General features: G+C 38.9%; 1 protein-coding gene and 1 long non-coding RNA gene across 4 annotated transcripts; one reads left to right on the forward strand and one right to left on the reverse strand.

Moving 5' to 3' along the window:
* Positions 1-9,186: 9,186 nt before the first annotated feature.
* Positions 9,187-30,087, forward strand: LOC121236872. Its single transcript, XR_005934824.1, has 3 exons — positions 9,187-9,476; positions 23,025-23,028; positions 30,077-30,087. It is a non-coding gene; the product is annotated as an uncharacterized LOC121236872 (long non-coding RNA).
* On the reverse strand, positions 22,359-33,104 carry LOC121236871 (zinc finger protein BRUTUS-like At1g18910). 3 transcript variants are annotated; one of them, XM_041133359.1, is made up of 12 exons: positions 32,847-33,104; positions 29,431-29,649; positions 28,383-28,577; positions 27,953-28,305; positions 27,574-27,805; positions 25,644-27,364; positions 25,146-25,355; positions 24,911-25,048; positions 23,672-23,882; positions 23,503-23,562; positions 22,800-22,871; positions 22,359-22,708 (listed from the first exon to the last, which is right to left on the reverse strand). In XM_041133359.1, the coding sequence occupies exons 1-12, from the start codon at positions 33,102-33,104 to the stop codon at positions 22,607-22,609; spliced, it is 3,771 nt and encodes a 1,256-aa protein (XP_040989293.1). In that variant the 3' UTR covers positions 22,359-22,606. The 3 variants fall into 3 exon arrangements, 2 of the variants coding, with proteins under 2 accessions (XP_040989293.1, XP_040989292.1); XM_041133358.1 differs by having other exon boundaries at positions 23,648-23,882; XR_005934823.1 differs by lacking the exons at positions 22,359-22,708; positions 22,800-22,871; positions 23,503-23,562 and having other exon boundaries at positions 23,743-23,882; positions 24,911-25,077.
* Between the last annotated feature and the right edge of the window lie 38,985 nt (positions 33,105-72,089).

The following is a 72,089-nucleotide window of genomic DNA, read 5'->3' on the forward strand; positions in this document are numbered from 1 at the left end:
GGGCTAAGTTTTCCTTTTCCCTTGGTTTCATAAGTCCTCTTCTTGTAGACCCCTTGGTTTGACCCTGATGCCAGTCAGCCGTTTTCTTGTCCGCCCTCTTCAAGTCACTCTTTCTGGGTGCCGTTAATGCTTGGAGTGTATCCTCTCCATTTATGTAACAGTCTTCTCGGTCCATAAATTCCCTCAGGATTGATGGGGTCTTTTGGGCGATCTTTGTCATAAAGGGGTTACGAGGCCAAATCCCTCCTAACAGTGCGGCCAGAGTGATTTTTTCGTCTTTGTCGTCCATCATCATTCGTTCTTTGTTAAACCGGGAGAGGTATGACTTAAGGCTCTCGTCATCCCTCTGCTTAACAGTCAACAAATAGGCCTTTGGTCTTCTCCTCGTTCGGCTGGCCATGAACTGCGTCAAGAACTAACGTGCTAGTTCGTTGAAACTATCCATAGTTCCCGGTCGCAGGGAACCAAACCACACTCTTGCCGCCCCTTCAAAGTGAGGGGGAAAGCCTTACATGCTATCTCACTGGGGAAGCCATGGAGAGTCATGTGGGCTTTGAAGGTCTCCAAGTGTTCTAACGGGTCCTTTGACCCATTGTATGCCTCCATCTGAGGAACTTTAGACTTTGGAGGTATAGGCACTGCCAAATTCCTAGTACTGTACGGTAGTTCAGCGTTGGTGAGTAGCTGGTCCACCGTAAAGGGTTGACCTATCTGCTTTGCTACTTCTATCTGGATTTGCAACTCTGCGTCGTTCTTCATATGTGGTGGTTGCATTAGGATGAGGATGGTCCCCAAAGTGGTGACTAAGTTGGTCTGGCTCAGGTTCTTCGTCATTCCTTCGTAAGGCAATGTTTTCTTGTCGAGGGGTCTCCATGTCTGCCATGAGTTTTTGTATTGTTTCATTTTGCTGATTGAATCTTGCTTCCATTGATTCGGACTGCATCATTTCACGCTGCGAATGCTGAGAGTGGGTTGTTGTCGGCATACGAAGGACATACTAGTTATGGGACAACAGAGATTCCACAGACGGCGCTACTGTTGATGTTGTGTTTCACGGGCTTGGGCAACTTCACATTGTTGGTATTCGAGTGATCACATGCACAGTAACTAAAGGGAGGGACCTCGAGGTCCGTTGATCCTCCGATGCTTAAGTCAGTAATGGTGAAGGAGATGATAAACAGAAATAAAGATGAGAGTGTAAGGTGATAGTGATTGATTGACTGATTACCTTGTTCGTTGCTGGTAGTGTCCTATTTATAGTTACTGACCAGGTCCCCACCATAGTGGGGTGTTGCATAGTAGGGGATAATATGTTTGTGCTGTTTATTCACCGAGCTACTCCTGGGTTGTCACCTTACCGAGCTGTGAAGGGCTCAAGCTTGTTGTGCATTGCTCGGGCCTTGGGTCGCATAGAATGTGGAGTGCCTTCTGTACTGGGCCGCATTGACTGCGACATGCTTTCTATACTAGGCTGCATTGACTACGGCAAGCTTTCTATCCCGGGTCCTTTCCATCTTACTGAAACTCCCGCCTGGTGGTTGTAAGCTATGTTCCTTCGTTCTCAAGCCTTGCCTACGTCTTCTGTCCCGTCGACATGACCTGACCCGGATCTCCTGCTTGAGCCTTAATCCAGGTATTACTTATTTGACCCAAATAAGTAATAAAGGGCCGGTATATAAGTTTGATGTGAGGGTATTTTTTTTTGCCTCTGACCAAATCCAACCCAGACCATATATCTAGATTGTGAGCTGGGCCCATTTTTCGGCCCAATATAAGGGATTTTCTCCCTTCACAATTCTATTTCTCTATCCCAGACCTAATACTTTTTATTTCTCGATTTTATTGCATTTGCCTCTTCACATCGTCCAGCCCTTGTCTGTGTCACATCGTCTAGCCCTTGTCACTTTGTCACACTGCCGCCGTGTGTTTTGTATAAGTTTCCGTGCTCTCTTTGTCTCTCTCTTCCTTCCCTATGCTTCTCTCTTTGCAATTTTTCATCTATCTGTTTATTTCCCAGCCAGTGTGCCATTGCCCCATTCCCCCCACTCACCTACCTCAACGCAACCATTCAAAAACTACTTCTAGTTTCCACCAATCCTTTCCTTCTCTCTGCTCTTCCCCTATAAATACACCTCACATTCCCCCACTCATCCACCTCAACACAAAACTATCCATTTGCTGAATACAAATTTTGAAGTGAACCAAAAAATAAACGAAAAGAATGAACTATCTGAACCATGTTTGGATGGCGGCAAGCGTCACAATGGTGCAAGGACACACAGATCAGGGGCATAAATTGAAATACGAGGTCAATTCCCTTCAACTAAATGGGAGAAAGTTCTTCTTCGAAAACAACCATTCCCCGGATCTCTGGCCACTATCCAGCATGGTCGGATTGGATCTCAAGGGGTTTTTGGAAATTTTGGACACCACCTATTGGAAGCTCACACCCAAGCCTCCACACATGCCCAACAAGCCACCATCTCCATCTGGGTGGGTCATCAGTAATGTATTGTCTTCTCAATGAATATTATTGAACAAAAGAGAGATGAAGTGGGATGAATTTCCCTCAGTGGAATAACTGTTTGGATACAAAGATGCCCTGACCATACGAAACAAGATGGAATGTTTGTGTTTCATCTGGGAATCCAAATCAGGCCTTATAGTTTCCTTCTACAAAAATAAATAGTAGCCCACAAGTCATCTCACCTTCAAAATTAATGCTTTTGCCATCAACCTCGATAATTAGCATCATTAATCATGTGACATTAATCCCAAATGACAATCTTGTAATGATACATGCATCAATTGATTTGATATCTCATAGCTTCTAATTCTGAGGTATAGTTCTTTTGTTGGAGAGGTTGAAAAGTTGAATGAAACAACCATATACTCCCCGAGAAATTCTTTAACCAAAAAAATATTTCATAAAAGTAAACTTATAAATTGGCGTGGCCCAATATGTTACTTCAGATTGTAAAGTTACTTTTATTATAAAGTAAATCTAACATATTATAAAAGGTCACGTCAGTTTATGAGTTTGCTTTTATGAAATATTTTTGTGGTTGTAACACTTTTCGTACTCGCTAGTTCATTCAATTGTGCATCAAGTTGTTGACAAGGCCAACGTCATGGGTTTTGACTGTATGTCTTGTCTCATATATATTTTTTAGATATGTTAAGTTTCATCATTTTCACTCCCATGATTTCAGTACATAAATGTATGCCTAATATATCTTTGTGACTTACAGGCTCAGAAGAATGATGCTTTTGAGGTAGCGGCAATTATATTTGACTGACTTCACCGCTCATTTGTATGTTCGATTGTTTCTAATACTGAATCAATGTAAAGCAATTACAAGGGATCTTGGGATTGCACATGTTGGAAAATATAAAACAAAAATCCCTTTTGTTTCGGCAAAATTGTGACACTACCGTGAGGATATTTGTCCCACAAGTTGGTGATGGACAGAGGAATTGCAAGTGAACAAATTGTATACAAATGGTCTATATTTATAGACCACAAGGCACTGGTTGGCAAGAGGTACAACCATTGGCAAGTGACATAACCATTTGACTCAAACGGTTGTGTCTCTTGACACATCCTCTACAACACCCCCTATGGGAAGCATCACCATGGAGAGGATGCAATCCATGGGATACACCATTAGATGTGATCACACCCTTTAGATTTACAACTCCCACATGAACACACAAAAATGGTGATGAATCCAATTAAGTATTTTACCTTAGTACCAATATAAGCATTCCACAACTCAACTCTCATCTACAACTCTTACAGATCGGCATTAAAGCATGACAAGCTTTTACGTGTGTATGCTTTTGTCATTACCTTATCTGACCTCACCATTTACCATATGTGCTCCCACTAATCACATATTAGGGGTAACTTCATTTCACTAAATCTTTAGTGAATGGCATCAATTCTTCATAATTGAATAAATAATCCTATCACAATTGATGACTTCAGTCGAATACATGAAACATGTATCAACCTGCACTGAACTTTTATTTTGTACTTCCTCTAAAGACCATTTCTGAGGCTTTCCTTAATCATCTTATCAGCAACTTTACAAATGATCAACTCTCTACTTGGGTAATCAACTTGTACTGAACTTTTATTAAGTACTTCCTCTGATGTCATTCCTAAGGCTTTCCTTAATTACCTTACCAATGACTTCACAAATGACCACCACTTTTGAGTAACTCCCCATAACTTTATTTATCTAGGTGTCCTCAGAACTTCCTGAGTTATGTATGTTAATTATGAGGTTACTTTACCAAAGTATCTTTCATCCCCATTCTAGTTACATGTTCTCTGAATTTTTCCAGAGACAATCCCTTGGTCAATGAATGTGCTACCATCTTAGTCGAGGAAATAAAATAAACCTTGACTTCACATCTCTCCATTATATCCAAAATCTAGTGATAATGCACATCAATGTGTTTCCTTTGGACTTTATGTTTCACTTTTTATTAACAAATGACAAACTGATTATCACAGAACACAATGACTAGTTCTGTGGATGTATCCAAACTAAACCTTTCATAAAGTGTTTCATCCATACCGCATTACTCACTACAGTATTGCAAGCAATATATTATGCTTCCATTGTAGACTTAGCAACACAATCTTGTTTCTTAACCAAGAAATTGTTGTTCCACCAAATAGAAATATATATCCACTTGTAAATTCATCTATATCATTTCTAAAATTAGCATCATTATAGCCAATTGATTCGAGATCACTGATTTCAAAGCACAATTTCATATTTTTGGAACCTTGTAAATCCCTTAATATACACTTTACTACTTGTCAATGTTCCTTACCTGGATCAGATTGATATTTGCTTATCAATCCTACTGCATGACAAATATCTGGTCTTGTATTTGGCATTGTATACATGAGGCTTCCTACATTTTGATCATAGGGGATTTTAATAAGCATTTCGCTTATTTCCTCCTCATATTTTGGGCACGTACTTTTAAGTATGACCTTTGCAAACTGGTGTACTTAAGAGTTTACAATTTTCCATACCAAATCTTTTAAGTACTTTTTCTAAATATTTTTCTTGATCTTAATATAACATATTTGAATTCCTATCACTTGAAATTCTTATACCAAGAACACAAGTGGCTTCATCTATGTCTTTAATTTCAAATTTAAATATAAAAAATTCTTTTGTTTTTTATGTGGCACTCGACCCCGGATTGTGTTTTGGTGGAAGGCACGACACCGAGATGTTGTCATCTCAGGTCAAACAACCCTCGCACAACGTCAAAACATAGTGTGTGCTCACATGCTCAATAATTGTGTACAGTTAATTCACAGTGCAAAAATAAAATAAAATAAAATAAAAATGACAGTTATTAATTATAATAGTATTAGAAAATTTAAACTCACACCACTACGAAAATTATCCATAAGCCACAAGTCTCCCAATCCCCGACATAAAAATAATACATTCATCCAAATTTAAAACCAAGCCAACTGATGACACTTGTTACAGAGGGGGGAAAGATCCCAATCTTCACTCCTTAGGTGGAACCAGACCTTCGTACTTGTACCCATCCTCTGCATCAAAGTCTACGGTTCCGCAAAGCGGAATCATAGGTGGGGACACCACAATGAAATTTCACAAAATCTTACCAAGTGAAACAAAATCTAACATTCAAAATACAAGCAGATGAAAAAATATGCAATCATGTAAAGTAGAAAATATCAGAGAATCATAACATTAGCAATTTTCCAAAACACAAGTGTACCCATTTCTCATACAAGACACCAGACACCCGAAAATCCCATTTTTAGGTTGAAAACCACGATTTCAATAAGGTATGCACCATGGTCTCCCCTATGGACCATCTGCACACTCTAGCTCCCTTCGTCACACCATGGGTAACAACCGTACATGTGACTTCATAACAAGCTATGCCAGCTCCGTGCCCGAAGGTACGTGACTAGTCATCCTCTAGCCTTCGCCAGTAGAGAGATCACGGAGTCAGCCCAAGAGCATTACAGTCTCGCTTGAGCCCGTTGTCGCTCGACGACAACCCAAGGGACCTCACTCAGTTTTGTGAGGTCTCGAGTGACCAGAGGAGCTCCACTAAGATAATTTCTCATCTCAGCTTGGGGTCATGATACACACACACCCACAAAATAATCCTTGAGAAAAAAAAAAAAAAAAACACCAACAATTTTACCTATTTCGGCATTATTCAAAGCACAATTACAACAGTGTTAGTGAAATGTAACAAATATAATGCAAACATCGAGCAATAGTTAATAAGCGTATGGCATCGAAACATAATTTATTATGAATCAAAACAAAACAAAAAAACACAACTTTACAGCAAGTCAATTCCCAACATCACAACTCTGCAAATTGAATTCCCAACACTGCTCAGGGCCCATAGACTCACATCCAACTATAATTTATTCCCAATGCTCCACAGGGCCCCCGGCCAATTCACATTCATCGGTACAAATCAAACCCAACGCTTCACATAATTAATCTGACCACTAGTCACAATCAGAATGCACAAAACACAGGTTCATAATTTTCCCAACTACAGTTATTTTAAAAGCTAGTCCAAGAACCACTTATAACGGGTAGGAAAACTTTTGGATGATCGAAGCATCCCAAACATAGCGGCTAGTTGTAAGCATCACCTCCAGCAATGAGTCAGTGGTCCTTCGAGGCATTGTGTGGGTGTCTTGGGTAGAGAGACGTCATTTGTGCGTGCTTAGTGGTTCTCGGGTGGTGGTTCACAATTGTATTTAAAATGGAGGATGCGGTGACAATGGGGTGTACAAGGAGGCTTCAGTTGAGTATGGCAGTGGGGCTTGTTGTAATAGTGGTTGCAGCATGTGGCTAGCAACTGGCAGCAGTGGGTGGCGAACGAGATATGAGAGCTACATAGAGAATGGTGTTGGGGTGTGTTGCAAGGTATCACAGCGAAAAGGGGAATCGGTGGCTAAGCTAGGCTTCCCTAGTCGTGCACAGTGGAGAGAGAGAGAGAGAGAGAGAGAGAGAGGGTGGGAGGTTCTGTGAGTGCCGCCATGGCTAAGGAATCACGTGAACACGACGGGATGATAGCAATGGTGGGACGAAGTTTACGGTGGATCCCTAGGAAAGAGAAACAGAGTGAGAGGAGGAGAGAGAATCCGAGAGAGAAAAGAGAGATCTAAGGGATAGAGGTTGAGATCGAAAGGAGCCCATCACGGCTAACGTTGGACGACGGGGCAAACGGTGGCAGAGGAGCTAAGAGAGAGATAGAGGTAATAGATTTGAGAAAGAAAAATCGATGGCAATTGGCGTGGGCAAGGAGGATGCGATGCGACAACAAATCTAAATGGCTAGTTGAGATCCATGGCAGATCTGCCCGTTCATGAGGTCAGACGACAGTGGATGGTGGTGGCAAAGCCAAAGCTAAGAGAGAGACTAGAAGAGAGAGAGAGAGATGACGACGATGAGAGAGGACCATGAAACTGAAGAGGGAGATGGTCAAAGGGGGGTCTCTTCTCAAGGCCATCGGGATTCAACAAGAGTCATGGGAGGGGCAGTCGGCACGACATGGCTGGTACTGCAACTGTGAGCACTGCTCAACAACAAGCTTAATGTGAGTAGAGAGAGAGTGTGAGAGAGAAGGAGACAAATAGAGGAAGAACAAGGGAGATAGAGCAGAGGAGCTTATTGGCGAGGAAGGGCTATGGTGGTCAAACGGTGGCAGAGGAGGTAGCAACAAGGTCACGAGTTGCAGGGGAGAAAAGAGAAAGAGAAGGGCTGGGGGGGAGGGTGCAGCGTGAGGGAGAGAAGGGAGGGGAGAGAAGAAAAGATGAAGGAAAAGATTAGGCTTTGTGTGTTTTGGGTCCAAAACATGCAATTTTGGCCGGGCTGGCCTTAACTATCCTAAGGGTCTTGGTTGAAATGGGTTGGGTTTCACATTATACATCATATCTAGATAATTAATTGCTAGTAATATATCACAACATATAAATATAATAATATTACTTTATTATCATTTTTTATGTGTATATACAGTGATCTAGTAGACTCATTTCATATCTAATTTCTAAAATTGTCTAGTGAAACTTCAAGTACCATTGTCTTGAAGATTACTTAAGTTCATATAGTGACTTATTCAACTTGTAGACTTTTTCTTCACGTTCTTAAATTTGGAATCCTTCTGGCTGAATAATAAAGATAAAACCATCTTTACATCTAACTAATGTAATTTCAAATTGATCTTGACAACAATAAACATGATTATCCTTACAGATGTGAACTTCGCCACAGGCAAACAGGTATCCTCAAAGTCTACACTTGATTGTTGAGTGTATCCTTTAGCCACTAATCTTGCTTTGTATTTTTCCAAACTTCCATCAACTTTAAATATTCTTCTAAGAACCCACTTGCAACCAATAGCTTTTCTATCATTTGGAAGTTTTTTTTTTTTTTTGATACATGGGGGAGGGGAGATTCGATCCTTGGTTCTCTTAGTGAGAAACCAAGGTGTTGCCAATTGATCTAAAGTATCTTGGCCTATCCTTTGGAAGTTCGGTTAACTCCCAAATGTTATTTTTATTAATCGATTCTAATTCATCTTTCATGACCTCAAACGATTTATCTGAATCAATGCTATTGATTGGCTCAGAAAAATTTCAAGATCATTTTCTAAATTCTCCAAACTAGTATTTAAAGTATAGTGATCTTGAAACAATATTGATGGTCATTTGGTTCTTTACTCACATTGTCTCCAACATCAATATTGAAAATTGATTTTGATCTAACTTTTTTTTTTTTTTTATTAGTCTGTATCCGAGTAACGTCAAGATTTTCACTGTCATATTCTATAGAGATTTGTTGATTTTCATGATCAATTAATAAATCTATCTAATCAACTAGAATAATTAGTTATGTATTTTCCAAGAAAACAACATTTCTACTTTCTATCAATCCTCGATCAAAGTGATAAAATATGTAGCCACTTCCGTTCTCTTCATACTCGATAAACCTACAATCTCAAGTTTTACTTTTCAAATTATCCCTTAATGGTCTTGGAATGAACAGTTGTGCCTTACAATCCCACACTTTGAGTTACACCTATAACCCAAGTTAATTCACAAGGTTTTTTAAACTCACCGGTCACACGAAATATGTTCAAGATCATCATTAGGACCATCATACTTGCCAACCATCGATGAACTGAACAGTCCAACCAATTGGGAGATAATCAATAAATTCCTTTTCAGGAGCAATTCATCCTTCCTGAACATAGCATACAACTCTCCAGAAAGGGGCATTGGAATGGTCTTAGCTCTTGAATATTCATAAAATAAAAATAAAACTTTCGAATTGTATCTCTTCGAAATCAATAGTGAAGTTAAAGAAATAAATCAACTAATCGTTTGAATCCTTGTTTCAAAGTCTCTAAATTATATGCCCTTTGGCGTCAGTTAGATACCACTCTAGAAAAGCTAGAATTCCAACCTTTTGCCAGGACCTACGGGCAAATGGATAGTCTCAAGTAGACGATTTCTATGGGGTGCAGGCCTCCCAAAAGGTAACGAAGGCATGCTAGGGTTTCCTCAAGCCAGACAAAGATTGGCCCACAAGTGCAAAGGCAGAAGGGAGCTTGACTACAAGACCTTGGATGGGTAAAAGAAACAAGTACACAGATATGATGCGTTATAATATATGTGGTATCAGGGGCTGAGAGGATGATTAGGCACACTAGAACTGAGACATGGCCCAGACTCCTACATGAGGCAGCAGTAATGTAAGGGGATTTTTCCCCACTTCATAGGCCCATTGGGCCTCGACTCAATACCCGACTCTAGGGTTCGAAGAACACCCATGAAGCAAGACACCCACAAGGAAAAGTATTCAAGTGGCTCACGGGATAAACCTGCATGACATCGCTCAGCCACACCTTGGTCATGGGGACTTGCACAGGGCGTAGCGGGAAATATGGAGTACCCTCAATCCTTTGACATAGGAACATCAACGGACCACCAAAGATAAAGTAAATCAGGAGACCATGCCATATTCATGGCACCGCTACCCGAACTACATGCAACAATAATGAAGCCGTCGCAGAGCCATGCTACATTAAAAGACTAACAAAAAGAACAATACTGAAGGAATGGACTCCATAGGGACATACATGATTTGTCCCCTCCCAAGACCATGGTATAAATAGCAACTCTCAGGTACGAGAAACTGTCTTTGATCTCTAAACTCTCTCACTTATTTATAAACTTCTAAGTGAATTTGCTAACTTTGGCATTGGAGACTCCCTGCCCCAAGGCCGCCCTCTCCCAGTTGCCTTCCTCACTACTTTTACAGCCCCAAGTCCTGAAGACCTAAGTTGCTGGAACCTGGCCCAAAGGCGTATGAAACACGACATTAACAATGGCTCCGTCTGTGGGATCATTATAGATATTGCGTGTACTTCGTATGCTTACAACAACCCATTTCAAACAACTCGAAGGCTCACCAATAGTGCTAATGAACATCGAAAATGACCAGTGAAAGAACCAAACTCCCAACATTGAAGGGGATGCCACGGAAGAAAGATTGGAGCACAGCCTTGAAGATATACATCCGAATGGAGGGGTAAGCACGGTGTGCCCTATGGTGGATGATTACACCTTGCCACTACCTCCCAACTGTGCACCAGCCAAAGGTGAGGTCTAAGATGAGTAGAGGCTTAGAAAGGCGAAACCAAATGAGCCGTTGGAACTCGTCCCCCTCAACCTGGACAGACCAAAAGCAATGGTGAGGATTGGCAGCAAAATGACACTTGAGGTACGGAGTGCCATGCAATAACTCCTCACTAAGCACCAGGATGTATTTACCTAGAGCCACGAGGACATGCCTGGAATACCCCCAAAATCATACAGCACAGCCTTAGCGTAGACCCAAAGGCCAAAGGAGTGAGGCAAACAGGCCGAAGCGTCAGTGCAGAAAAGAACTTCGCCATAACTAAGGATGCGGACCGCCTGTTAGCCGCTGGATTTATTTGAGAAGCCCACTATCCGGAATGGCTATCCAATGTGGTACTCATAAAGAAATCAAATGGAAAATGGAGAACGCATGTTGACTTCACCGACCTCACAAGGCCTACTCGAAAGATAGCTTCCTACTTCCTCGCATCGACCTGATTGTCGACTCCACATCGGGCCACCATATGCTCAGCTTCATGGATGACAATTATGGATATAACCAGATTCACATGAACCCTGAGGATGAAGAGAAGAGTCAGAAGACTTCATTCATCACTAACTGAAGCATGTATTGTTACACAGCGATGCCTTTTGGGCTTAAGAATGTAGGTGCCACCTACCAGCAGCTGGTCAACCACATGTTCAAAAATCAAATAGGAAGAAACATGGAGGTCTATGTGAACAACCTGTTGGTTAAGAGTGGGACCTTGGAACAACACCTGAACGACTTGAAGGAGACTTTCACAATACTAAGGCAGTACCAGAAGAAGTTAAACCCGGCAAAGTGCGCCTTCGGTGTGGATCAGGGAAGATCTTAGGATTCATGGTGTCAGAATGCGGAATCAAAGCCAACCCCGAGAATGTGGAGCTCATCCTTAACATGGCCCCACCGTGAAACATAAATGAGGTGCAAAGGCTGGCCGGGCGAGTGGCAGCTCTCAACAAGTTCATGTCAAGATCTATCGTTAAGTGCCTACCTTTCTTGAAGGTCCTACAAAAGGCACAGGTATGGGACGACGAGTGCAACCTAGCATTCGAAACGCTCAAGAAGTACCTCACGAGCCCCCCACTCCTCAGCCAACCTCAGTGTGGGGAGATATTGACCATGTACCTGGTTGTCTCTACCCAGGCTGTCTCCTCAGCTTTAGTGCATGAAGAGAATGGAGTCTAGAGTCCAGTCTATTACACCAGTTGAGCATATCTTAGGGCCGAAGCTAGATACCCCTCATAGAACAATTGACATTTGCACTAGTAGTAACCACACGCAAGCTACGCCCTTACTTCCAAGCTCACCCAGTAAGAGTCCTCACAGAAACCCCCTTGAAAAAGATATTGCAACGACCGGACGCCTCAGGCCGGCTCATGAACTGGGCAGTGGAGCTTAGCAAATTTGACATTGGCTATACATCACAAAACACCATCAAGGGACAAGTGATGGCAGACTTTGTTGCTGAGTTTACTGGTTTCCTGACAGAGAACGATCATGCACATCCCTTGAAGCCCTGGCAACTATTCGTTGACGGCTCATCTTGTCGGGCTGGAGGGGGAATGTGAGTGCACATCATTACATCTGAAGGAGAGGAGTACAATTATGCCATCAAATTGGCATTCAAAATGAAGAAAATGAGACGGAGTACGAAGGGCTGCTTTCAGGATTGGTGGTGGCTAGGTCTTTGGGTGCCACCGAAATTGAGGTATGGGCCGACTCTTAGGTGGCGATCAATCAAGTGTGAGGGGAATTTGCTGTAACAAATGACAAATAGAAAAGTACTTAACACTAGTAGAGGCCGACCACCCCCATTTCAAGTACTTTTAGATTCAGCAGGTGCCGAGGGCAAAAAATCAGAAGGCGAAAAAGTTGGCGTGCATGGAGTCTGTAAGGGAAGACTCCCCCTACCAGAGTAGATAATCCAAACCATGGAAGTACCTGCTATAGGGATCGAGGTAATGGAAATACGGCCCGGAGCCCCAAATTGGGCAGAGGACATTCTCAAGTACTTGGAAACTAATGAGGTGCCCAAAGACAGACACGAAGCCAGGAAGATTAGAAATAGAACAGCATGCTACACTCAAATGTATTAGAGGGGCCACTCGGCGCCTTTTTGAGGTGCATCTCTCATGAAAAAGCGTAGTATGTGTTGGCAGAAATACATAAAGGGATCTGCGGCAGTCACTCAAGAGGAAAGGTGCTAGCCGGGAAAGTAGTAAGGGTGGGGTATTACTGGCCCCGAGCCCTACAAAATGCCTAGGAGTATGCGTGGAAATGCCAAAAGTGCCAAGAATATGCCAAGGCTCCCCACTGCCCACCGAAAGAATTAACTTCGATCGCGTTGCCTTGGCCTTTCGCCCAGCGGAGAATTGACCTGGATAGCCCACTTTTCCCTAATAAGGGGAGTAAAGTTTGTGGTAGTAGCTGTGGACTACTTCACCAAGTGGGTCGAGGCCGAGGCTTTAGCAACCATCATGGAGAACAACATCATGCGATTCCTATGGAAGACGGTGGTTTGCAAGTTTAGCATCTCGCACTATTGTATCAGATAACAGGAGACAGTTTGATTTCGATCACTACCGTAATTGGTGCCAGGAATTGGGGATTGATTTCCCGTACTCATCCAGAGGACACCCCCAGTCTAATGAGCAAGTGAAGGTGACCAACAAAACACTGATGAGAATGCTCAAGAAACAGCTTGACGATAGAAAGAGGGCGTGGGCAGAGGAACTTTTTGTTGTCTTGTGGGCCAACCAGGTCACAATGAAAATGCTGACAAGGGAAAATCTCTTCACCCTCACTTACAGTCACGAGGCGAAGTCACCAGATCAGAATACCCGCCTACAAAGTTCAACACTTTGAGCAAACATCCAATGATATGCAGCTAAAGGAACAACTTGATTTGTTGGAAGAAGTAAAACTGGAGGTCGAGAGAAGAACCGCGACCAACAAAGGAGGACCGAGAGATGCTTCAACAAGCAAGTGTGCTCAAAAACATTTAAGGTTGGAGATCTCGTAATCAAAGAGGCAGGAGCAACGACGCGAGACTTGGGAAAGCTATGCCCCCGATGGGAAAGCCACTATGTGGTCATCGCCACAAATCATTCGAGCTCCTACCAGCTCTGAGACTCCCAGGGGAATGAGCTACCCCACCCCTGGAACACCGAACATCTACAAAATTTTTATTGCTAAGCTATACGCTACAAGCCCTAATAAAAGAAGTGTTGTATTTCAATGGCACAGTTTAGGGACATAACGAACTCTCCACCAACGAACACTCCATCAACATTATCCCCATCAACAAAATCAACGTACTCTCCATCGACAAAGTCATCCAAATCTCCATCAATGTAATCTACATCAGTGAAATTAACAAAATTTCCATCAACAACTTATCTTCCCGCGAAGCGAAATGGACGAGTGTAATGCCTAAGGATACTCTACCCCTCTCGTGGAGAAGTGCGGGTCGACCCTCGACCACTGGAAGACAAAAACTTACCTTCATCATGAGCGTTAATAGGCAGGAGCAGAGGTCTAGTTGTAAACTGCCGAAATGACTTTCCTCCCTGCAGGATACCAGAGGGAAAGGTAGGCCGAAAGGTTGCCTTGTGCCTCCCATAGTGGAGAGCGGGATCAGCCTCACGGCTACCCGAACTACTTACCCCAGACTCCGCTGCGATGAAGTGTGGGATCAACGCTAACCTGACCTAAACTTACCCTTCCCTGCGATTGTCAACGGACGGGAGCGGGTTCAGTCCCAAACTATCTGAACAACCTACCTCTCCACGAAGGATGATAGGTGAGCAGGTGGCTCATCCACCCCGTCCAAGAGAGCAGGACCAGCCCCTCGGGGTCCGAATAACTTACCCTGACTCCCATCGCAGTGAAGGAGCAGACCAGCCACATCACTATCCTAATTACCTTCTCTGCGGGATACTAAAGGGAAATGTAGGTCTAAAGGTTGCCTTATCCCTTCTGCAACAGAGTACGTGCCAATCCTCCGCTACCTAAAGGAAAAAGACTTACCCTCATCGTAAGTGTCAACAGGCGGGAGCAAGTCTAGTTACAAACTGACCAAACGACTTACCTCCCCACAAGATACCAGAAGGAAAGGTAAGCCGAAAGGTTGCCTTATCCCTCCCACCACGGAGAGCGGGATTAGCCACACGGCTACCCGAACAACTTACCTCAGCCTCTGCTACAACGAAGTACGCCAGCTTGACCCAAATTTATCCTTTCCTGCGGTGTCAACAGGAGGGAACGGGTCCAGATACAGATTGCCTGAACAACCTACCTTCCGCAAGGAACAAAGGGATGGGTTGAGCCAAAGGCCGCCTTGCCCTTCCCGCGAATGAGAGCATGTCCAGCTTTGAGGCTGCCCGAATACTTACCCCAACTCCCATTGTGGTGAAGGAACAGACCAGCCACATCACTGTCCGAATTACTTCCTAGGGGGAAAGGGGCAGTCTAGCTTGAGCCATTCCGACCCCTCCCAATGGAGTGCGAGTAGTTATCAGCTACTCAAAAATGAAGATTTACCTTTCTCGTAAGCATCAACAGGCAGAAGCGGGTCCAGATATAGACTGCCCGAACAACTTATCTCCGAACAGGTTACTAGAGGGAAAGGTAGGCCGAAAGGTTGCCTTGTCCCTCTTGCAATGGAGAGCAGGACCAGCCCCACGGCTACCCGAGTAACTTACCCTAGCCTCCGCTACTACTAAGTGTGGGTTCAGCGCCAGTCTCACCCAAACTTACCCTTTCTTATGGTGTCAACAGGCGGGAGCGAGTCTAGATATAGACTGCCCGAACTACATACCTCCCGTGCGGAACAAAGGGACAGGTTGAGCCAAAGGTCGCCTTATCCTTCCCGCGAAGGAGAGCGGGTCCAGCCCCAAGGTTTCCCAAACACTTACCCTGACCTAAGCTGCAATGAAGGAGCAAATCAGCCACATCGCTATCTAAATTACTTCCCCGAGGGACAAAAAGACGGTTTGGTGTGAGACATTTTGATCTCTCCCCAACGGAGTGCGGGCTGAGTCTATTGACAATCCAAATACTGCACCAAAGAACACGGACATCAGATACATGAACGTCGGCAGCACGGACATCAGCGACATGGTAGAAAATGATAAACACGTTATGATATAGGCCAGGAAGCCTAGGTTTTCCAACTACGGATTAAACATGAAATGCCAAATGAGAAGGACGAGTCCAATTCCAAATTTTCTGGATAGCTTACCTCCCCATGGACCAAGGAGATAGCCCGAGCCAGCGGCTGCCATGTCTCCCTGTGGTGGAGAGCGGGATCAACCCCACGAGTACCTGAAGAATTAATCTCGACCATCATTGTTGCAAAGAGTAGCCTAGCCTACCCATATCCAACATTGCGGCAATGACGCTACTCGGGAGGGGCACAGAGGTAGGTTAGCAAAACGCTACCCAGCCTCTCCCCCGAGGAGGCAGCTGGAATTCCACCGGCATGGCTTAACTCTTAGGGGAGGAATTCCATCCCCTCAGCCGGTAGCGGCAAGCGAAGGCCAACAAACATTGACATAGCTTTTTTTCTTTTCTTTTAGTAATGTATCGAAGTAAAGCACAACAACACAAAATGGAAGAAAAAAAGGACTAGGCAAGATAAAGCATGTTTGCAAGACAGACGGCAAAAAGAGGAAATCGGTGTAAGAAGAAGGCAAAGAGACATCAGCCTTGATAGACCGTCACTAAAAGCCTTGAGAGAACAACTACTGAATAAAGTCTGACAAAAACAGCATGGGCAGGAAAGCTGTTGGCCTGCAGGGTCGTTAGGAACAGGCTAGGTGCCGGTGGGGTGGACCATGGGGCCTAGGCGGCGAAAACACCCCCGCTTAACACCGAGCCCATAACCTCCTGCAACAAAACCCTCAAGTCAGCCATAAAAAGAAAAGGACGAAAGAAAACAACAGAGAAAAAATACTCAGAGACAAATAGTCAGGCACAACAGAATATAAGGTAATATCATTAATAATCACAAGTTACAACATGAAGCTGCAAAGTTACAAAGAACAAGTTACAACATTAAGCCACAAAGTTACAAAGAACAAGTTACAATATGAAGCCACAGAGCTACAAAGAACAAGTTACCCCTTGGAATGGGTAGATCCTCTACAAAATCCATAGAAACATCAGTCCATACTTGTTGTGGTATAGGCAAGGGTTGTAGCAACTCAACAGGATGCATAGTCTCCACCTTGTACCTTTGACACACCTCACATTCACGAATGAATTGCTTAACTTTAGACTTCAAACTAAACCAAGAAAAGTCAGTTCTAGCACTCTTCAAAGACTTGTGAAGACCAGAATGACCTGCAGATGGACTAGCATGAATAAAGTGTAAAATCTTCAACTTCAGCTCAGAATAGTTAGGAAGATAAATTCTTTCTTTTTAAAAACAAAAGACCATGTTTAAAACCAAAGGAAGGATGAGAAAAAGGATCTAGTTGCAATGAGGTGATGAACTCCGCTGTCTAATCTTCTACACAAGCAACCTTCAATTCTACTAACCAGGTTGGAGTTGGGAAACATATAGCAGCCAACAATATTGATTTTTCATCTTGATATCTTCTAGACAAGTCATCAGCTACCATGTTCTCTACCCCGCCTTCTTTTGTATTCTATGCAAAATTCATATCCAAGCAACTTAGAGAGCCATTTCTGTTGTGAAGTTGTGCTAACCTTCTTCTCTAACAAATATTTAAGGCTGTGGTGATCAGTCCTAACTATAAACGAGCCTCCAAGAAGACAGGGTCTTCACTTCTTGATTGATAAAACCAAGGCTAGTAGTTCTTTCTCATAAGTAAAGAGTTGCAAATCCTTACCCTTAAGAGCATGACTGAGGAAGGCTAATGGCCTCTGCTCTTGCATCAACACAACACTAATACCAGTTCCACAAATATCACATTCTATTACAAAAACTTTAGAAAAATCTGGTAATGAGAGTACAAGAGGATTTGTAACTGTTGCCTTGAGTTGGTTGAATGACTGTGTCGCTCCCTCATTCCAAAGAAATGCATCTTTCTTTAGCAAAGTTGTCAAAGGAGCAACTATCTGTCCATACCCCTTGATAAACTTCCTATAGTAACCTATCAATCCCAAAAAACCCTTAATGACTTTAGGTTTTTTAGTATTGGCCAACTAATCATGGATTCCAGCTTCTTAGGATCTACCCTGACCCTATCTTTAGAAATCAAATGGCCCAAATATTCGATCTCGCCACATGCAAGCTTGCACTTAGATTGCTTAGCATACAACTGATGTTGTTGTAGAGTATGCAAAATTGAACTCAAATGCATCAAATGTGACCATAAATCCTTGCTATAAACAAGGATATCATCAAAAAATACTATGACAAATTTCCTTAAAAAAAAGGCTTGAACACCTCATTCATGAATCCTTGAAATGTTGAGGGGGTATTAGTGAGTTCAAAAGGCATTACAAAGAACTCATAATATCCCTAATGTGTTCTAAAAGTTGTCTTGTAAATGTCTTCACTCTCATTCGAATTTGATGATATCCTACCCTCGGATCCAGCTTAGAGAAAATGGTTAAACCAAAAAGCTCCTTTAGTAGTTCATCCACTACAGGAGTTGGATACCTATCTTTCATAGCTTCATTCAATACCCTGTAATCAATGCACATCCTCTATGTGCCATCAGACTTCCTGACCAACAAAGTAGAAGAGGAGAATGGGGACTGACTTGGTCAAATCACACCTGATTCTAAAAACTCTTTGACAACCTTCTCAATCTCAAGCCTCGTTTATTTTCGCAGATGAGATAGGATGATATGAGTTGAGATAAAAGTTAAAAATTGAATAAAGTATTGTTAGAATATATTTTTTAATATTATTATTGTTTTGGAATTTGAAAAAGTTGAATTGTTTATTTTATTTTATGTAGAAATTTGGAAAATTTGTATTGATTAGAAGAGATTAAATAAAAGGAAATGAGATGAGATATGTTGTGAAAACAAATGAGGCCTTTTGATAATAGGGATAACTATAAGGCCTCACACTAACTGGTGATGATTCCTGCTTCAAATTAATTTGATGGTCATGAGACCTTTGAGGAGGTAAACCCTTAGGTTCCTCAAATTGCCCAACAGCTCAAGAACATTTTCAACCTCACTAGATACAGATTTTGTAACATCACTTGTAACTAACTGCAACAATAATCCCTTTTACCCCAACTTAGAGATTCTTGAAATCTCTTTATCATTCACCATCTCATTCTGTAAAATTGTAATGCCCTTAAGACATATGCCTCTCCCCTTGTAAATAAAATGCATCTTCAATTCTACAAAGTCCCAAAAGATAGGGCCAAGTGACAATAACCATAGCATTCCCAAGATTGTATCACAACCACCCAAAGATAATGTAAAAAAAATTGATGGTGAAGGTTCTTCAACCCTACTACGATACACTTCCCTTCACTATTAACCACATGTCCATTGGCTACCCTTACTTGTATGCACTGGTCTTGCTGTATAGGCATATTACACTTGGAAGCTACTAAAGTATCCACAAAATTGTGGACATTGCCTGTATCTATCAAAATTACCACTCTTCTTTTCCTTAACTGACCAGCAAATTTCATTGTCTTAGGGCTTGGAACCGCCACAATGGCCTATAAAGAGATTGAGGCTATTTCTCCCAAAGTTTTAAATATTGTTTCGTACCAGTCGGTACAGTCAAAATTTACCGTGCTGGAACAATATCCGACACAGTGGAGGTGGGTGTTTCGTACCGGGTCAAATATCGGTCATTTTGATCAATACCTTCTGATTTTTAGATTTTGCCCGGTATAGAAAATCTAAATAACACCATCAAGATAACTAAGACAATGGACCTTGGAGGTGGGCGTCGACCTGCGACGAAGGAGCAACACGAGCAAATGAGTCTCATCCCTGCGAGTCTGCGACGGCGTGGTGTCACGATGTCCTATCGGCAGCGTCGATCTGAAGAACAAAAGTAGATTTGAAAAGGGGGTTGGGTTGCGTTTGAGAAATGGGACTCTTAAGCCATTATATATGAAGATCAAGATTTCTAAAAATGGAGAAAGTTAGAAACTGAAAATGGAGGAAAAGTATATCTGAAGATGGAGAAAGTTGAAACTGAGAACTGAAAAAAACTTTTTGAGAAAACTGAGAAAGAGTTGATGGAGAGGATTAAAGAATCCATTTCAATATCGAAAAAGCCCTTTGGGCTTTGAGTTTCAAAAGAGTTTATTTACGAAAAACACCTTTTAGTTCACTCTTAATTACAAAATCGCCATTCACTTTTAATTAGCATTTTGGATCCATTTTTGTTGTAAATATTTATGCAGTGTTTTTTTTTTGTTGTAAATATTTATGCAATATTGTAAATATATTGGTCAGGATATGTTTGAAACACTTCAATAATTTGCCTGAATAATAATTTTTAAGACTTCAATATTGATCAGGATATTGTTGTTATTTTGGAACATTATTTATATATATATATATAATTTATTCATATATAGACTACCTCAAAACAATACCGGTACCGAAATATTTCGTTCTAATGCCTAGACCGAAACGGTCACTAAAACGATATTCAAAACTTTGATTTCTCCACAAACCTAGTTTGTTCCTCTCCATTTTCTGTCATTCTTTCCTACCCCCAACCGATAACACTATCAGAACTATCCAATAACTCCATTCCTTCCAACAGAGAAAGTTTTGGCTCAAGGCATCGATGGCCTTGATGCCACTTGTCATCACAAAAGTAGCAAAGACCCTTCTTCCTTCTTTCTTGCATCTGAGCCTCAAGACACTTTTTGAAAATGATCTTTGATGTAAGCTGAGTTTTTAAGTGTTCCCAAAATGGAACCAGTCTATCTAGTTTTATACATATTGGACCCTGGACCTAACTGACTAGAATCCATAGACCCATTCCTCCAAGGTCTTCTAGTACTCAACACATATTGTTCTTGGATTTTTTCCAATCCAAATGCATCATTCAAAGTAATAGGATTTAACATCCTAACAGACAACCTCACTTCACCTCTTAGGCCACTCAAGAAACAACTAAGTTTATTTTTTTTCATGGACTCCCCTAATTCTATTAGAAAGGACTTCGAATTCAGCTTTATAGGTAGTAACTGTGCTAACATGCTTAAGCTGTGTATGAGCCTCCATGGGATCATCATAAGGAGATGACCCGAATCTTGTTTGTATGGCCTATACAAATTCTTTCCACAAATGAAATGCTCCTACCTCACTAGCATCTTGAAATCAAATTAATGCCTCCTTATCCATATGAAAAGAGACTATGAAGATCCTCTCAACATGAGGATCTTGGTTATATAAAAAGTATTGGTTGGCTCTATCCACCTATGCAGATAGATTATGGCCTGTAAATCTTGGAAATTCCAACTTAACCCCCTTGATAAAATCTCTGTCATATATTTCTCTGTGATGCACCTCACCCACACCTTCGTTAAGATCACCATTTCTAACAAAAGTCTGAGTATCTTGAAAATTTCATGTTGCTGCTACATGATTACCCTCTGAACCATCCCAAGAAATTCTCGAAATTTGCTGCAACAGGTCATTGAATCTCTTATCCTGGGTTTCCCTGTCAACCCTAGCAGCCTCCCGTTGTTGTACCAAAAGTGCAATTGCATCCTCTCTCTGTTTCTGATGCCGAAGGTGGTTCACTGAGTCAACAATCTGAGCATAGGATCAAGTTCTTTAACCATGACTACTGATACCAATTGTAATGGGCCCTGTTGATGACTTGTTCGAGACAGTCAATCTCCAAGAAGAAGAACAAGAATTAGAGAGGAGAGAGAGAGAGAGAATCTGTTGTATGAATTTTCTGAGAGTAATTTTCCCTCTATTTCGTGATCTATTTATACTTCGTTAGTTTCCATCAATACAGTACCATATTTACACTATCAAAACAAAACACTACAAAACGACGCCACTTCACTTAGTTCAATCACCATCTCACCAAACAAAAAAACGTTGTGCTACTTATTATCAGTGACAACTACAATAAATGACACCGTCCCAATAACCAGAAACGGCATCGTATTCTTCAAGTCTTCAACAAATAAAACTATCAATGCTTCACATTTATCTTCCTTTCAACTACCATACTCCTTCAACCTCTACTGCTAGCATCCACTCCAACACCCTCTCGACCCATAATAACTGGTCACTTACAGAGTTTCAAAAGCATCTTTAGGATAGACTGTCATAACTAGGAACATTTTTTGCTTTTATTATTTATATGCACTAAATAATCTTTATCGATTACGTATAATAGAAATTTAGATTACATTATTAATATTTTTTATGATAATGAATCTCGAAAACCGTACAAACACAACATGTCTGTTTTATTCTGGTAAATTCCAAATCCATAGAATGCGTCTCCATCACACGGATCAAGTAAATCATATGCTATTCTCCGATAGAACTTGACCCTTAGAAATTGTTTGCACCCGAAAGCTCAAACATTAAACCTGGAAGGAGCATACCACCTAGACCAAGGCACCAAGTGCCAACCCTGTGGATTGATTACATTATTAATATATAAGCACACTTAGTTAATGCTAGAGAAAGAAAAAATATTATACATTCAAAATCTCAAAATCCACAAACTAAAAGTCGTTGGAAAAGAGAAAGAAAGGGGCTAACAATTTCAAATTCTCTCTCGTGGACAAATAGAGAAATTACAACCTCATTACAGAGTACTTTCATAATCCTAATTGGATAGCATGTAGATCATTTATACAACTTCGTCTTTCTATACAAAGTAGCTTGATGATGCAACTATTCCCACTCACAATGAATCAGAACTATGTGAGTCTAGTATTGTATGAGCCACAATAAGAGCATTTGTGGTGAAGCCAATGGAAGGGTGCGGCTCCTCTCTTCTCACAATCATTGCATAGTATGGCCTGCAAATTGCTCCACAGTCGATCAACATATATCTAGAAGAATCGTCAAAATACAAGTTCAATATGAAAACTTAAAAGAGAAATGGTGAACCTGAGTTATTCCAGCATACTCATTTGGAATTTTCTCCTCGGCTAACTGTGCATCTAACATTCTAAAATATATCTGCAATACATTCATAACTTAGGAACTACATCAAGACAACAACATTTGGAGACGGTTTGACTCATTGAGATGAATGACAAATTGCTCAATTGAATCTTCACAGAAAGTGCTTTTCAAACATATAACAAATGAAATTTAAGTGAAAATTCAAAGTGAAGTGCAAGATGCGCGAGAGGCTTTCTTTGCTCTAACCGTTACTATTTGCCAGTTAATAGCTCTTAAGTTAGAAATGCACGAATATTGACCCTTTAGAGACTCCAGCACTTGAGACATTTTGTTATATCAAGTCAACAATGAGTAGGTCCTATTGGTTAAGCTGATTTGCCTCGAAGCATATTAGCTTTTGCCTAATCTACTTCTTATGGCTTGATTTCATCAAGACAACCATAGAAATAAATTACTCACAAAGAAAAGGTTAAAAAAATGATTCGACACTAGAATAGCGTTAGCTAAAATAACTAATTTTAATACTCAAGTTATGAATTCATCATGTTGAAGATGTAGATGCTCATTAACAGTTTAATTTCAATTGTATTTTCATTTTCTGGAAGATATTAATTTGCAGCAATATATTGTTATATATCATAGCACAAAAGTAGCTGAACTAGATAGGAAATATCTAGGAACTAACCTGCATGTCCCCAAGTGACTTGCTACAGATTGGGCAGGTATAGTGAGAACAGGTGTAATCCTAGCAACAGAAACAGTAGCAACTGTAAAGTTGCCTGAAATTTTCCCAAGTGAAGAAAAAAGTGAAGATTATAAGATTGAAGTACCCGGAAACATGTTGAGTGCATTACATGACCACATGGAAGGCACTTTACTGGAGAGGTAGATGTGAATATGTATTCATGGCAGATGGGGCAGTTATCCTCTAAACATTTCTCCCTACATGTATGAGCCGAAAGAGAACGTGACATGCAAGCATTGCAGTTCATGCAGTGAATGTAGTCAATTCCCAGTCCCTTCCCCACTCGGCACAGGTTACAGAAAGGACAGTGATAGATTTCTCTGTTGAAGCAACAATTAGATCATAAATGTCAGAATTTTCAATGGCTGAAAGCTGTTCAATTAAACTATATTTAAGAAAATAAGCATAAAAGTACAAAGGATATTATTATCATAGTATCTTTTAGTATTGAACTATGAAGTCCCCGTCCAGAATACAAAAACGTAACGAGGTCATCCAACTGTCTTCTTTCAACAATATTATGTAGCTATGAGTAGGGTTAAGTCCGACACAGTCTCACATTTAGCCCTCAGCTCCAAACCGTTGCGTAGATGGAATCTCAATAATTTACATTGTAATGCACATAAGTTCTACTTTAATTTAACATGACACCTTATGATTAATCATGAGTGGATCAACATTAGACACCCATTGAAAAATGTCAGTTTATGACATGTATAATTTTAAATATAGAAGCTGAGATAAAATCTAAATTCTCCTACATACATGGTTGAACCATATCTGAGATGTTGCAATCGTTGACATATTGTGATATTATACAACCATGTCGGTGCTCTTTAAAGATTATAATCCATCCTCAAGGCATGTCAGCTTTAACATTAAGTTGTTTAGACATCTTTGCTGTGAATAGAAGACAATTTTAAATTTTGAAGAGTCAAACCTGCAGCATTTGAAAGCTCTAATGCATATGGTCTTCTAGGGAGATAATATCCTAGAGAATTATTAACATAATCCTGTACGTCATTTAACTAGTTTGTCTCTCGATTGGCCATTACAGAACTAAGTGTCTTTGTCAAATAAAATAGTCATTATGGGGAGCCAAAGCCTGTCTTAATTTTATATATATATATATATATATATATACAATCCACCAAATACCTTTTCAATTTAAATTAAAGTGTTTGTCCTAATAGTGCTTCGAGAGTCAGTCATAATGGTCCTTTTTATGGCTATTTGTTTTGGCCTTTTTTTCATTTTCACTTACGGTAAAAAGGATGAAGAAACAAAATTTGTTGAATTTCATTGCATAAAATTAGAATACTGAAGTAGATCAACGATGCTGTTTCACCTTTCATCATCAAATAACTTGCAGATCTTGCAATAATATTTTGCCATGGAAAAATTATCGCAGGAAACAGTGGAACACGAGCGCCCAATTGGCTGAATTTTCAAGCATTTCATGCACATCATCTTTGTAACAGATTTCCTGTATATATATCAGAAGCAGTGGCAAACCTGATGGAGAGAATAGAAAACATGAAAATTGACAAGGTGAAAGCAGAAATGTAACCATAATGTCATACCTATCCAGAGAATGATCAGCCACCTCATCATGGCAATGTCTGCATGTATAAAGCTGGTTGCAACAGGCAACGAAAAGTTTGCAGTTCCTCTTGTAGTGTTTGCAACCAAAGGTTAGTTTGAGCTGGTCCCGATAAGATGGATGCTGATCGGGAATATCTTCCCCATTGCTTGAAACTGGATGGGATATCTGTTGTCTAACAATCCAACGGCTGATACAGAATGAACACCATAAGTATGTAGTCAGTGGACATGTAAGCAAAATGAAAAAAAAAATCAGGTCTCTGAGCAGAATGATGTCTGCAACAGCATATAGGCCCATAGTTCACCAAATGTAAGAAGGGAACCATACCCAGTAAGAATATGATTATTTAACCAAATTCAGGTGACTATGAGTATTTCATTTTGCTAGAAGAATATCCAATGTGCGGATGTGCCACAATTGCATATACATTAATACATTAATACATTAAAAGGTTAAAAAATTGCATAATACCAACCTCATTAACAGATTTTGGATTATATATGATTTTTTCTGCGGATCCAAGGAAGAATCTCGAGATACTCTTCTAATTGTAGCCTCCAGATCTTCTTGACTCATTGTCAGAAGGCGTTCACAGAGCAAAGAAGACTTAGGTAATTGAAAATCTTGGCCCGATTTTTCAATCTGGTCTGTGGCATCTGCCACTTCACAGCATCTCTTTTTGTCACTGTCATTGGAAAGTTTTGTACATACTGAATATTCATAATTATTTTGATCCCTATTCAGGACCTTTTCTTTATCATCCACATCGCAGTTTCTAAATGTCTCGACATCTAAATCAACATGATCTCTTTGTGGAAAATCACTCTTCTTTTCAGCAATGATTCCATCATTTTCTTCGTTAATGACTTCTTTAGCCAGATAAGTTGATATAATCTCTAGTGGATCTGCAGTCCATGAAGGTGAGATGCTTGATTCCTCTACCACCTTTGCTACATCATATTCTTCACACCATTCCCCTAACCATTCATCAAACATTGTATTTCTCACGGCCTTGCGCCATAAGGACATCAGAGTATGCTGTTCTTCAACTGTCAAAGATGCCATGAGCCAGGGTATCATATCTTGCAATACTTCTGCTCTTGTTCTTCCAAGCATACGTCCTATGATTTTTTCTTGCTCCTCAATGGAGAAGCTCTCTCTAAATGAGGGCCAAAGTTCAACTTCTTCACGGTGAATATGGCTGGTGAGTGATTTATGCATTGATTTGCACATGTCCTGCAGCCTCCTACGCAGTTGATGATGCTTCAGCATTCTTTGATCCTGCGTATTTGAATCAGCACTAGAAACTGAAACTTGCAACTCATACATCTTATCTAAAATGTGTGATATTCTACTGAAGTGTTCAACTTCCAGTTGGTGATCAATGGTATAGGAGTGGCTTATGTTTTGGACTGTCCCCTTTGCCTCCAAAGCTGGAAAAGCAATCTCATCCTCTGCATCACTGTGGATCTGATATAGAACACGAATGAGGTCAAATCGCCGACGGAAGTCAATGATGAGGCCTAAATTTTCAGCCAACTGGGCTGAACCAGAGACAAGGTACTCCAAATCTTTCCTGAGAGCCTTGTGGATGAAAAAGATGATATCCACCGGTTTTGGTTCATTTATAACGGAACTGGAACCACCATCATCACCAGGAAACTTACGAAAAGGATTTATTATCTTTACTGTTTCAGGGAAAAATATGTGTAGATTGATTCCACTGGAGTAGGATGTCTCATACTTCTTATCAGTGTGGGGGCTTGAAGATGAAGAAAAACAGTTACTGCCCTTGTTGGCAGAGGGTGGTTCAGTTGGCCCTGGGTTAGATCCTTCAGGGAGTTTCATGCCTGAGGCTAAGGAAGAAGACCCAAAGACTTCCTTGATTTGCTCGGATATAAAAGAGCATCTGCTCTTGAAAATGCTCTGCAAATCCTCTCTTAGTTTTTCAATAGAGGTCTTTCCTGAGTAACCAGTTTGAAACCACTTGTGTAAGAGGGATGCAAAAGATTTATTTACAAAAGAATCTCCCTGCTTTACGCTGTGAAGAATGGACCTGGATTCATCCTCAGATAACTGAGCTGAAAACCACATGATTACGCACTTAAGCAATCCAAGTGGCATTATATTAAGGCTCATATACAGAAGTCTCTGCTGCAATTCATGGCTGCAGTTCTTGCTAATAATGGGAAATACCTGTTAGAAACTGGACAAAGGGTCAAATGATGGCAATATGAAAAACATTCCTAAATAACTTATTGATGACAAGAATTGAGAGGGAACTTTTGGAATTCATTAAGAGAATTAGAATCAGCATCCCACAATTATCACTAACTACTGCATACTAGTAAAGGTTGAATTTTTCCCCTTCTCTTGCTATTTATTAATGTCTTTAAGCAGTTTACCTCCATTTCTTGAAAGGCAAACTGTTTGTTCACTTCCAACAAGAAAGACTCAAGTTCCCTGCAAAGATTCTCCAGAAACATGCACAACGATATACCATTTTGAGGGTTGTATTGTAGCAGCAGAAGTAGACCTTCAATATGATGACCATTGAGGAATTGTTCGTCAGAGGGAGGCAGGCAGCAATTGGCAAGTTGATTTAGCACAGGGTAAAAAAATGTCTTCAAGGCATTGCTGTACATCAGAAAGTTTTCAATTGAAACTTATGACGCATGAGCGAGAAACAATTATTTAAGAAAAAAAGAAAGAGATTCTGCTAGGCACTTGATCAAATATACTGTGTATATTAAAAGGAAGTGCTTCAGCAACCATGTGAATTACCCGTAGAAGCTAAGGACATCAGCAAGGAATTTTAGCCGGATAACTATTGAATCTAAATTTGAAAAACAGCCTGAGCTTCTGATTTGATATAGCTCTTCCAGAATTTCTTTCAAATCTTTCCTGATGGCACCATGCCAAATATTAAGACAATCAATCGGATTTTGTCCAACATCTGTTTGGATAAAGCGTGCTTTTATCCAATTCCAGTTTTCACTAAACGACCATTTAGATAAATGCATTTTGAGTTTCCCTCTCATATCTGCAGATCCATCAGGACATTGAATGTCTTTTCCAACACTGGTGTAGGAACCGCAGGAGGGTTGATCATCATTACCAAGCCAAGAATTCACCACCTTCACAAACATATTTGAACCAGACACAATCAGGATGTTTATCCAAATCGGATGTGAGAATTTGGCTGAGAGTGTACCTCTTGCAATGTTTTTTCTCCGGGTACAATTTCTTTCATACAGTGAGTAACATCCAATTGTTCCTCCAGAGAAAGAAAGGACATCATCCATGGCAAAAATTGCTCTATCAGAATTACTGGAACACTGCATATGAACTGCCACACAAGTGAACCTTGTTCTTTCAAAGAGAATTGCTGCATCAGCAATGGAAAAACCTGTACATTGCACATTAACACCTCATACATCTTATATATATACACTGTGATCGTATGTACAAAACATACAGATTTCAATCTGCATGAGAGAACAAGATTCAACGTTACTCGAAATAAATGCTTGAAGGATGACATTGTGAATATAAAAGTAAGAGGGCCACCGTACTCTATGGCAGGGCTGCAGACTACCATGGAACACAATGAGGCCTAGAGAACCATTGGTATGATACACTATATGATCCTACTTATGGCCTAAAAAATTTTTTTTTCTCAACTTATGGCCCAAGTATAACTTGATTTAATGCCTGATGCAAAACAATATGCCACTTTACCCCAAGGTATGCAAACAAGGCTGGAGACCACACATCATGAAGAGGAAGTGGCTTTGACTCTTCCCCTCCTGCCCTTGACCCCTAACTTATTAAAAAAGGGGTAATGCCCCTTCCAATAACTTCGCTCACCCAAAAGTGAATTCTAAACTGCATCTCCAATATGCATGGTAAGCCATATGCAGAACCAAGAGAATGTAAACATAGATCACTTTAAACCATAGGACGATGGCACAGACAAACGAAATATGTCCTTTCCAGCATAAGCTGAGTAAGAAAATTGTGATATCAAATGGATCACCCAGAAAACAACAACTTGAAAGTTTTGACTAACTTAATGGTTATTAAATTGTGTTTTGTTTTCCATATAATCAAGCTAGGAACTAAAATAGATTGCAACCAAGTGAGTAACAATGGATTTCACAAGCCAAATGATGCATAAAATTGCCCTAGATGAAAAATAATACAAAAAGAAACAAGTAACCCTTTGGAGCAGTATTATCAATGATGAAGTAAATTCCTACCTGTTGTTCTTCTTTCAACATATGCTGGAAAATTGACGTCTGGATGGTGCCAATACAACAAACGAGTTCTTGAAATGGTTTGGAAATATTCTTTTCTTCCTCCAATAGAACATCCAAGCAATGAAAAATAGAATTGAAGAGCTCATCAAAGCTTTCATGCTCAAGTGAATATGTGGATGCCACATTTTTAATGTGGACGTCTAGTGCAAGGAAGATAACCTGCAAGAAGATATAAGTTCTAATCATGGAACCATATATGAGTATTTGGGTTTCAGTTTTGCATCACTATTATTTTTTTATCGCTAAACAAAATTTTATTGATACTAGGGATAGACAATAGCCCAAGTACATGGGACATATACAAGAGCATCACCCGTGCATGATGACCTTGTGATACAAGAACATACCTCTAAAATCTATTACAAGAGTCCAATGGAATAAAGTATTAAAAGAAAGTTCTAAGCTCATCCATTGACCGCCTCATGATCTTCAAAGCTTCTATCACAAACTCTCGAAGTCTCTTGATAGATGCTCTTTCTAGCCACCCAAAAGTAGACCTGAGTTCCATTGCTCCCTTGCATTGTTTTGCTAACATTTTCTATCAGGAACTATCATCCCAGTCTCAATTCCACCCACAAACTAAAAGTCATAACAACTCCCCCCAAAATTAAACCTTTTAATGTGAGTTTTCCCTTGGTCAAATTGGGATATTAAATGGAAGATGACACTACTCGTTAAAATTGCTGGTATGAGAGCCATGAACACGGCCACTATGGGAGCTTCCCATGATCAGTTCCCATGGAGGACCATGGGGCATGGCTACCCATGCTATGCCACTACTTTTTTTTTTCAGAAAAGGGTACCTATGTTATTTTATTATAAACAAGGGTGATGTCTTCATTTTACACACATTTAACACCCTAAATCTGACCTAGGGGGCAACACAGCAAAAAATTAGATTTTAGAGACAAGTTGTATTTGGAGGTGCATGATGGTAGTTTCTAGGGTTGTTTGGTAATTTACCCTTTTCTATTTTTATTTACCCAAACTAATGAAAACTGATTGTACTCATAATACATGGGCGGTATATTAGATATAAAACAAAGAGCAAACCCAAATAACTTGCAACATTAAGTTAGTTTATGGTTAAGATTATGCATTGAACTTTAGTCAGGACCTAGTGTAAGCCGGATCCTTTACACCTTTCAATACAAAGTTGACATCAACTTATTGACCAAAAAAAAAAAGAACACCCACTGAATCAGATCCTTAATACAAAAGGAAAAAATTTAAACTTAACTTAAAAAATAAAAATAAAAAGTGGTTGCCCACCATCCTAGGGGTGGTCTGGCCACCGTACAAGGCTGACCACCCGAGCCACTCCCATGGGTGGCCGCCCACCCCATTTGTTGTGTGACTGGCGCCATCCCACTTGGGGTGAATCTCCAGCCACCCAAAGAGGTGGACCACCTCTAGGGTGGCCGGACCACCCCAAAGGATGGTAGCAGCTTTTTTATTTTATAGATTTTAAAATATATTATTAATAAAAAAAATTGAATGTAGGTCAATAATTTTGGAAAACAATTAAAAAACCCTTAAGTGTCACCCTTTCATTGGAGAGTACAAAACATACACTACATCCTATCAGGCTCTCCAAGATTATGCATCAACATACACAAATGAACTTCTATATATGCTGCAATTTCTGTAATGGGGTTTTTGTTAGGGTCCCCCACTCTCACCTCTTGTGTTCTGCTCTTTAACTTCAATGCAAGTTTGATTAGGAAAAAAAAAAACTTCTATATTAAGTGCAACATAACGTCCTTACTGATTTATATTATCTATCTAATAAATGGAGAGGCCAGTATTTTAGATTGAACTGCAAATAGTTCTGACTTCACAAATCCACACATTGCTAAACGACGTTGAGTGACAGATACATGTAAACTACTTGATCTTTTGTCAAAGAAAATCTAAAACTTGCACAACAATCAGAAATAAAAGAAAATTAATGCCACCATTTTGCATTTCCTCCTCTGACTAAAAGAAGATTCCCTGGCTCTAAGTTGGCTACGATTATACTGCAGGCAACCTAATATATATATATATATATCTACATCTACTCTATTATAATAAGTGGCTATCTAACTGTAAATAGTAACTTTTGTTATTTTTCTGTTAACTTTTGTTGTTTTTCTGTTAAGTCCGTTAAGTCCTGTTTTACTAAAAGGATCTTAAAATCTTTGACCATTTGACGTGTAGCTTCCTTGTAAAATTTAATGAAGGGTCCTGTTTTACCAAAAGGTCCTTATAACCCTTGATCATTTGACGTGTAGCTCCCTTGTAGAATTTAATGAAAGATCATGTTTTGCCAAAAGGCCCTTAATAGCCCCGCAGCGCACATGAATTGACGTCTCTTTTTCATATCTTTTTTGTTCTGACAGTGTACTCATTTTCCTTTCTTTTTCTTTCAATTTTTTTTAAATAAAAAATTAATAATATTTTATTATTATATAGAGTGTAAATAGATAATCCAATATGGATGCAGACCAATGCTCATACTTTGCTGAAGTTTAGATTTTTTTTTAATCTTATTTTTTGTCTTTCTTTAACCTTGTATTTTCTTTTCCTAGACAAATAAGCTATTGACTTTTTTACTTTTTTGTATTTAAATCATTATGCCAAGTGCACCTCGAGGCTAACGCATCCGGGATTGTTCCCTAGTGTGTATGTGTGTGTGTATATATATATAAAGTCAACTTTCTCGTTGTTAGTTCACATCATATAGCACAAATGTGACCTCTGGCTTTTTACAATTACAGATTTTAAAATCCATAAATTCTAAAAGCTAAAGAGCCTAGAACAAAGATTAACAATTCTAGAGCTCCATTCGGTAGGACAGGAAATTGAAGGATTAGAACCAACAATGAACTGAACCTTAAAGAAGATGATTCTCATTAGTTGGATCATCCCAGAGAAGAACTATAATTTCCTCTCAAACTAACCCATAGAGCTAAATATTAATGACCTTTACTGCTCCAAACTTGTGCTTTAATACGAGAGAAATCGATAACATTCCTTTTTCTCCTCGTTTGCTTTTCCATGTTCTTATTCCTCACAATCGAACCCACCCCCCCTCCAAAACAAGGCAAAACTTAATTTTCCATTAAACTCAAAATTAATACTTCATTTATATATCCATTTATTTTGGCTTTGATTGTAGATGAATGTTACTTGTACAAGCTTTTTATGCGCAGACTGAAGTCAATGACTAAATTAAAAGCATTTTGGCTTGTGCAACCAGTATCTGCCACGTGTCTTTAGTGCATGTCTCAAAGTTTGAAATTTGTCGTCCTTTTCCATTAATTTCCCAGCAACCAAACGCAAACAGAGAGTGACAAAAATCAAGCAGTTACCTCATCTTCCGCAGCAGTGTGGTACTTGCAAACAAGCTTCAGAAACTCGAACCTCTGTCGGAGCTCGAGCACCAGTTCCCGACCGTGGGAATCACTCTCGGACGCCGCCGCCGCCGCCGCCAGTTGGCGCAGCTCGGATAGCTCGGAGCGGAGAGCCTTGTGGAAGCAAACGAACAAGAGAATGGGAGCGTCGGCGAGCGGAACGGAAGCCAGAGACCCCGCGGAGGGGAAAACGGTGTCGTCATCTTCGGTGGCCATCCACCAAGGGAAAAGCGAGAAAACCACCACCACCACCCACCATGAACGTAAAGAGAGGAGCAGGGAAGGTCTCGCATAGGATTTAGAAACAGGTGGTTGAAGGGATTTAAGCCCTTCCCCAAATCTACTCTCAGAGACTGGCTCTTGGAAGTTGGAAGCTCGTTTTTCTTTTTGATTTTTATTTCTTTTTTATCTTTTTTTTTTTTTTTTTTTGTTTAATAGTATTGTTGACTGATTGATTGATTTCTCTGTGAATATAAATTGCATGTATGGTCTGGTTGTGCCGGAATCCGATGGAGACGTTGTACCGAACTCTCGGAGAAGGGAAGCGTTGAGAATGCCTGGCGCCAGCACCTTAATGGAGCGTGTAGTGCACGCTCCGAGTGACAGGTAGAGGAGGGTATGTTTGTACTTTGAATAATGTTAGAGAGAAACTATTGTAGCAGTGCACACTTTATACTCACTACATGGTTACTTCTAGTTGATTGTTTCCAACACTCATTTGGAGAGATGTGTGATCTAGATGATACTACATTATGTGTACAAAATGGATGCTCTCAATAGTGATTTTTATCTATATTTATTCTTGCACTTTAAGTGTTTTTTTTTTTTATAGAGGATAAAATTTTTGGAGATGGCTTTTCTAAGATTTCTTAAAAATTAATGAGATTCTTTAAAATATGTTTACATTTAGAAAATTTTTTGAATATTGGTTTTAAAAAGGAAAAAAAAAAATTCATTAGTTACTATTCACTATCTCACATCTCATACTTTATAAAAAATAATTTTGGTACCAAGAATATCTCAAATATTTTTAAAATATTTCATTATTATTTATTATTTTATTATTACTTTCTACCTATTTTTTATTATTATTAATTACTTTTTACTATTATTTAATATTTTATTATTATTTTTTCTTTACTTTATTATTACTATTCACAATTATTTTTAATACTTCTCATTATCCAAACGTATCAGATTATGAAAAATACTTTCACATCTTATAAAAAAAAAACTATAGAATTAAGGTGTGAAAGTGAATAGTTATTATATAGAATACCTTTTTAAAAAATAATATGGTCTATTAAAAGTATATTTGGAATGAAATTCTTGTGTTTTTTTTTCAAGTTTTGTGAAACCTGTTTTGGTGTTCATTTGCCGCAGGAATTGACTTTAGATGTTTTGGTTTTCTTTTTAGTAAAAATTGTTTAGATTAGATATTTTAGCAAAAAGAAATTGAGATTTATTGAAAAATATATATATCTTCAATACCAAACGTAGTTGTGTTTGGAAAAACAAATAAATAAATCAGTAATTATTAATAGTTTTCAAACAAACATGTGATAGTTCTAGTACAATGTCATAAATTAATAATAATGATTATGTAGGCAATATTAATGACATGAAATGATAATGTAATAGTATCATCTCATCTATATTTCAAAACTATCAGACCATTATATGAGTAATTTTTTTGATTTTGAAAATCTTGAGAATTATTTTTTTGAAAAACAATATGCACATGTGATGTTGAAATCTTTTAAGTATCAAAATAACTTTTCATCTCTAAAGAAAATGCAAACACAACTTTAAAAAAAAAAAAAAATTGATAAAAACACATCTTATTACAGTCTTTTCCTAAATATAATGTTACTAAACTCTATTTTATAAATTAAATAAAAACAAATCTCAAAGGATTTCCAGCTCTTTGACACAATCCAAAAGAAATGTCATCTCAAAGAATTTTTCTAAAATTTCAAACATTTACAAAAATAAATATTCACCACACTAATTGTTTTTTGTTTGAGTATTGCTATTCTAAAATTTTTATACTATATATATTTGTAATATTACAATTTAATTCTTTGTAGAGGTAATAATATATACAGTTCTCGAAAAGAATAATTCTTTGAGGGTCATTTTTAAAAAAATAATTTTTTTATATTAATCTTAGATTTACACAATTTTTAAAAAGGTGTATGTAAAAATTGCTCTAATCATCTTTTCTCCTTTTTGTAAGGTAGGAAAGTGCAGCACACTTGCCAGAGAATAGCGTGGGGTTGGGAAATCTGGTCCTGCAATTCTCCAATTAGTTTAAAAAATTTTCCGATTAACAAGCATTATGAGGGAGTTTGAAAGTTTAAACAGTGAATACTAAAAGCCAAATTGGGTTGGTTGAAAAGGGGCTTCCCTCATGCCGTCCGTACGTTGTCCTTTACTTTGAGCGTCAGCTCCTCCGCTGTCCACGCTCCGAAACGTGTCAACCTTTGGCACTGCACGTGCCCTCCTTGGCTTCCCACGCTGCAGCCCTGCCTTGTCGACATCCCCCGTGGATCTTGTCTCTCAAGTTCTCAGCTTCTACTTCTATGTTTGCGCGGAAAAGAATTCACTTGTTTGCTTGGTAAATTTTTTTAAAAATTTTTAAATAAAATAAAATAAATAATTTATTTTATTTAAATTTTAAAATAAAAATAATATTTTATTTAATTTTCAAAACTTCTTTCGGCATATCAGATGAGATAGTCGTTTTCAACGCAGTTAAATGTTATAATGATTTTATACCTTGGTTCTTTTAACTCTTTGAGAAATGGTGTAGTAATAAAGAAATTTTATAAAAATAAATTTATAAATTAATGTATTTTAATATAATACATTAAATTATAAAATTATTTTTATTATAATTAAATGTAATATATTATATTAAATGACATTAATTTGTAAATTTATTTTTATGAAATATATTTATAACTGTAACTTGATATTTTAATTCTTCAATTATTAAACTGTTAGGCTTCGTTTGAAACTATAAATCATCTCAACTCATCTCAATTCATCATTACAACTTTTTCAAATCTCAATACAAAATATAATAAACAATTCAACTTTCTCAAATTCTAAAATAATAATAATATTAAAAAATAATATTCTAACAATATTTTATCATCTCAACTCAACTCAACTCAACTCACTTCAACATCCAAACACAACCTTAAAATTCGATTAAAATACATCTCGGCATCTCTAACAATGGAGTAACACTAGTAAAAACATTAAGGTCACGTTTGGATAAAAGAAGTGTTTTATTTAATCTTATTATTATAATTTTTTTTAAATTCTCAAATAAAATATAATAAATAATACAATTTTTTTTAATTTTAAAATAATAATAATATTAAAAAATAATATTTTAATAATATTTTATTCCTCTTTTAATTTTTATCGTAACTCATTTCATCTAAATTACTGTCCAAACTGCACCAAACTCATTTTATGGAGAGAAAAAAAAATCTAAGCATGTGCCCAGCGTTGTGCCTCGGACCTAAGTTGCACGATTCTAACATTGTCTTGAGTAGCACCCCAGGCATCATTTGGTGCAGTTCCACTGATCCAGGCATCACTCGGTAGGGAAAATTTTAAAATTTCTTTTTCTTTTTTTTTTAAATCTCGTTTAGATGTTGAGTTGAATTAAAATAAATTGAATTCTTTATAAATAGTATTGAGTTGAGAGTATAGAATGAATTTTATAGAACTCACCTAAGATGAGTTTAGATATATTTAAATGTATTTATGAGAAGTTGAAAAAGATTGTAAATCTCACGTGTAAAAAAGTATTAAATTGAAAAAGATTGTGGGTCTCACGTGTAAAGAGGTTTTGAGTTAACATGAATTTAATAATTTGAGAATTGATTATTTGAATATTATACTCGGTTTAAAATTAGACCAATCTAAGTTCCAAATGGGGTCTTTTAATTTTTTTGTAAATTTTTTTTTTTTTTTTACAATTGCTAGCCTATCATTAGAGATAACTTAGTATATTTAACAACTAAAAAGTTTAGTAATAGAATGCTGAAAATGATCAAATTTGAGAGTGTATGAAGTAAAAGGTGAAAATTTAAAGTATAAGGATCAATCCAAAAGTCAAACCAATGATTTTTTTATTTTTTTTTTGAGAGACATTATAGTTTTTATTTATTTATTTATTTATTTATTTATTTATTCATAGCCAATGATTTTAAGGTTAAGTTTAGAGCTAAATTCTAAAATTGCATAAACTTGAGCCCAGTATTTTCAGACATGGCTTTGACTCAAGTTCGGTATATTGCACCTATAAGCATAGCATTGGATTGGTTATCTCGATAGGTAGATTTTGCCTAATATCACTTTTTTGCCTTGTTCAAAAGATGTGTAAATTGCAATTTACCTAATCTACCCCTCTATTGTATCTCTTATTGAGATTATTAACAGCCTTAAACGGGGTTAGCAACCTTCCCCACCCTCACTTCGATAGAGTGACAATTTCATAACATATCCCTACCGTCTACGTGCCTATACCTATTAAACAATGGGGCGGGTTGCCTAGCCAACCACGTGGAGTTTCATTCAGCCAACTCAAAATATTCCAAATCCAACTAATGCACCAAAGACCCACGGCCACATGATAGAAGCCTCACTCTCACTCGAATGTTCGTGGTGTATTGAGTAATTGAATCTAGAGTTACCTTAAGGTAACACTAAGATCCGATTAGTATAATGGTAAAAATTAAGACTAACTCGGACTAGCACTCAATTCTCGAAAATTATAGTGACAAAGCATAAGCTTCACTTTTATTAAAAATAGCATAATGCTTCAATTACAATGCAAACCTGAAATAAATAGTACTAGGGTTCGACTAGTCTTCCCCCACTTATTTCCTCTAACAACTTTTTTTGAAATTTGAAATCACAATTTCAAAACAAGTCAAACTTCTAAAATTAAGAAAAAAATCCCAACAACTCCTAAAATAAAGGAAACAAACTCAAACAAATTAACAAATAGATAATCTCCCTAATTTGAAGGAGATATTCAGTCAATCCTCTAGCAACCGCCCAATCCCCTAAAATCAAGGGGTTTGCCTCCTCCCATAAATTCAAGGGATTTGTCAATCAACCCCTAAAATCAAGAAATTTGGCTAACAACTTGATCATCATCTAGTTGACCTTGTCTTGGGCTTCCAAGACCCATCACCTGAGCCATGCATGCACTTCAATGCCACCCTCCTAGCCCCGGCATGCCTAGCCCTCCTAGTGGCATTACGAATGACCCTTATTGGATCTCCATCAATCCTCCCCCTTCAAGACCGACCTTGTCCTCAAGGTCAAAATCTAGGAATTGATCCTTGAGAACCCGAACACTCTCCCATGTAGCATCTTCGGTTGGGAGCCCCTTCCATTGAACCAAGGCTTTGGTTGCTACTTGGCCACCCTTCCTCACATACTCCCTCAAGTCATTGGGAACCTTGGCCCCTAACTCCCTCTCCATGCCCCTATCTTCTACTTCATGTCCCTCACTCAAGCCCCTCGGTTGGAAGGCCAATGTGATAGCAAAATATTGCCCCTTGTCTCAATAGTTTCTCCATCTCTTTAGGCTCCACGACCTTACATCCCCCTCTTCTATTCATCTTGATGGTCACCCATTTGCCCCCATCATAAACTCCATAGTCATTTTTCTATAGTCCGAGACTATCTTCTCTAGCTCTTCTAGCCATTGCACACCTAACACAATGTCCAACCCCACAATAGGCAAAGAATATAAATCCACTACAATTTAAAGGCCTTGTGTTTTCAAACATACTTTTTTAACTACTTCTCTACACCTCATCTTCTCCCCGCTAGCTACCTTGACCTCGAATGGAGTGATAGAAGTCATAGGCAACCCCAAGCTCTCAGCCACTTTAGAGTTGATGAAGTTTAGGGATGAGCCATTATCAACAAGAACCGTTACCTCTATCTTGCCAATATGAGCTTGTGTTTTCATCATTTTAGGCCCCACAACACTCGTCAATGCATGGATAGAAATTTGAGGATCTCCCCTCATGGCTTCATCTAATTCTTGCTCTTCTCGCCCTTGCTCTTCCTCCCCCGTGTCTTCCTCTTCCTCCAACTCCATCTCTATGAGAAAAATTTGATTGACTTTGCATCTGTGGCTCATTGTGAACCTCTTATTGCAATTGAAACAAAACCCCTTCTCTCTTCATCGTTGCATCTCTTCCCAAGGTAGCCTCTTCACTCCCACGAGTAATGGTTTGGTTCCACTTAATGCTCCTCCACTGGGACCTCCCAGTGAGAATTCCTTGCTAAAAGTTTGGTTTGCATCAAACTTGGAAACCATTGGGGGTGGTTTCCTCACCTCCAAACGACTATTCTTCCTCAAATCTTGGAGTTGATCTTCCTTAATCTATGCAACCTCCAAGGCTTGCATCAATGTCTTTAGCTTCTTAACTTTTACCTCTGCCGCCAACTCACTTTTCAAGCCTCCCACAAAGGTCCCAATGAGGGCCTTCTCCGACCATCCATGTGCTCTAGTGGACAAGTACTTGAACTCCTTTTGATAATCCCTTAAAGATCCAATTTGTTTTATCTTTGAGAGAGTCTCATGGTAGCCCATATACTCGGTTGGCCCGAACCTCCTCAAAAGCTCATTGACAAACTTCTTCCGTTTCAACTCCTTCCTTTGAGCCCCACACATCTTCCTCATCCATCGCCACCATTGGTTGGCCTCCCCCTCAAGGAAGCAGGCAGCATAGGACACTTTTGCATGGTCCTCCATGTAGTTGTGTTCAAAATATTGATCGGCTCTACTAATCCATGTGTTCAGGTCATCACCACTGAAATTTGAAAAGTCCATCTTTGGCTTGAGAACTTCCCCATATGAGCTCCTCTCCTCTCATCACGGTTCCCTCATTCTCCTTCACTTTCTCTGATTGATTCCTTATGAGTGCTTGAGGAATCTTGAGAAAATGAATCTGAGTTTTCCACCCTCTCTCAGCGTTGGCTTCTTCTAGATCCAACGGAACCCTCTGGACTATGGGCTCTTCTCCTATGGCGCCTATTCTCTTCATTCCTCCTTTGATCCACCAATTGGAGGAGCACCTCCTCTAACCTTCCAACCATTCATTGGTAGCGGTGTGTTGTGCCTCCAAAATGGCTTCAATGTTCTCAATCCACTCCCTATGAGTTGGTTGTCAATCTGCCATGGCTTCCACTCCTTAGGTTGGAGGCTCTCAATGAAAGCACCAATGATGGAAGCCTCACTCTCACTCAAGTGTTTATGGCTTGTTGGGTGATTAAATCTAGGGTTACCTCAAGGCAACACCAAGATCCGATTGGTATGATGGTGAAAATTAAGACTAACTCGACCTAGCACTCAATTCTTGAAAATTAGGGTGACAAAGTATAAGCTTCACTTTTATTGAAAATAGCATAATGCCTCAATTACAATGCAAACCTGAAATAAATAGTACTAGGGTTCGACTAGCCTTCCCCCACTTATTTCCTCTAACAACTTCTTTTGAAATTTGAAATCACAATTCCAAAACAAGTCAGACTTCTAAAATTAAGAAAACAATCCCAACAACTCCTAAAAGAAAGGAAACAAACTCAAACAAATTAATAAATAGATAATCTCCCTAATTTGAAGGAGATATTCAGTTAATCCTCTAACAACCGCCCAATCCCCTAAAATCAAGGGGTTTGCCTCCTCCCATAAATTCAAGGGATTTGCCAATCAACCCATAAAATCAAGGAATTTGGGTAACAAATTGATCATCCTCTAGTTGACATTGTCTTGGGTACCCAAGCACTGATCACCCGAGCCATGCATGCACTCCAATGCCACCCTCCCAGCCTCGGCATGCCTAGCCCTCCTAGTGGCATTACGAGTGGCCCTTCTTGGATCTCCATCATCACACCATGGACATCTTCTGTTGATGTCACGTTTTGCAGGCCTAGACAACTACATGCTGACAACGTTTGGACTATCACCTGTATAGTGGGGAATGAGACATCAGGGTTCATTGTACATTCGATGCTTAAGTTAGCTTTGATGTAGGAGATGAAGAGAAAATAATAGTAAAAATCAGTATTTTTTATACCGTACCGTACCGGTTGGTACGGCCGGTACATGCCGTACTGGCCACTGGTCCGTTAGAGGTAATTCATGTATTTCGTACCGCCCAAAATACCGAGTGTACCAGCCGATATTTGCTTTCTCGGCCAAAACAAATATTTTGCCCGGTACACATTCTGCAGCCTGTTTGGATGGTATTTTCGCAATTTCAATAAACATCTAGGGGCTATTTCGAAAAAAGTATGTTTGTTGAAACTTTTTTTTTTTTTTTATATGATGTTTGTTGTAACTCAAAACTTAAAAACTTATGTTAGTTGTAACTTAAAACTTGTATTGAGAAGTATATAATTTATGGCTTATTTTGTTGTTATTTGGAATACAGTTAATATATATATATAATTTATCCAAGTATAAACTATTCTGAAACGGTACACGAAACGGTACCGATACCGAAATGGTATCGGTACCGAAATATTATTCCGAAATGATACACAAAACGGTATTGGTACCGAAATATTTCGTTCCAGTGCCTTAATCGGTACAACCTCCAGTACGGTATTTAAAACTTATGTAAAAATAAGTGTAGAAGTTAACCTTCTTGTCAATTGCAGGAAGCGTTTATTTATACATGCCGACCTGGTCTCCATGGTGGTGAAGTGTTGCTCTATAGGAGATCGAGTGTTCATCCTGCCTACTCGCAAGGCTATAAGGCACTTAGGTTTGACGTGAATGTTCCGAGCTCATGCTGCATTGAATGCAGCATGTCTTTCTCTTCTAAGTTTCCACATCTTATTAATGCAGCGTGCCTTTCTCCCTAAGCTTCCTTTCCATGTATTGAATGAGGCGAGCCTTATTCCTTATGGGTCTTCCGTTCCATTAATGCATTATGTGAATTGTCCCGAATTTTCTTGGATATTCCTGGGTTGCTTCAAATGCGGCATCCCTTCTTCTTTAAGTCTTTCTTGTGTCTTCTAGCTGGACTTTTGACCATGGCCCAGCCTGGGTTCCAAGCCTCGGATTCTACCCAATCCTTCCTAGCCTATTTGGCCTTGTCCAAACCTCTCATCTGGGTTTTGACGTGGGCCTTTCTCCTTGTCTGGCCCAAAGGGATTACTCCTTTCACAGTACCCCGCGAATTTTTAGAACGAGCATTGGCAGTGGTTTATGCATCTTCATATGTAAAATCATCTTTTTTAAAGAATGATTTTGCATATAAAAAAAAAACTCTCACATTGGTTTATGCATTTTTGAACCAAATAATAATAAATATTATTATTTTTTTATTTTTTATTTGTTTCCTAAAATTATTTTTTTATATATATTTTACAATTAACATCCACTATGTATTATCAACTTAATACAAATTTTATGTATCAAAATCATTTTAATATAAATTCTACAAAGTTGATTTTAATGGGTAGAAGAGAGAAAAAAATAGTAAAATAATGTTTGAAGAATGAATAGTATTTCTTCAAATTTGAAGAAGTACTATTTATAACTATACAAAAATTTAGAGATCCATAAGCCAATGTGGATGAATTTAAAGACATATTCTTTAAATTTAAAGATGAAGATGAAGATGGAGAAGCCACTACCAATACTCTTAGAACATTCATGGGCTAGAAATTATAAAAAGTTTTTTTTTTTATTATTAATTGAGAGGGCTTTCAGGGGAGTTTTCACCCTATGCTGGAATGTTGGAGGAAAGTGGTTTTTGCTCGTGTATATTCGCTCGTTCACATTCTCCTGGTTATAGGGATGAGAACCGATCCGTAGAAGCGCCCTCTTATGAATAGGGCTAATGATTTGTCTCTGCCCTCATTAATTGAAGTTGTCTCCTCAGATTGACTCTCGTTCCTGCATGCGTCGCTAGGGATTGGTTTGTATTAGTTACACGTTGGCAACTGTTGATCCGATTTCCCATGACCGATGCGTCCCTTCCCCACTGCCTATATGCAAAAGTGCCGTAAGGATAGGTGAAAGTGGACTTCTCTTGATCCTTGAGTGCAATGACTATTTGATTGTCACCAGAATATCCATCTAGAAAATAGTAGTAGGCGTGGCCAGGAAGTCTTTCTAACATTTTATCAATAAATGGTAAGGGAAAATGGTCTTTCTGAGTTGCATCATTCAGTTTTCGATAGTTTATGCATACTCGTCATCTCATGACTGTACTCGTTAGTATGAGTTCATTGTTGTCATTATTGATCATGGTTATCCCTCATTTCTTTGGGACGACTTGCACTAGACTTACACATGCACTATCTGAGATTGGATAAATAATCCCGGCATCTAAAACTTTCAATACTTCTTTATGCACTACTTCTTGCATTGATGAGTCCAATCTCCTCTAAGGTTGGACGATTGGTTTAAAATTATCCTCTATTAAAATCTTGTGCATGCAAATTGAAGGACTAATTCATTTGATGCCCGAGATGGTCCAACCCAATGCGATTTTGTGTTCCCGCAAGACTCTCAACAACTTCTCTTCCTCTACATCACTCAAAGAATTGTTAATAATGACTGGAAAAATAGAGTTCTGGTCTAAGAAGGCGTACCTTAAATTTGATGGAAGCGGTTTGAGTTCAAGCTTTGGCGTCATCGGTTGAAATGAGTTTAGTTCTTCCACTTTCAGTTTTATTGAATGAGAAAATGGAGGTGTAGCTTCCAAATATCTCTCACACTCTTTAACATTTTCATCTTCGGATTGAATTGATGTAAAGTGATTAAGACATACCTCAAGTGGTAGCTTTGTAAATTCAGCTCCATAAGTTTCGTCGGCTTTGACCATATCTCGGTAACAAGATTGTACCTCGGACTGGAATTCCATAGATTTAAACACGTCAAACGTGACTTGCTCCTTGCCGACCCCTCAAAACGAGTTTCCCTTTCTAGACATCAATTAAAGTTCTTCTCGTTGCCAGGAAAGGTCGGCCCAGTATCAAAGGGATATCATCGTCCTCCTCCATATCAAGTACAATGAAGTTGGCGGGAAAGATGAACCTGTCAACTTTCACAAGTACGTCATCAATGAGTCATCTCGGGTATTTGATAGATCTATCCGCCAATTGTAGAGAGATGGTGGTCGACTTTACATCTCCAAGACCCAGTTTCCTGAAAACAGAGAGAGGCGTTAGATTAATACTTGCCCCTAAGTCACATAAAGCTTTATCAAAATACGAATTTCCTATAGTGCAAATGATCATGAAACTCCTTGAATCTTTCAACTTAGGCGACAACTTTTTTTGTAAAATTGCACTGCTCTCCTCGGTCAGCATCACAGTCTCATGCTCCTCTAATTTTCGCTTGTTTGATAATATATCCTTAAAAAATTTTGCATATTTACCAATTTACTCTAAGGCTTCAATGAGAAGAATATTAATATGCAATTGCTTAAATTTATTCAGAAATTTAGAAAACTGATTATTAATTTTATTTTTTTTAATCTTTGCAGAAAATGAATTGTGGATCATAAATTGAAGGAGAATAAGTTCCAGAAGTAAACTCTCTGGATTTCTTGAATTTTACAACCCCTTTATTCTCTCTAGTCCTCTTAGCTTGCTAGTCGGTCTCCTTCCGATCGGTTTCTTTCACCTCGTCCTCAGTTTCCTTCTTCTAGGTCTCCACATTTTCATCTATGACTTTGATATGCTCCTTCGGATTGGTCATAGTATTGCTCAGTAAAGTCCATGTTGTCCTCTCGGTAAGCATGTTGGAGAGCTGACCAATTTGGGCCTCAAGATTGCGGATGGACGCTGAGTTGTTTTAGATCACCATATCAGTTTTTTACATGTACTGCATGAACATATCCTCAAGTGCCGACTTCTTCTCTTGCTGTGGAAACTGTTGAGGTGGTTTAACCGGCCCTTGGTTATTGCTACATGAAAAGTTAGAGTGATTTCTCCATACGGGATTGAACGTGTTCAAATAAGGATTATTTTGATGTTGGAAATTGGACACGTAGTGGACTTATTCTTGACTCGGTTGGACAAGAGAATTCCCCACTTGGCAATCTACACTTGAATGATTTCCTGTGCAATGATCAGAAACAACATTAGTTTGGATAGCATTAACATTCATCTTACCTATTTGTTGTGAAAGATTTGCCATCTGCGCCGCCAGTGTGGTAATAGAATCACGTTCAAAAACTCCAGCCACCTTTCTAGGCATTCTTCTCTCCGCAGACCATTGATAATTGTTGGACGCCAATTCTTCCAGAAGTCCATAGGCGACTTCATGGGTTTTACTCATTAATGCTCCCCTAGCGGCTGCATCAACTATAGATCAATTTGTGAGTCTCAAACCATTGTAGAATGTCTTTACTTGAAGCTAGGCAGGGAGGGTCGTGATGTGGACACTTGTGCAACAAGTCTTTGTATCTCTCTCATGCCTCATACAATGATTCAACCTCAAATTGGGCGAATGTATTAATATCATTCTTTAATTTCGCTGTCTTGGCCTGCGGAAAATACTTTGCTAAAACTTTTTATGCCAACTCCTATCAGATGGTGATGATGCCGGGCGGCAAAGAATTCAACCAAATTTTTGCTTTTTCCTCAAGTGAAAAAGGAAAATGTCTCAATCAGATTGCATCATCTGTCACTCCGTTCTGTTTAAAAGTATGACAAATTTTCAGAAAATTTACAATATGGACATTAGGATCCTCTTGTGACAGCCCCCAAACTAGACGGTTTGTTGGACCATTTGAATGATGGCCAGCTTGATCTCGAAATTATTGGTTTGTATAGCTGGTCGCATTATACTGGGCGTCGCCCCATTGACTGAGGGCATCACATAGTCTCTTAATGCCTTGTACTCCTAGTCGGCCATATTAATTTTACAGGCGGCGACCTTTTTCTTTTTCTCTTTATTGATCTGACGTAAGATCCTTTCAATCTCGGGATGGAAAAGCGTATGCTCTAACGATTTAGATCGGTGCATGCATTTTCTTATTCCTGAAAAGTAAAAAAAATGAAACTGAGATCAAATTAAATCTTTTTTTAAAATAAATAAAATCAAAAGTAATAAAAATCTAATTGGTATCAATATCAATAATAAATAACTATTCCCGGCAACGATGTCAAAAACTTGTTTGCATAAAAATATATCTGTAAATGTACAGAATCGTAACAAGTAGTAAAGTGTTTTAAAGAAAATAGTTATCAAACCCACAGGGAATAATTATGCTATTGAGTATTGAAATTGACTAAATTAACTACTATTTGGAAAATCAAAATTTTGAAGAATGGTTTATGTAAATTAAACTGAAGAAAAAAATATTAAAATTAATATTTTAAAAATAATAAGAATAGATCTAAAGCATTAAGTTTTTTGGAGTTTTCTTAAAAATCACACTAGTCGCAGTAAAGCATATATGCTTTCGTTCAACTAATGGTGTTTAATCCTAGAACTTTAATCACAAATCACCTATCGGTCTTATTACAATCCAAAAGATCAAACAATAGTTAGCTAGAAAATTGTAAATATTAAGACTAAGGAATAAACACTCAATTATGAAAATATTGAAAATAAAATAATTTGAAATATAAACTGTGTGTTCAATGCTAGGCTACATCAAAACTCTAGAAAATAAAATTAGTTCATAATGAAATTAAAAATAAAAAGAATAAAACTGGTGTTCCTTGTTGGAGTCAGTTGATGAAATATGCAGCTCTCGCCTCTCCTCCCCCAGATCTGCCTCCTTGAAAGAAACTCAAATAATAAACTCTGAACTATCGAAACCTAAACTCAGACTCTCTGAAACTCAAAACTAAAACTAAGATTAAGAACCAAAAGACCCCCTATTCATCCCACAAGACGAGATTAAATAGATGTTAAAACTCAAATGCAGAAACAAAATAAATGCGACTACAATCTAACTTAAAACTCTGAAAAATAGTTTCTAAATATAGATGTTAACATAAAAGGAAATTATCCCAAGAATATCAGAATGATCTAAAATGGAAGATTCAATGATATGCGGCTTGATTTGTGGAATTTGGGAGGATTTGGTTGCCAATAGATTGATTGTGGAACTCAGAAGGTGGTCAGCAGCAGATTGATCCTGGTCGGGAGGAATTATCCCAACGGGTAAATGTCGTGTGTGCTAAATATAATTGGTAGGAAGGTCCCAAATGAACAGGCGTCGAGGTCACAAAGACCACACGACCCTCTACAAGCCTACCGAATGGAAAGGCTTACGACTGGGATGAAGGACTCCTCTCATCTTTTCTAGTTGTTGCCCACGATGTCGTTTAGATTGGTTTCTTAAGTTGGTCGTTTAGACTAGTCACCCAATATAACTGCCTAGAGCCTTGTCGCCAAGTCTTCGCGCCTTCTGGTCACGAGTCTCATCACTTACCGAGAGGTTAGTCTTCTCGCCTTTGGACGAGAAAGATCTCTTTGCTGTCCATGGGACAAGGCTTCTCGCCCAAATCTCATCGGCTCTCTTCAGATCTCCCAGCCTCTCATCAGTCTGGATCCATAGTCTCTTCTTTTGTACCAAAATGCTCTCATTTTGCACTAAATCTTCTCATTCCTTCAAATCCATAAAAATAAATAAAAATATGTAAAAACAAAATAAAATCAGTAGTATTGAAGAAAAAATGATATTTTTTATAAATAAAAAGTGATAAAAATCACATAAAAATAACATTTATCACCTACTGCATGGGAAGCTGACCATCGAGATGGCGACCGTAGTTATTGCTCCTACCACTGCTCTGCAACTCACAATACTGCTAACTACAAGTCCTTCAAGGGAGAAAAGGGGAGGGTGATGTACCCAGCCCCCTGGCACCATGCCTACTGGCGGGGAGAGCAGGAGTGAAGCCGGGTGAAGTTTGATAAGCCGTGAAGGAGCAAGAACCCAAGGATGCGGGCAGAGCGAAAGCCTCCATGGAACCACCCTTGGTCACCACCCCATGAAGGCACCCTCTTGGGCGAGATTTGAACTATAGCTGGGGGTGTCCCCACATCCTCTAGCAAAAAGGCATCCGCTATAAGGGTGCAATTTGAGGAAGTATATTGGCTGAATACTGCCCGACTAAGCAAAGAATGAGCGAGGCTGGGCTAGTCATCACTTTCGAGGAAGCTGACGAAAAGGAGTCTTTTACCCCCACAATGACGCACTTGTGGTGACCATGCTAGAGGGTAACTTCACCACTAAAAGAATCCTCATCGACAACAGCACGACAGTTTCACCGAGATCCGACTTTGGGATACCTTCACTCAGAGGGAGATTGATCTCGCCCACCTACGACCTGCACCCATGCCGTTGAAGTTACGGGGGTTATGGTTCAGCCAGTGGAAACTATTACTCTTTCAATTCTGGTCTGGAAGGCCCCCTACAACACCTTCGCGATGACTAATTTTATAGTCATGAAGGTCCCCTCATCATACAATGCCATACCGGGGCGACTTACACTCAACGTTATGAAGATGGTAACGTCAACTTACCACCTAAAGATGAAGTTCCCAACCACCATGGGAGTGAGCGAAATCTGCGACAAGCAAGTCTTGGTATGAGAATGTTATGTACAAGAACTAAAATTGACGAAAGCCGGGATTTACATGATAGAACCCGTGAGCGGTGGTTGCACCCCGCCACCTCCCTCGAGTTCATCATAATGGAAGAAGAAATCAGGGACAAGCAGGCTCTTCGACAAGTGTAGCCAAATAAACCACTCAAGTTGGCTCCCTTGAATCCTAGTTGCCCTGAGGCCACGGTGTGACCAACCACTCATTTTCCTCTTGGGTTGGTCATAAGCCACGCCTAATCGTTTCAAAATCTCAAGTTTTTTTTTTTTTTTTTTAAATATAGTGGATATTTTTAAATTGAGCCAATCATTTTAAAATCCTTCAAATATTTAAAAGTCTAACATTATTTTAGATGTGATATTTTTAGTGTTATTGGACCAAGCCTAATTTCAAGTTAGCCTCTTTAAATTTTGGAGCCTCGAAAATAATATAGTTTTAGAAAATTATTTTATTTAAATAATTTAATTTCTTTAGGAATATTATTTAATACTCATTACTTCATTTTATATTAAAAACTCTAGATGATTTTTTTCTCCTAAGAAATATTTATAAAAACTCATCATTTTATTTTATGATGAAAAATATTATTTTTGGATCAAGAATAAAAGTTGGTTTTAAAATTTAGGGCTCGTTTGTTTTCGCAGATGAGCTGAGATAAAAGTTTAAAGTTGAATAAAATATTGTTAGAATATATTTTTTTAACATTATTTTTGTTTTAAAATTTGAAAAAGTTGAATTGTTTATTTTAATTTGTGTGTGAATTTAGAAAATTTATAATGATTAGATGAGATGAGAAGTTTTGTGAAAGTGAACGAGGCCAAGTGTATTTCCCTTCCTTCTCCATTTATTGCTCTCTTATTTCTTCATGTATTATTTTTACCCTTAGATTAAAAGTTGGACACGTGTATGGCTAGGATAAGTTTGCCCAACAAACCATAATTCCTCTTCTTATTTCCTCTTTTTATTTTATCATATTTTACTATTATACCTATTATATATTAATTAATAATCATATTCTTATTAAATTAATAAATCACTAACTCAAATTAATATACCAATTGTGATAAAATATGTGATAAAAAGAAAGGGAGAGAGAAATAATTAATAAAATATGTATTTGATGTATGTACAGTAACCTTCAAATTTGAAAAAATTTTTGAAAGTCACTGTAACTAAATTCTAAATATTTAGAATTTGGCTAATCTATTGTGAGCATATTTTGCTCTCTAATAGCTAAATACTCATTAGATTTAGCTTTTAGCTAATCCAATGAGAGTGCTCTTACAATCCCAGCCCCCTCTCATAGCGCAGCACCATCGTAGGTTACCCCATGCATGACAACAAGACCACTGTTGCCCCCTCAACGCCGTGAGTCAGCCCAAAACAAAGCAAGCTCTTTGCTCCTTAGCCCAGCACCACCGATCGCACCTGACGAGCTACCAGCCACCATCTGTGACCCCACTCCACGGCGACCAAGTCTCAGCACACATTGTCGCATGACCTAACAAGTGGAAGTTGTGATCTCCGCCGCAACAAGATGTTAAGCATCACTGCCCAGCCAGAACCGTACGATGCCTCCGGCCACCGCAAGCAGCCACTAGCATACTGGTTCCCTCCCCCAAGCATAGTAAATCGGCAAGCCAACCCCCAACGCCTCTCCCTCCCTCTCAGTCTCTCTCATTTTTCAGTCACCACCAAGAGACTCCAGCTTCCACTTTCAGCGACGACAGCTTTACCCATGCCCAACAGCCGCTCCTCCCATGTCTCACGGCCTGTCTCATGAAGCCCACAACCACAAGCCACTAGCCTCACGCCCAAACCCCAGTGTCACCACTGCTTAGCCCATCGTAGACCACCTCGAACCACCACATGGCATCCCTTCAATTTATGGTATATTTTGTCCCTTTACATTTAGAAAATGTTTTGTTGTGAAGCTAAAATGGTGTTATGTTGAATTGGACAGATTTTCTACGTTGACTGTGTTGATTGTGGTAGACTTAGAAGAAGTGAGGTGTGGTTGTGATTGAGGAGTAAGTGTAAATGTATATGGTGTTGTGCTTGAATATATGGACATATTTAATGTATGTATTAAATGTGTTGGTCTGTGATTGGGTTATGTGAAGTTGTGAAGTGATGGGGATCATTGTGCAATTGTGATGTGGTTGGATGTCATGTGAAGTGTCGGGATGAGTCATGTAGTTTTGGCGTACTGTGTGAAGTGTTATTTAGGTTTGGGTTTGTATAATTAGTGATTGGTGTGTAAGAAGCTATAAAGCTTTATGATTTCAATTTAGTTGATGTGTAGGTTTCAATAATATGGACAAAATATATATTGAATGTTTAGGTTTCAATAAACTATGAAGAATTGATGTGGTGATTGGAAACTTATTATGGAGTATGTGTGATTATTTGAGTTTGTTGTATATTGAGTTTAAATAGACGATGGATCGAATATGTGTGTTGTATTCATTGTTAATAGACCTATTGATTGAGGATAGTGCTTGTAAAAGGTTGAGAAATTAGGGAGCCATGTAATTGTGTTGTTGTTGTTTATCGCGTTTAAATGGATAATGGGTTTAAGTGATGTGTGTATATTAATTTAGTTGAAGAGTTGGCTTGATTTTACTTGATTGCAATGGTTTATGGATTTGAATTAAATGAGGACCATGAGGTGCAAGAATTGAACAGATTTTAATGTTTAATCTTTAATTTCATTTGTAGCTGATGATCGAGTATAGAAATGGGTTGTAATTGGACGATTATGCTTTTTTTGGCAAATGCAACCTAATTGATTCTATTGAGATGTTGGCTATGAATGTATGAAGTTTGGGTATCTCGAATTAACATGAAGTGATAGGATTAAATGTGAAGTTGTGTTTGGGTTGTGATGTGACTGTGTAGTGTGAAGTGCAGGGGACTATGTGAAATTGTGATGTGGTTGGGAATGTGTGAAGTGATGGGATTAAGTGTGTCGTTGTGTTGTGGTGTTGGACTTCATGGATCAAGGGAGGCCATGGTTGAGATTTTGAAGCTATGTGATTGCGATTGTGTTAGTTTGTTGTATGTCGAGTTTAAGTGGAATATGGATTTAGTAATAGTATGTTTATGGGTTTCAAGAGTATTTTCAGATTTGTATCATAGTTATGAAATGGACAAATTTAATATTTATTCTTTGGTTACACTAGTATTGGATGTTTGAGTGTACAAATGGTTTATAATTGCATAATTATGCTTGACTTTGTACTATGCTACATAAATACATTGTATTGAGATGTTTGGTGTTAATGTATGAAGTTTGGGTTGAGATGGCGTGTCTTGAAGTGTTGGGATTAAATGGAGTTATAGTGAAGTTTGAAAAGCATGATAATGTTATTGGTTTTTAATTAGACAGATTTTGTATATTTAATGTGTTGACTATGATAAATTATAAAGAGTGATGTTTTGGGTTAATAAAGAAGCTTGCATTGAATGTGTGGTATGTGTATGAAACTTGTAAGCTTTGTGAATGTGTGGTGTAGGTCTATAAATAGTATGGACAGATTTTATGTAATGGGTGTGTTGGTTTGGATTGAAATGGAGTGGATGGTATGCATTTGGACAGATTTGTATATATTAAATGTATTAAGCATGGATGAAGCTTGTTAAAACAAGTTAGTGTTTTAAATGGATTGTATGTTAATTTTAGGTGATAAAAGGGTATGGTACATGTATAATTCGATTGATGGGATGTATTAGACAACTTTGTATACCTTGTATGTCTTGTGTATAGATGGAACTTGGAAAGCCATGTATACGAGTGTTTTGGTTGGCTAAACATGTACACTTGTTTTGGATTGTGTAATATGTTTGTAGGTGAGAAAGTGAATAAGAACTCAAGTTGGTGTTGGATTGGACTATGTATGGGGGAGGGTATTGTTTGTGGAATGGTATTGTGATTTTAGTTGAGTTTTATGGTGAAATGGGATTAAGTTGTAGACTTGTGAGTAATGGTTCGAGATTAAAGTGAAGCATAGAAGCTCACTTTATTAGTTAGAAATGAAGTTAGTCTTTTAGGTTTATAGTCTAGTCTTAGGATTTATGAAAAGGGTTATGTTTCAAGGATTGAATGATGACTTGCACAAGTGAAATGAAATAGATATTATGAATACCTAGAAGTGTAAGTTTGTACAATTAGGAAGGTTGTGAATATAAGAAGTAAATAGTTGATGGAGATTATTTGGACAATGACTAGTCTAAGTGGAGGAAGTTTAGTAAAAAACCAATGAGAGGTTAAGGCCATTTGGAAGAGAGTGCACTAAACTAAGAGTTAGGAGTAGTTTTATTATGCAAGTTCTAAGTTTAATGCTTTTATGTAAATAGAACGAAAATGACATTAATGTTATGTATGCATGTAGGTTGTTATATGACACGCACATGAAAGGAATGCATGAAATGTAAATAGCATGGAGTCCAAGTAAGTATTATGTTCATGCTCTTCTAGAGTTTTCTAAATGTTATGAAAATGAAAATGAAATGTTTTTCTTTTGAAAATTGAAATGAAATGCTTTTATAAGAAAAATGTTCTTTTTATGCAATGAAGGAAAAATAAATGTTTTCTTAGAGATGAATGATGTTTTATGAAAGTATGATAATGTATTAATGTGTTAATGTCTATGTACGTAGTGGCATTCTTTGGTAACCTCTTTTTATGCAACCCAAGAACAGTTATATGCATGTGAATGGATATTATATATAGTACTTATCGTATTTATGTTCCATGAAACGAAATGATGATGTTTATGATTTATGTTATGAAATGATGTTTTATGAAATAAAATGGACTGATGAATGAAATGAATAAAAAAGGAAATGGCTGAAAGACATGAATGAAAGGAAATGAAATGAATGTTTTAATGCAAGAAGATACGTAACGGCTACGATTGAATGAATGAATGATGGTACCAATGGACTGAGTAGATTGCAATGCCGAGTAAGTAGTACTAGGAGTGCACATAATGCTGCCCCTTGACTGAGGGATTCTCAACCCGTAGCCATTGGCAGAATTGGGTCCAAAAGACTGTTAACCCCAACACATGAGACGTAATAATGTGTACCGATCAGAGGAAAAGTGATAAGAATAATTGGATGTATAAAACATTTTAGTTTTTATAAAGGAATGTACAAGGTGTGAAATGTTTTGAGGAATGAAAATATTTTTAAAAAGAAACCCCATCTTGTAATGTTTTCAAAAAAAGAATATGCTTTATGTAAAGTATGTATATGAATGATATATGCATGAATGAAACCTATGTACGTATATTTTTACAGAATGAAGTAATACTTACTAAGTATTTAGCTAATTTGTTTTTATATGTGCCCCACCCAGGAATGAAATGAGGACGAAGCGTCAGAACAGACACGACCTAAAGAAGAGATGAAAGAAGCCTAGGCAGCTTTTAATAATTGTATGAAATCAGATTTTGTAAAAGGACTTGTATTTTAATTTAATGAATACCCCACTCTTGCAAAACTCTCTCTTAGATTTTTAAATGCAAGTTTTACATTTAAACTTTAGATTTTTTTTATAACCTGGGAAGGAAATGATAGTTTTTAAAAAAGTTGAGTAATTCTCGTCTCATTTTCTAAAATTATTTATTAAAATCCCACCACATGTACAGGCGTTACATGGTGGTATTAGAGCAAAACCCAGGTTATGAAAAATTCTGTGAAATTTTTAAAATAAAAGAGAAACTTTTTACAAAGAAAGAAATTTTTTTAAAAGAGAACTGAAAGTGAATGAAAAATTTAAGCTGATGTCTTCCCATGGCCTATCTTGTTCTATAGTAAGTATATGAAAAGTTTATGTTTTAATGTTATGATGTTCAATAGTATGAAAGAGTCAATGTATGATGTCATAGACACCTACTAATAGAAGTGAGGTTAAGTTCATGAAGTGAAGGAAATTATGAGGAATGTAGGAAGTTAGAAATAGAATGAAGGAACTATGGAATGCTAAGAATGTATAGAAGTAGTTACTTATTTATGCGAAGAATAGATTAGAAACGATAGACATATTGTATTTGTCACAAAGTGCATGGATGACAACGAGTTAAGTGAAAACCAAGTTTGAAGATAAGATAGTGCTTACGAATGTTTTCAATAAGAATTGTACTATGAAACCACAAGTGCTACACGACGGATTAGATTAAGTAATTGAAGATGACGCGGGCATGTCAACAGAGAGTTGTCAAGACATGAGGATGCAAGGTACTATGCAAGGACTAATTGAAGTAATGAACATGAAGATAATATAAGGATGAGCATGAACATATTCGAATTAAGTATAAGCAAATTCCGATGACGAAATGTTTATAAGGAGGGTAGATTGTGACCAACCACTCATTTTCCTCTTAGGTTGGTCATGAGCCTCGCCTAATCATTTCAAATCTCAAATTTTTATTTTTAAATATAATGGATGATTTTTAAATTGAGCGTTTTAAAATCCTCCAAGTATTTTAAAAGTTCAAAATTATTTTAGATGAGATATTTTTAGTGTTATTGGACCAAACCTAATTTTCAAGTAAGCCTCTTTAAATTCTGGAGCCCCGAAAATAATATAGTTTTAAAAACTTATTTTATTTAAATGATTGAATTTCTTTAGGAATATTATTTAATACTCATTATTTTATTTTATGTAAAAAAAAAACTCTACTTATTTAGATGATTTTATTTCTCCAAAGGAAATATTTAGAAAAACTTATCATTTTATATTATAATGAAGAATATTATTTTTGGATCAAGAATAAAAATTGGTTTTAAAATTTAGTGTATCTCCCTTCCTTCTCTATTTTTTCTATTTCTTCCTCTCTTATTGCTCCATGTATCATTTTCACCCTTAGATTAAAAGTGGGACATGTGTATGGCTAGGATAAGTTTGCCAAAAAAACCTGATTCCTCTTCTTATTTCCTCTCTCTCTCTCTCTCTCTCTCTCTCTCTCTCTCTCTCTAATTTTGAGCACCACTGCTAAGCTAGAACTGCGCACCGCCTCCAGCCACCGCAAGTAGCCACGAGCATGCCGCCTCCCTTCTCCAAGCATAGTGAATCGACAAGCTAACCCCCAACACCTCTCTCTCCCTCTCCGTCTCTCTCATTCTTTGGCCACCGCGAAGAGACGCTGGCTTCCACGTTTAGCCACGACAACTTTACCCATGCCCAATGACCGCTCCTCCCAAGCACACCCAATACGAGTCCTAACTGAAGCCCCTTTAAAGAAGATCTTATAGCGACCATAAGTCTTAGGCCAGTTAATGAACTGAGCAGTAGAGCTAATTGAGTTCAACATCGAGTACATCCCCAAAAGCTCCGTTTAAGGACAAGTACTGGCAGACTTCATTGCAAAGTTCACTGGTTTCCCAAAAGAGACCTGAGATGCACCTCACGTGAAGCCTTGGCAAATTTTTGTCGATGGCTCATCCTGCCAGGCTGGAGGGGGAGTAGGGGTGCATATCATTACCGACGTCGGTGAAGAGTATGGCTACACCATCAGTCTGGGTTCAAATTACCAACAACGAAGCAGAATATGAGGCATTGTTGGACGGCTTAGTAGTTGCCGAGGCGTTGGGTGCTAATGAAATAGAAGTTAAAGCTGACTCTCAAGTAGTCATCAACCAAGTCCGGGGGGAGTTCACCACAAAGAGCGAGAAGTTGAAAAAATATTTAACACTAGTGGGGGAAAAGAGCAGCTGCTTCCAATACTTTCAGATCTAGCAAATACCAAGGGCCGAGAACTAGAAGGCTAACCAGCTGGCACGGGCTATGTCCAAGCAGGAAGACTTGCCCCTACTAGAACAAACAATGGTTAGGACTATAGAGACACTCGCGATAGGGGTCGAGGTCTCGAAAGTAGGGCCAGGAGCTCCAAAATGGGCTGTGGACTTAATCAAGAACCTCAATGCCAACGAGTTACCTTACAATGAGCGGGAAGCGAAGAAGATCGAGAACAGGGTAGCGCGCTTCATCTTGATTGACGAAGTCCTATACAGACGGGATTATTCCATGCTCCTTTAAGGTGAGTCTCACTTGAGCAAGCGAACTACGTCCTAGCAGAAGTACACGAAGGAGTTTGCGGTAATCACTCGAGAGGGAAAGCATTGGCAGGTAAGGTAGTGAGGGCTGGATACTACTGGCCACACGCCTTCAAAGATGCGGAGGAGTTTGTCTGAAAATGTTAGAAGTGCCACGAATTCTCCCCGATACCTCATTTCCCACTTGAGAAAATGACGTCAATCACATCTTCATGACCCTTTATACAATGGGGCATTGACATGGTCGGCCCCCTCCCTCCGAGTGAATGGGGTAAAGTTTGTAATGGTGGTTGTAGACTACTTTAACAAGTGGGTCAAAGCTGACGCCCTAGCAACGATAACAACGAGTAATGCCACCCGGTTCTTGTGGAAGGCAGTCACGTGCATATTCGGCATCCCTCGTTTCATCATATCGGACAACATAAGACAGTTTGACCCGGACCATTACCATGACTGGTGTAGAGATTTGGGGATCAAGTTCAAGTATTCGTCCTTGGGACACCTGCAGTCCAACGGGCAAGTCGAGATGACCAACAAGACATTGCTAGGGATCCTCAAGAAGAAGCTCAGCGACAAGAAGGGGGCCTGGGCAGAAGAGCTCCCAGGGGTGATGTGGGCCTACTGGACCACGATCAAGACCCCAATAGGTGAAACTCCTTTCAGCCTCACCTATGAACATGAGGCAGTAGCGCCTGTGGAAGTAGGAATGCCCATTTATAGGATCCAACACTTTGATCAAAGATCCAATGATGTGAGGCTAGAAGAATAGCTCGACTTGTTGGAAGAAAGGAGGTCAGAGGCAGAGATGAGGACGACCGTCAACAAAAGCAAGTCTAAGCGCTGCTTCAACCAGCAAGTTTGACCAAGATCCTTCAATGTTGGAGACTTGGTGCTAAGATAGACGGGGACAACTACCCGAGACAAAGGGAAGTTGGGGCCGCGATAGGAGGGTTTCTACTTGGTCACGGCTAACAACCGCCTGGGCTCGTATCGGCTCAAATATTGGCAGGTAAGGGACCTACTGCACCCATGGAACGTTGAACACTGTGAAAGTTCTTTTGTCGAAAGTGTAAGCTATGCTTTATCTCAATAATGTATAAATGATGAAAAAAAAGATTATGGTTGTCTCTAGGAATATGTTTTGTCTCATCCAACACTCGACCTCCCTCAAAGGGGTGAGTTCAGTCTTACGAACTGCTCGACCTTTGAACCTTCAACAAGGCAAGTCTAGTCTTACGAACTGCTCAACCTCCAAACCTTCAACATGGCGAGTCCAGTCTTACGAATTGCTCGACCTTCGAACCTTCAACAAGGCGAGTCCAGTCTTACGAACTACTTGACCTCCAAACCTTCAACAAGGTGAGTTCAGTCTTATGAACTACTTTTCCTCTTTCAAGTGTACAAAGGTCAATGAGATGAGTCTAGTTTTACGAACTGCTCCACCTTTAAACCTTCAACAAGGTGAGTCTAGTCTTACGAATTGCTCAACCTTTGAACCTTCAACAAGGCGAGTCCAGTCTTACGAACTGCTCAACCTTCGAACCTTCAACAAGGTGAGTCCAGTTTTACGAATTACTCAACCTTCAAACCTTCAACAAGGCGAATCTAGTCTTACGAACTATACCTCTCTCAAATCTACAAGGATCAACAAGGTGACTCAGTTTTACGAGCTGCACAACCTCCCTCACATCTACAAAGGTTAATGAAGTGAGTCCAATCTTACGAACTGCTCGACCTCTCTCAAGTCTACAAGGGTGAACGAGACGAGTCTAGTCTTACTACTGCTCAACCTTTAAACCTTCAACAAGGTAAGTCCAGTCTTAGGAACTACTCGACCTCCCTCACGTTTACGAGGGTCAACAAAATGAGTCCAGTCTTACAAACTGCTCGACTCCCTCACGTTTGCGAGAGTCAACAAGGCGAGTTTAGTCTTACGAACTGCTCGACCTCCCTCACGTTTGCTAGGATCAACGAGGTGGGCCCAGTCTTTACGGACTGCTAGTCCTCTAGCATGTCAGAGTGAAGGTCTAACCCTTGGTTGACCAACTACTCATTTACCCAACCATGTCGGTTTGATTATCTAGCATATAAAGTTCGATTATCGATGCCAACTAATCCGAGTGGTCTTAAACATCGTTACCTGACTCCCCCCCCCCCCCAATTGGGAGATAACGATCGGGTTTAGTCAGCTGACTAACTGGCCATCTCCATTAAAGGGTCGAGACAAGACATGAAGTTGGGAGAGCCCCTACCTTAACTCCTAATCCATTACACACCCTAACAAGGAAATCAAAGAAAAGGTAATGAAGGTAGGAGGAAAGTAAATAGTTTGCAAAGGAAAGAGAGGATGTCATTGATATGTATATATTGTACATGGAGCATGAAAAAAAAAAAAAAAAAAAGAGAGAAAAATTCGTCCGGGAAGGCATCTTGCATTAAGTCTGGGCCTATGGAGGTGTCGTGCTTCAGGGCTTATGGGTTTGGAGGTAGGGTTGCCAAGCCAAGGGACCTTAATTCGCCCTGTGGATTCTCCAACACGTGGTCTTGCATCCTCTTCAAGCTCTCTATCTAACCACACGACCAGGCTTGATCTCGGACAAACGAGGCCGACCTCAGTTGTGCACCCATGCTAGGGACCATGTCTTTCACGTATGTCAAGTCACCCTTCAAATCCCTAGCGAGAATGTTGATGGCGGTTAACTAGCCCGCCACCTCGACCAATTTGGCAACTACCTCGTCCGCATGAGTCTTCTCTATGAATTCTATGGCGCGGGCCAAGACAACCTTGACCTCTAAGTCCTTCACCCACTATGACTGAAGCACGGCCTTGAGCCTATGCTGCTCAGTTTCCACCCGTGATTTAGCAAGATCAGACTTAAGTATAGCCTTCTGCCGGTGAAGCCAAGCCATCCTCTTCCAACTCCACCGACGGCTGAATTCTGCCTTGACGAGGGCCTCATCCAATTTCTCCTTCTCTTCCCTCTTCTGCCTGGCGTGCCATAAGGCTAGGTTGGCCAAGGAGTGGAGTGTCCGGTTCTCTTCCTCTAGAGCTCCTTGGTCATCCATGATGAAAGTCGCCAATTGCTCTATTGCCTGTCACAAAAGCAAAACAGAGTTAGAATCGAGCAAACCAAGACGAACTGAGAAGAAAGAAAAGGGCGAGAGAAAATGACGCCCCAAAACGTACCCCAGAAAAGAGGTCCCTTAGCAACTTGGTCATTTCCTGGACAGACTCCTCACAAGCCCTTACCAATTCTGATTGATAAAGAGATGAAAGGGAATCCAAGACCGGACCCCTTGCTCCTAAGGTCGAAAGTAGGATGACGTCTCGACACCATCCTTTGTGTCGCCTTTAAGCGCCCTAGAGACTCGCCCACTAGAGCCATATCCAATTTCCAGCCTAGGCACGTCGCCTTGGCCCCTAGCCCCCTTAAACACCGGCTCCTAGGGGACGAGCTTCCCCCTTGAACTAACAGAAGGGACTTGCCTTGCTGCTTGCCCAAGATCCTCGCTGACTGAAGATTACTCCTCGCCTACACCCAACATCATGGCCTCAACCTCAAGTGGGGTAGATGAGACTTCCTTGGCCTTCGCTGGCTCCATCCCTGCCTCAAATTTGAGCATGATAGCGGGGTCCACCCTTGCCTTCTCCGACAACATCCTTGCCTCAGTCTCAGGCGGGGTAGGTGAGGCTTGATTAGCCTCCATCAAAACCATCGCTGCCCCAGACCCAGGCGAGACAGCTGAGTCCTCTTGGTCTTTCGCTAGGGCCATCCCAGCTTTGATCTCCACCCCCCTTGATTTTCCCTTTTTTCAGCTACCATGGCTTCAGGCACAGGCTCAGGCTCAGGCTCGGCTCATGACCCATATCAACCTTAGGGGGAACTTCTGCCCAGATGACTTCATGCTCAGAAGACTACTCAAAGGGGGACTCAGGGATAAAGACCCTCCCTTCACCAAGGTCAGAGGCTCCCTTATCTTTGCCTAACAGTGCCTGTACCCCTTCAACTGGGAACCTCTGAGGGTTACGCTTCAAAGGTGGTGTTCTATCCCAACATGTTTACCAGCAGTATGCGACTCCCCTTTTGTCGATTGATTTGTGAGGTATTGGACTTTCTTCATCTGGCTCATACACAGCTTCACCCTTATGTGTGGAGGATTTTGGTATGTTGTTGCATCGTTTGGCGTAGGGCACTAAAGGAGGTCGACCCTAAACATTCGGACCTCACCGCACGAGAGTTCCTCTTGACCCACAACGTTTTGAAGCAAAAAGGGAATATTTGCAACTTCCACTCGCACCCAGGATAGGCAATGGCTCATTTGGAGCCACGATACAACCAAGTTAAAGATTGGAATCGGCGTTTCTTTTTCTTGTCTTGCAAGGGGTGTGAGTTCCCAACATGGAAAGCTGTTCAGCTAGAGTACCTTGTGCAAACCATATGGGGGGTTGTCCCTAAGTACAAAGACGTTAGACCGAAGGCGACCCCGGATGAGGCGAGCTAGTTGGAGACTGTCCGAGCCTAGGTCAAGGCGCATTCGGACGATGTCTTCTATGAGATTATGTTGGATGAAGTTAGCATAAGTCTGTACTTCCCCCCTGGGGCATACCCGCTTTGATGATCGCACCATCCCTATGCGCTCTGCCGCGCGCCATGACCACAAGCGACCCTTGAGCCTGCCGCTGGAAAGGAAAGGGAAGAAACCTCAGTCCACGAAGCCCATGGACAATAGCTCCAACTCTACTCCACTGCCCCCTCCTACAAAGCCCTCAGTTCCCATCATTGTTAGTCATCCTAAGTCTTCTGCGCCCGTCGTGAAGACTGCTACCTCCATTTTGCCATCCTCTATTACCAAAATTGCGTCGCTTTCCACCCATCGAGCAAGACTAGTGCTGTTGATGCGTCCCGAGGGGTTCGTGCTGCCCCCAAGATGTCCAAGGTTCCTCAGGTTGTGATTTCCCCTCTGGTTTCTCTAGTCATGTCTTCTTCCATCCCATTGGACACCATGAAGGTAGTAGAGACCCTTATCCGGGTAAAGGAGATGCTTGCGTTGCATTTCTACATAGCTCTATTGAAATCAACCCCTAGAGAGTCCACGGTCGTCATTTCATCGCCCGAAATTGACATAGAAATGATCTCTTCCCCGAGGTCGTCGAGGTAGGCCCCTTCGCAAGCCCTAGGAACTTTCAAGATGACAGAGTCTGAGAATCCGTAGGTGGCTCTTAGTGACTGCAAGATTGCAGAAGTAACCTCCGACCTTCGGTTGGAGCTTTCAAAAAATTGGGATGCATCGTGGGCCAATGATGGATCGGTTCCCCCTGGGTTTCAGAGGGATTCGGCAGGATGACTAGAGCTCAGGCCTCGGGCAGCGGTGCGAGATGTATTCTTAGCAGCCATTGGAGCTGGAAAACAGAGTTGGTAAGAGAACGAAAGAAGAAGAGAAGGAAGTGGAGAAGTAGGAGAGTAAGAATACTGATTCTAAGGCACCAAAAGAGGGTAAAGGCAAACAGACCAAAGGTAGGAAATGGGGGACTATTGAACTAACCCAAATAACAGGCGAGACACGCGCTGCAAGAAGGAAGGTGGACAGGAGCAGACCATGCAATACACTCTGCACGAAGTAATGTGGGAGGGATATTTCACACCCAGCCCATGATAGTTGGGCTTGGGCAAAACAATGAGGCTCATGTCAACCCAGGTCTTACCCTCCAACGGCCCCAGAATTGCCAAAAGGGCCCGACCCTCTAGTTGCATCAGGTGAAGAAGGGTGCATCGCGCAAGAAACCAGACAAAGGGGGACAGATGAGACGTGTCGACTTTGACATCCCCTGTGACACCAAGCATTAAAGGACCTACACTGACAAGTGAATGGAGGATGCGGGTAGCCCTCCATTCTCTGCCGAAGGGGACTAGAAATGATCGTGCTGCTCACCCACCACCAGGACACTCTATGTAAACCATGCCGCATTAAAAGCCTTACCTCAGACGCCATGTCGCATTAAATATCCAGGCTAAGACTGTTGGGGGTGGGGGGGTCGAACCTTAACATAGGTTCAAAATGTCCCCCCTATAACCTCGTCTAAAAGCTACAACTCAGGTATAAAGAACTCTCCCTAAACTCAATTATTAATGAACTACTACTCCCTACACAAGAGACCGACTTAAGCATCGGAAGTTCCCTGAACCACTCCGAGCCCACCTTCGTTTTGGTGTTCGCAAGTAAAGATCCTGTGCCGAGTTGTCGGAACCTTGTTCGGGCATACAAAACACAACGTTAACAAGTTTATTTAAAATAGACCATCTATCAATTTTTCATACGTCAAAACTCTAATAAAAAGTATGTAAACCAATCATAAAATGTCACACAACAATTTCTGTTTTCATAATTAAAAATTATTACAAAATATAGTTTTAAAAAATAAAAAAGCAAAGCTTACATAATAGTCACTCATAATAACAGGTGCTCTAGTCATCCACTACAAGGTGGCCAACCTTTGGCCACACAGGATAGCCAAGATGGGGCGGCTAGATTGAGCCACTTGGGTCCATCATGGCCGCTCGGCAGCCCAATCGACCCACGGAAGAGCCGATGAGAGGCAGCAAGATTTGAAGAGAGCCGATGAGATTTCAGATCCAGATCGATGAGAGGCAGCGAGATTTGAAGAGAGCCGATGAGATTTGGGTGATGAGCCTTGTTTTGTGGGTAGTAAATAGATCTTTCTCACCCAAGGCGAGAAGACTTACCTCTCAGTAGGTGAGGAGACTCGCAACAAGAAGGCGCAAAACCTTGGTGACAAGGCTCTAGGCAGTTAGATTGGATGACTAGTTTAAACAACTAACTTAAGAGACCAACCTACACTACAAGAAATCAGCCCTTTTCTAGCACTCAAAATAGTAGCAAATACTCACAATAATCGCTGCATTTGATCAATTTCGGTAATTTTTAATTTGCTGCATGTTCGACGAAATTAAGGTGACATTTCTGACCAACTTCAGCGATACACAAAAATCGTCACCAAAAGTACCTATTTCTAGCGATTTTAGTTTGTCACAAATGCACCAAAAATTGCTGGAAATATCGTTTTCATTTTACATTTAAATCATTGAGAAAAGTCAATTGCAGCGATATTTATCGCTGCAAAAACTTAATAAATCGCTGAAAATAACTATATATTTTTCCAATGATAATAAATTATCATCGCTGTTATATATTCCCAGCGGGTTATTCTCGCCGCAAAGAGTATTTGCGGTTATCTTTGAGCGCCGCAAATAACTTAAATTTGAGGAAAAATTATTTGCGGCGAATTTTACTCGCCGGAAATATATTTTCACAAAAAAAAAAAAAAATTGCACAAAAACAGAGATGAACTGTAATATTAGAGTCCCTTATATATAATACATGTATATATAATTGTAAGATATAATTAATTCACCTAAATAGTGCAGCAACCCCTCACAGTGATTGTTGTTTTAATACTACACACACACACACACACACACACACACACACACACATATATATATATATATATATGCATATGAATGAAATGAGAGATTTTGGTGGAAAATGATATAAGCTACCTATTTATTATTTATAAACAAAAGCCAAGTTTAAAGGTAGGAATTATTAAAGTTGAAACAAAAAGTCCTCACAACCAATTTTCAAAGCAATTTTTTTCCTTGAGTAATCACTATATATAGTGTGATTCCAAAGAGTATGAAGCTCATGGGCTTGATTATAGTATTTTGTACCAGTGCTAGATTAGATCAACTAACACACCTTATCCAGAAGTATTTCCAGAAAATGTTCTGGACGTAAAATAATATTCTTAAAATTGATTGTCGTTCTCTGCAAAATGAGAGGAAAACAATGTCTTAGACTGTCAACTGATTAATTGAACAACAATTTAAGCCATAAGATTTAATGGGAAACTGAAACAGTTATGGTTATACACCAATTTTAAAGGTTTTCATTTCAGATTACAGTAGAACCACAGAATAGGCAGAACTGGAAGGATCCTAAAGAGACCTAACACTTCATGAGAGGTGCAAGGATCCTGTGATATACAGCCTCCTACCACACTTCCTTGTCATAAATATTGTATAGGACTTATGCAAAAGAAGGGTTTGCATCATCATTTTCTAATTAAACTACTCAAAAAATGATAGCGACTTAGTTGTCATGTATATTGTGGAAGGTTGTACAGTAAGCTATAAACAATTAACATTAGTGCAAAATACATGTTACCTCAGAAACTTGACAATTGCTTACATACGACTTCCAAGGTTGAGGTTTCAATACAATGCCACCATGCTTAAGACTGAAATATAGGACAAAAGCATTTCACAAGGGAGACTACCAAAAAATAATCTACTCTCGCAATAAAATTGAATAAGTTCGAAATATAAATTATTATATCTTACTGATCCCGTAGCCACTTGAGCGCCTCTGCATATCTCTACAAGGGAGACTACCAAGTGTATTTACCAAATGCACCCAATTTCAACTGTGGTACTTCAACAGCTTGTGTAGACCAGAAATCGAAAATCATCATCAGCTAAACTTGGTTTCAACAAAAGAATCTAAAAAGAACATGTTAGTCATGCGCAGAAGAAAAGAGCAAAGTGCCATTCATGGTTTTGCAAACATCAATGCACTGTCCTGGAATAACCTTCAAAAGAAAATGAACTCCATAAGTTTTTATTGATAGATAAAACACAGGGAGAATGAGAAATACATCTGCAAACTTCATTATCACTTTTTAATTAAAAACCATTTAAAGAAGGATATACAAACTATAAATAGAATGTTCATCCTATAATGTAAAGCTAAAGAGTAAGAATTGTTAGAAGTAACAATTCATCATACATCTTTTTTTAGTCTTTAGGATAAGGGTATAAATAGAATGTTCATCCTAAGTGAATCCTTTTGATGCACTTAAGAATAATTCGTGTTAGTAAATGAAATTAACACGGCTTATCAAATTTGGTAACAACATTGTTGATTAATTGTTCATCGAGAAGAAGGATATATATGAGCTATTTCCTTAGTGATCCATATATTAAACTTTGAATAAACTGAAGACAAAAATTGTAAGATATACTTGAGAAAAACAGAGCAGGTTTGGGATATTGAAGAAGCTAAATTAATATGCAGCAACTTAATAAGTAAGATGGGGGGAAGATAACCAGATATGAAATTTCACAAAGAATTGGAAGTTTACAGTTCAAAGTGCATAAACAATAATCAGATGTTTACATATACAATTATTTGCTTATTAGTTGTATATACTATCCAACTATATATATATATATATATATATATATATATATATACACACACACACACACACACACAATGACATAAGCTAGGGTCCTCATCATAAAAAAAAAAGGCATTTGTTGGCGTTTTTGTTTTATAGGCATAATTTGGTGATACTTGATTTGTCAGACATTCATAAATGGACTATTTGAATAATCTGTTGCCTAGTTAAAATGGTGGAAGTTGGCTTGTCAAAACAGTTTGAGGCACAAGACACTCAACCAGGTACAAGAATGTGAGAAACATTCTAGTTTTTTTTTTTTTAATTTATTTATCACCAACCAAATGTAGCTAAAAGACAGAGATCATTGCGTGAAATCAAAACAAATAAGAATCTATTTTGGGGTAAAATAAAGTGGCCTCATTGTAGCTTCTTGCTTGGACATGATGATATACAGCTCATCTTTTTCATAATCACAAGGAATAATATTCATGCAAACATCACAACCGATCTTTTTATTGCAAAATAATGCAATGAAGCTACAAAATCATTGGTATAATTTTTAAGCTCAACCGCACAATGAGAACACCAACACTACCCTTTCCCCATAGTAACAACAACAATTGTTACTACAAATATTGGATATGATATTCAAGAAGCAGCAGAAAATCCAAATTATCATAGCATAATGGATATGCAAAAGAAATTGTGAAATGGGGCCTAAAACTCATTTACCTCCCATTGAAAATATCAAATTCATTTTCTAGCTAATACGAGCCTTTGGATGCTATATATTTGACCCCACATGCCAACGATGAATTTATCATCTCCTAAGAGTTTAGATTTGTTGGAGTTTAAATTTTTTAGATAAGTATGATTTAACTCAAAGAATGAAATTATTTCATGAGATTTTTTGGAATTAATTCCAAATCATGCTTGCTCTCTACTAGTTTTTCCCCTTTGAAGTCCTTAAGCCAGTGCATTGCCTTCATGCTTGCTCTCATTTATTTTCTAGCTGATCCTCACTGGTTATTTTAAATGTTTTCATATGATGCCATTTGTAGTAACTGTAGATAGCAAAGCTCCTCTATTGTTATAACAATATACTTAATGAAAAGAATGATCTAGGTCATGATAGTTTATATCTCAAAGTTGCTGATGGAAATACTGTTTTCCAGGCAAACAAACACCATCAATAGCACCCACCAAGAATGAAGATCACAACTTGGAGAGACTACAAGTCAGTTACTATAAAAATTGAAACAAAATCCTAACTTCATGTTCATAACCCAGATCCATTAAAGTAGCAATCCAGTTCTAATTACCTCCACCACAAAGCACCTTACAACTCTAAGCCACCAACACAAACAACAAAGACACACAATAATCTTCTTTATTACGCACTCTTGCAACACAAAATAGAGAGATGAGAGAGAGAGAGAGAGAGAGAGAGAGAGATGGTGGAGGAGAGATGACCTACCGACGAGGACGAAGAGCATGGTGGTTATGGTGGCTGAGCAGGACTGAGGAGGCGTAGAGATGAGAGAGAGACCAGGCGGTGCTCGGTGCCATGGAGTGGTTCCTGATTGATGTAGCATAGAGAGAAATAGAAAGACTTTTTCCCTCGGGCTACAGGGCTAGGCGTGGAGGAGAATGGGACTCCGACGAAGGACTGGCAATAGCGTCGAGGTGTGAGTGGTGGAGAACGGTGCCCCTAGCGGCGGCGATTTCCAGAGAAATCTGAGAGAGAGAGGTGATTCCAGATTCTGGGAAATGGAAATTTCCGGCATGGGGGCTGGTGGAGAAGGAGGGGGTGGACGTCGAGGGAAGTGGTGGGGGCATGGTGGGGTCGTTGGTGACGGGCTGTGCATGGCGGCGTGGGTTGAGGGAGAAAGGGATTGGGGAGATAGAGGGGGGAAGGGCTGGAGGGAAAAGAAGAGGGGGAACACGGGCATTTTAATTTTAGTACATATCATTTGCAGCGAGTAATATCGCCGCAAATGCTACATTCTTCGCCGCAAAATACGAACGGATCATTCTCGGCGATATAACAATTGTTGGAGCTACTCATTTCTGGCAATTAAATATTTGCTAGAAATAGTCTTCGTCCTAAATTTTGTAAAACAATATTATGGCGCTTTTATTCGCCGAAAATAACATTTAATTCACCGAAAAATATTATATTGTGGCGATTTTCGTATTCGTCACAAAGAAAATTTGCTAGTCATAAATTTCATTTGTGACGACAAAAAATCGCCGCAAAAAGTACAAAGTCACCGCGAATAAATGAACAGAAAACTCACCAACAACATTCCATTTTATTGCATTGAATTTTAGTGGCAACCCAAAAATCGCCACAAATAATGACTATTTGCGACGATTTTTTTTGCGGCAATTTTAAAATCGCTGGAAAAGACTTGATTTCTTGTAGTGCTAAACGACATCGTGTGTAACAGCCTGCTAAAAATTCATGGGTGGAATTTCTATAGGTTTTAGGAATCTCATGAAAATACTGTAAGTTTTCTCGAATTCATTAATCGCATAGGTTTTAATCTGTCAGCATAGCCAGAGTTATCACTCACTATGGTGCCAAAACTGTGATTTTTATTTATTTGATATAGTTAGAAGTGTTAGTTTGAGTTATGGTCTGCGCCATTAGACTTTGATGATTTTTTAGGATTTTATGGCATAATAATCACATTTTCAGTTTTCAGACGAAACGCTTGTTCGGAAACGCGTTTTGCTTATTTCGAGGCACTTCGGGATTGAATTTCAATAAACGAATTGCACAATTAGGTTTGTATGCATATTTAGGTTTTACAATTCAAAATTCATGTTTCACTTTTCTGGAGTAAATAGTAATCTCTATAGTAGCATCTGGTGTAGTGTTTTCAAAATCACAATGAGGAATGTCCAAATTAGATTAGAGAAGTTTATTTGGACACTTGAAAGGTTCTTAGCCACACTTGGTGAATATAGTATTGGACTTGGCATAAAGAGGAACAATAAGATGGATTGTGAAGGAATCAAGGTGTGAGATTATGCCACCTAAGTAAAACCTTGTTTTCCATCTGATCAACCAAATTGTGCCGAACCAAAGAGGGTTTCAACCCTAGTAAAACCCTAAATGCTTGGAATCCATTTAAAACCCCAAAAGCTTGATTGAAACTGAAACCCTAATGGTTTCCCCAAACCCTAAAGTTGGCCTCCAAACCTTATTTTATCCAATTTCTAGCATTATGTTTAATCACTTGATTAAATCACTTTTACATACTATTAATTCCTCAAATTCATATTATGACATCATTATCCAACCTTTTAAACTTTTGAAATTTGATTGGGTCAAGAAAAATTAGATTTGGGTTTGATAACATCCCTAATCCTAACCAAACCCCCTTTAAACCCTACATTGAAGCCCATTTGGTTAAGGCCCACGAATTTGGCCACCTTGGCAAAAATTCTAAAGGAAGTTTCCTCCCCACATGGCAGATCAACCTCTGCCCTCAAAAGCCCCAAATAGTCCCTTGATGTGATGGAAAAAGCCACCTCATCACGCCCATTTTAGAATGCAGCAGTAGCCCACTCCTCCTCCACTATTCTTGCCTTTTTGTGACCTAAGTACCATCCCTCAAGGGTCATTCAAGCCCATACCTCACTCTCCAAAAGTTTATAGGCGTGCAAGGCACCCTTCCTTTCATTTCATCACTTCTTTACCCCATTCTTAGAGAGAAACCCACCCAAAAGTGCTCTCTCGGTCAATTTTCTGAGTCATTTTTCGTGGCACTTTTTGACCCTTTGTACGTATTTTCTTGCAATGACTCTTCATGAAAGTTGTTCTTCTTTTCGTGTAGTTGCCGTGGATATCTTATTTGTTTCATTTTGTGATAATTTAGTTGGTAAAAAGGTATTTTAACCATAGAAATGTCATTCTGGGCGTTAAATTGGAGAGTGTGTTATATTTTAGAGTTCTGACCAAGCTAATGGACATATCTAGATCTGAAAATTTTATGGAGTCTTGTTAATATATGTTTATGAATATTCATTAAGGATTTGTTGCATGACTAAAGTTTTTTATGAAAGATTTTCTTAGATATAGAAACTTAAAAACTGGAAGTGGACACATAGTTTTTGTTTGAGAAAGTTTGAATATTTCATGGTTTAATCTTACTCCAATGGCTTTGAGATTTTTATTTTGTGATACTAAGCCTCTTATATGCATGTTAGGATGTTGGTTTAAAAATATTTAGTATTAGTTTCAAGGATATGATTTTTCTATGCAACAATATTTTGGTTAGACCTAAGATTTGATTTTTTGGGTTAGATCCATGTTTTATTGATTTTTAGTCATGTGATTTTAAGTTTGATGGTTGAATCTTCTTCAAAACACTTCTTTAAACCATGTGATGTTTTAGTTTGAAGATCTCATCTTTTTAAGCCATGGATAAATAGATTGATCAAAACTAGTTAAGAAAAAGATTCTATTTTTGGACCAAGTGTAGAACTGAAAACTCCAAATTTTGTTTTGTGATTTTTGGTGACTTTTGTTTAATGATTTAAAGTATAGTCGATCTTATGATGATGTAATGAATATGTTAGATTTAAGATTTGTTTTTTTTTAGAATTCTTGGACAGGTTTTGAATAAGGTCAAAACTCGGGTTTCAAGGGTTTGGATATGGTTAAAAAGTTTTTAAAAGTTTGGTGGTGATGATTAGCATTTCTTTTTAATGGATGTTTAAGTATATTTTTAAACTTAGTATAGGAAGATCTTTGTTGTAAAATTTCAGTTTAATCATTAGTTTTGAATTTGAAAGAATTGCAACAAAAATCAAGGGAAAAAACCTATGCACGTTTCGGCCCCTATAGAGTTTTTATGGTTGTGTTTAGTTTTAAATTTTTATGATTTGATATTTGAGTTTATGACAAAATTTATATGAGGTATGTAAATTTTGGTGATTTTTAGAGTTAGGATGTAAAATCCTTAAGTCAGGGGTAAAATTGTCATTTTTTTCACATGTAGAGGGTAAAATGGTAATTTTGCTCTAAGTTCATATTTTTCCATATTTATAATTGTTAGTGATTAAATTTTAAGTTTTAGAAATCACTACTTTCAGTTCCTCGTGATCGCGCTTGAGTTTTTGCTTAGAAATGCAAAAACCGAGGTAAGTTAGCTTTTAACTTACTGTTAGATTAATTTGTATGAGTGACAAGTAAATGAACTATGGTGTATGAATGTATGTTATCTTATATGCCATGCCAAATCATTACATATTCATCTGCTATACATAATTTATTTTGTCATGAATTATGCATTTGTTATGCAATATATTCTGTCACATTTTACTATACATTGCAAATACATCTTTTTAAGTATGCCATCCGTTACATGTATGTCATGTCATGTAATATTTACTGTTGCAAGCATGTCATGTTAAGTATGTGATATGTTACATGTTATGTCATGTCACGAAATATTTATATATCGAGTAAGTAATATCTTTTGAGTTATGTTCAAGTCAGTTATGTCTAGGATAGGCACGATGTAATCACTATGACTATCTGATCATCTCCATTTGTAATTCACCCGAAGTACTTCTGGTGAAATCATTTTGATTATCAGAATTCAGTTCAAGTTTGGTTATACAGGTACTCCTGGCGTAATCATTCTGATTGTTAGAGTATTACTAGGTACTCCTGGTGTAATAATTTTGATTACTAGGGTACGTGTTTTAAAATACTCATGATGGAGTCATTCTGATTGTCTGAGTATATCTAATAGAATATGCTGGTGGAATCATTCAGATTGTTCACTATTCCTGACGAAACGACTGTTGAAATCATTTTTATTGTCAAAATTCAAGTCGAAGTTCATGTTAAATAAAAAAGTCACTTCAAGTTCATGTAAAGTTAAGTTTCAATTCAAGTTCCAGTTCATATCAAGTTAAGTTTCATTTTAAGTTCAAGTTCATATCAAGTCAAGTCTCAGTTTAAGTCCAGTTCAATTTAAGCAAGTCAAGTTTAGTTCACATTTTAGTTTAAGTTATGTCAGTTATGCTATGTTGTATGTCAAGTTATGCTATGATTACTTATGACTTTGATTATGCATTCATGTTTTTACTGTCATGCATGTATCATTAACCTGTGTGAGGGTTTTCTGTTAACTTACTGTGATTTGTAATCAAATCTCACTGTGGTAGTCTCAATTACCATTCCCCTCGAATGGTAGATCTTGTT

The sequence above is a fragment of the Juglans microcarpa x Juglans regia genome, chromosome 6S, assembly GCF_004785595.1.
Source record: "Juglans microcarpa x Juglans regia isolate MS1-56 chromosome 6S, Jm3101_v1.0, whole genome shotgun sequence".
In the NCBI taxonomy this organism is placed as follows: Eukaryota; Viridiplantae; Streptophyta; class Magnoliopsida; order Fagales; family Juglandaceae; genus Juglans; species Juglans microcarpa x Juglans regia.

Coding starts and splice junctions, on each gene's coding strand:
- LOC121236871 (XM_041133358.1), bottom strand. CDS start 33,104: ATGGCCACCGAAGATGACGACACCGTTTTCCCCTCCGCGGGGTCTCTG. Junction 25,049..25,145: donor GCTGATCATTCTCTGGATAG/GTATGACATTAT, acceptor ATATATATACAG/GAAATCTGTTACAAAGATGA. Junction 23,563..23,647: donor TGCACTCAACATGTTTCCGG/GTACTTCAATCT, acceptor TTCTGTTGCTAG/GATTACACCTGTTCTCACTA.